The sequence below is a fragment of the Danio aesculapii genome, chromosome 16 (assembly GCF_903798145.1).
Source record: "Danio aesculapii chromosome 16, fDanAes4.1, whole genome shotgun sequence".
In the NCBI taxonomy this organism is placed as follows: domain Eukaryota; kingdom Metazoa; phylum Chordata; class Actinopteri; order Cypriniformes; family Danionidae; genus Danio; species Danio aesculapii.
In genome coordinates this window covers 19,855,454-19,927,542 of record NC_079450.1, presented here as the reverse complement: position 1 = coordinate 19,927,542, position 72,089 = coordinate 19,855,454, and positions in this window count along the sequence as shown.

Sequence of the window (72,089 nt, the reverse complement as noted above, 5' to 3'; positions counted from 1 at the left end):
CCTATGTTTTGTTAAATGATACTTTTTTTCAAATAATACTCATCAGTAAATGTATTTAAAATCATAATTATCTCCCTGGTCTTTCTGGTAGAAGTTGTCATTTCTGCGTGGTTGCTGTAGCAGCTTCAGAAGTGCCAGAAAACAACAACAACAACAACAACAACAACAACAACAGCAACAGCAACAGCAACAACAACAACAACACATTATAAATCAGTGAACATAAGAGTCTTCATAGACTTGACATCCAGGCCACTGAGGACATTTCATTCTTTGAATTTTGAATACTAATTTTTATACTATATATTTGGGCAAATATATTATATGCCAGAGTATATTAAGATAATACGATTTTATGGTTAATTTGTAAAGGTAGAACATTAGAACATAGCAGTAGCATGCTAGTCAATGAGATTAATCACCTTACTCCAGAAACTTAAATGCATGGTCTAATCATTTAAAAAACATCTTTGAGAAGTCTAGAAATTGTAACCTCCTCCACTCCATCATTGTTCATTTACAGTTTGAACATCTAAAATTTTAATCCACTAGTAATTTCAATTGTTTTGTTGTTTCTGTCAGAACAGTCTATGCTATAAAAAAGTTGACTCAACTTAAAATTGTAAGGCAACTTGTTGCAAATCTTTTTGAGTTGACACAAACATTAAAGGGTAATGTAGCTGTGTGAACATAAACAACAGCGAACAAAGTTTGCAAACTTTATACAAAAATATACATCCGGGTTAATGAGATCACAGACACTTCAAGTTACGCGCATTCAGCACACGCATAAACCCCGCGCAGCAAGAGGGTGTAGCCAGAGTTTCCACAGAGCTTCTTCTGTTTCTGTATTTGGGCTTCCAAAAGACACGACACAAAAAGAGAAGTGCTTATAATTTAATTAAAATTACGGGTCACACTTTATTTTAATGGTCCGTTTGTTGAATTTAAGTTACATTGCATCTACATGCCAACTAATTCTCATTAAATTATAGATAGACTGTTAGGTTGGGGTTAGGGTGAGTGAAAGTTGACACGTACTTGCAAAGTTTCAAATAGTCAGTTAAATAAATGTCTGTTGAAGGAGCAGTATCAGCAGATAGTAAGCAGACAGTCTACTAACACTCAAATGGACCATTAAAATAAAGCGTTACCCAATTATGTTCCAGAGAATTATAATAAAGATATAGCTCTAGCATTTGACAAAGGACAGCTTCCAGAATCCTTTCCAGTTCAGTGCTGGATTCAGCTACAATCTCCTTAAAGGAGCAGCTCCAACCATAATAGAAGAAACTGTGGATTGTGAGCTACAACCTGTAGACCTAAGTGTTTTTATTTGTTAAAATTGATCTATGACATGCACAGTGTCTAGCGTTAACGGTAGGTTGTAGCAAGGATGTAAACAAGGATGTAAACAATGGGAAATGCTGTTTGGCACTGTTAATAATTTAGCTACAAATTCATATTTATCAATAAAACCCCTGTAAACACCCACAATCTTCAGCAGCACTGCAGTGTCTTTTTCTGACGTTTTCAGTGTCTCTCTATGCGGCCGCTTTCCGTCCGTTCTACATCTCAAATAACAAACTCGCAAAAGATATGTGAAAGTTTCATAATACTACAGATTTATAATCCAAGATTTATAATCCTCTGCTTATGATCCAAAAATATGTGAAAAAACTTTTCAAAAAACATATTTTATTTTAGAGAGCAGGCATGAGGTTCATCCTTTTCAATTTATGTCTGATTCAGGCTCAAACTGAAACGGCTAGCAGCTACCAAAGTGCATGATTGTGGAGGCGTGACGCTTTTCCTGGTGACATGGAGCTGATATGCGAATCACAGCACATTATGTTAGGTGACCAATCAGAGCCTCTTGAGGGCGGGCCTTTCAGAGGAACTAAGAAATATGACAGTCGTTTTCATGTTAGCTGAGTAGCAGTATATAATGAAAGTAAGATATCTGAAAAAATAACGTGATTTTTTTTTACAATTGAAACATGAGCACACATGGCTTTGCATCTTATAAACACAACCAAGCCTTAAAATTACACTCTGGACAACCCTTTTAACCCAAGAACTGCACTTAACTCGATTTAAGTTGAGTCAACTCAAACAGCTCTGCAGCAAGTTGCCTTACAATTTTAAATTAAGTATTTTTTTTACAGTGTAAAAGCTCCACCCTGTTCTGGAAACCAGCAGCTCATTTGCATTTAACAGTAGTTTAACATTTAAAATAATGCAATTTGTTGCTCACATTCGAATTGGCGCAAATTTGACAATATATAAAAACTGATCTGTGGGTTATTTTTAGATGAAGATTCACAGACACATTCTATGGACACCAGAGATTTATTTTACAGTCTATGAAAAGGGGCATAATATATTCAGCCTTCGTTCAGCACATAACTGCTGGTTCTCCATCTGCACTTGTGTTTTGCCGAGGCAGTCAATCTGCTCGCCACAACCGAAATCGATAGGTGTGAGAGAAGAGAAGTATGAAGCGAGCAGCATGATCTGCGGCTATTGTCCTCTTTAACCTCTTGCCTTTACCGTGGGAGCAACTAGGAGCCATTATAACATGTTCAAAGTAATAGATATTGAACTAGCATTCCAAATAGGCTGAGCGAAAGGTAATCAAAGCATTCAGTAATTACACTGTCTTTTCTAGTCCTTCCCCCCCAAAAAGACTCCATTATGTCCTTGTTCTCCTGATAATAATGAAACAGGTGTTCGACTGTGTGTGTGGGTACTTTTAAGTCAAAGGACACAATTACATGGGAATTGCCGGCGAGGCCAATTTACTGTGAGAGCTAGATAATGACAGAAGTTTTCAAGTTTTGTTGGAATAAAAGAAAAACGTGCTTGGACAAAATGGTTTCTTATTTGTTATGAAATATTCAGACAGAAAACTGATGCCATGATGGGAGCTAAATATATTGTGTCCAAAGTGTATGGTTTACTGTTAAAGCTTCAGCTGAAGGAGAAAGCAATTTTGTCCTTTTTATCCAAGTTTTGATTTGTAGCTTGGGGTCAAACTGGGATCTGGCGAACTACAGGGAATGGCAAGGGACACATATTTGCAAGGGAATGCTGGACAAGCTTAGAGGAAAATATAAGTAAAATTGTTAAAAAAAAAGTAAAAATTAAAATAAGTAGTAAAAAAATTAATAAGTAAATATATTAATTAATTATTTAATGTTTTATTAATAATAATTATAATATTTCTATATAAATTTACATTATTTATATATAAATTGTATAAAAATACATTTGAACAATTTAAGAAATACTAATATAAGTAATAGAGATGCACCAATCAGCTGAAATGTCACCCAAATCCACGGCTTCCACCAACCACCCACCCAACCTGCACCTGATCGTCACTTTAATAATTCTAATTCTTTGTTTTAAGCATAATGATAGTTCAGCATGGATCGTTTGTTATTAACAGCAGATTCAGTGAGCTAAATGATAGTAAAATAATACGTTTTTCCTTACCAGTGGCAGCCTATTGGTTTGCCCTTTCACAAACTTTTTGGGGATGGGGTATGATAGCATTAGCATTAACTGCACCGTATTAGGCACCGATGTTTATTTGTCTTTGGGCCTCTTGGAGGAATCCCTTGCCAGAAACATTGCATGGCAGCACAGGTCCATCCATGCATCCACGAGACTAGACTTAACTTCCAGTGGTATTTTTTTGCTGTCCCGATGAATGTAAGAACTTAAAGTGCTTGTCTGACTTTGACTTGAGTGGTCTTTTGATTTAGCACATGATGTTTCATATTTGAGGTATCACTCTTGTGGCTTTCCTATACATACGCTTCACAGTCTTTGCATATTATTTACCCACAGTGTTGGCCAAGCTACTTGAAAAATGTAGCGAGCTAAGCTATTAGCTACTCTTCACAAAATGTAGCTTAACTACACTAAAAGCTACTCTCTGGGAAATGTAGCAAGCTAAGCTAAAAGCTACTCAGCAAAAATAGCTTAGCTACATCAAAGCTAATTTTGCTATTTTAATTTTTAAATCAAAGCAACTTAAATTCAAGTCAATCATATCTTAATAGTCAATAAAACTATAAATGAAATGAGGCATAATTGTTCAGTTCAATTATTTACTGCAAATAATATGCTGTACCAAACAGAAACAAATTATAGTATACAACAGCAAAAACAAAAAATCAATAAAACCAGGTGTTATACATTTATGAATTACATTACATAATGGAGTATCATTATATAATTACCATAGTATACTTCAGCCTTTACTACAGTAAAATATATATATATATATATATATATATATATATATATATATATATATATATATATATATATATATATATATATATATATATAGTTTACTTATATATTGTATACTATATATAATAATAAAAAAGTACCCCAACAAATTAATTTAAGTATGATCACTATTGTGTAGTTCAAAAACATTATAGCACTTTATTTTTTGAGCTTTGCATCAGAATTAACGTTGCTGCATCTTAACGTACTTATCGAGGTATGGTCATGAGGAATCCTGCTTCAGAAAAAACTCCTCTCCCTCAGTCATCTTTCCATCAAGCAAATCTCTCATGCTAGAGACATCACCGACCAAAGCGAGAGCATCCTATTTAATCACTTTGCCAAAATGCTTCCACACGGCACTCTTTCCTTTCTTTTGTTTTGTTTTTAATTTTCCCTTTTTAAGTTTCTCTCGGATCTGTTTGCCTCCATTTCTGCTTTAACAAATAGACCTCCACCATGTGTGTGTGTGTGTTTTTTAAATTAGCGTGCAAATTAGGGCCTGTTTGCCTGATGGAAAATGCATTAAAAACACATTTGTATTTTACACAATGTGTTTAAAAAATAGAAAGCAAAAATCCTTAATCTCATCTGCCCGTGACCGACACGCAATAAATCAAAATGTATTTTTTTATTACCCGACCGACGAATAATCCAAAGCAACCACGGATATAACCACGATCCGCACATCACTAATAAGTAAACAATTAAAATAATACATTAATATATAAACAATAATTTAGGGCTGCATGGTGGCGCAGTGGGTAGCACGTTTGCCTCACAGCAAGAAAGTCGCTGGTTCGAGCCTCGGCTGGGTCAGTTGGCATTTCTGTGTGGAGTTTGCATGTGCTCCCCGTGTTGGCGTGGGTTTCCTCCGGGTGCTCTGGTTTCCCCCACAAGTCCAAAGACATGCGGTACAGGTGAATTGGGTAAGCTAAATTGTCCATAGTGTATGTGTGTGAGTGAGTGTGTATGGATGTTTCCCAGTGATGGGTTGCAGCTGGAATGGCTGCTGGATATATTTGGTGGTTCATTCCGTTGTGGCATCCCCAGATTAATAAAGGGACTAAGCCGAAAAGAAAATTAATGAATGAACAATAATTTAAATAAATTATGAAAAAAAAAACAATCTGAATAAAAAATAAATAAATAAATAAAAAATAGTAAAAGTGTAAAATGTGTAAAAAAGTGAAAAGATAAAAGATTGAATTAAATTAATATTAAACAAAAAAATTATATCTTATTAAAACTTAATAATGTTTAATTTTTGTAATATATTATTTTCCAGAGCAGTAATGTGTTTGTACATATATTTGTAAATATATTTCACTGCTGTTAAATATCAGGATGAGAAGGAAAATTCCCCTTAAAAAGGAATGATTGTATTTGAAAGGTCCATTGCATGCACAAGACTGCAAACACATCATTCATGTTATGCGTTTAATCATAATTATTAAATACACATCAAAATCTTCTGCATGTTTCAGCATTATAATGTTTGTTTAAAGACAAATCACTTGTAATTCTGTGTGCTTGTTAAATTGGTCCATTGTCTGTCTGAGGTTTGAGCATTATTTGTGATGATCTCAGGGGAACCGCGCTTGTGGCACGTAAAGTGTGGCATTGGCATTCAGATCAGCACCAGCGCAGTGTCTGACTGTCATCCCTAATATGGATGGTGCCAATTAGAGCACAGTCACAGAGCCTCACACTCTATCACACAGTCTCTCATCTACAATCCACTTTAAACACCTAGCTCAATACTCACTCATTAATCCATTGGCAAACTTTTGTCTGAGACTATTTATCCCTTTGATTTGCATCACAAACCAAAGATCATTCCCCCAAACTCAGTTTAGCTGTTGATATAATCGTTCAAAACTTTGAGGTCCATACTGTAATTATTACTTTTTTATAATATAATATAAGTGACATGGTGGCTCAGTGCTTCACATCACAGCAATCACAGCAAGAAGGTCGCTGGTTCGAGTCCCGGCTGGGTCAGTTGGCATTTCTGTGTAGAGTTTGCATGTTCTCCCCATGTTCGCGTGAGTTACCCCACAGTCCAAAGACATGCGCTATAGGTGAATTGAAAAAACTAAATTGGGTTGCAGAAGGGCATCTGCTGTGTAAAACAATATGCTGGATAAGTTGGCAGTTCAATCCGCTGTGGTGACCCCTGATGAATAAAGGGACTAAGCTGAAGGAAAATGGATAATATAATATACTTAAAATATTTTTTGTTTGTATAAAATTAAAATAATGCATAATATTATCAGAAATTATCAAGTTACATATAATAAATACGTATAATAAATATGTTTTCTCTCTGCTACCCTCAGGCAGATGGTTCCGAAGCATCCGGTCACGCACGAGCCGACTGAAGGAAAGCTTCTTCCCACAGATCATCAGGCTGATGAACACTTAACACACCTCACAGAAACTCTTTCCATACACCTCACTGCATACCATCAAGATGTAACATGCACTGCCCTTTAACTAATCCTTACTGAAAACAATACTGCCTACAATAATTTTCCACCAACAGTCGGACTGTACACCTACTCATTCTATTCAGTCTTCTACATATCACAGCCAACATTGCTAGTTGCATATTGTTTTGTTTTTTTGGGGGGTATGTTATTGTATTTTGCACTGTCTGTATTTTGCACTGTCTGGAGCCAGCACCTAAGCTTTTCACTCATCACTGTACACGTGTTGCTGATGATGAAAAAGTGATTTGATTTAAATCAAGTAAATGATCATTATAATATAATATGATATAATATAACATAACATAACATAACATAATATAATATTTTATTTTAGTACAAAATTTAAATAAAATATTATATTATATTATATTATATTATTAATTCTTTAATAAATAGAAAACTTTTTACATTCATTTACTGTTATTAATGATCATTTAATTAGATTCCTTAAATACATACACAGTTCACCAAGGCTGTATTCATTTACTAAACAATACATTTAAAATAGCATTATTATAAATTATTATTAAAATTTACAACAACTACAAATACGATTTGAGCTAACTGTTTTTTTAAACTTGTTGTTTTAAGGTAAAAGATTACTGCTGTAATAGCAAAGTCATTCCATCCTTCAAAAGAAATAAAACAAACAAACAAAACCAAAAATCTAAAGCACAACACTTAATTGAAACTAAATTTTAAAGAAACAAAACGAAAATTTTACTGCTATGGTCCACTTAAAGTTCTCTAATTGGTAGGGCCAGGTAGAGCCATTTCTGCACAGAGCTTTTAAAAAAAATCTGCAGATTTATGCAGAATAATTTTGAGAGTTTCGTAACTAAAAACTTAATATATGAACTAAAAAATAATACGTTTTAAACTTGGGCGTCACAGTGGGTGGCATGTTCGCCTCACAGCAAGAAGGTCACTGATTGGAGCCTCGGCTGGGTCAGGTGGTATTTCCGTCTGGAGTTTGCATGTTCTCCCCGTGTTCGAGTGGGTTTTCTCCGGGTGCTCTGGTTTCCCCCACAGTCCAAAGACATGTGTTACAGGTAACTTGGGTATGCTAAAATTGACCGTAGTGTATGGGTGTAAATAAGTGTGTGGATGTTTCCCAGTGATGGGTTGCGGCTGGAAGGGCATTCGCTGCAACATATAACATATGTTGGATAAGTTGGCGGTTCATTTCCGATGTGGTGTCCCCATGCAGATTAATAAAGGAACTAAGCTGAAAATGAATGAATAAATAAACGTTTTAAACTTCTATTTTATGTTTACAATGCAAATCCAGTTAGATCCACTTATTTGGTAAACAAAGCAAGTCTCTAATATGATATCTCTACTAAAAGACAGAAAATATTACTGTTACCTTTACAAACTGTTTTCTAAATAAAACAAATAAACATTTTCATATTAGTCAATAATGTTACTGAAATCAATTAAAAACTCAATTAATATAAATTTACACACATTTACACAAGTAAATAAACAGACTCAATGATGCGCTAAAAATCTGCGGATTTCTGCGTGCACAGATTTCGTGTGGGCTTTCTAATTGGATAAAAGTATTAATTCCTCATAATAAACAAATCGATAAATTTGATAAAGTGCTTTTGCTACCAAGACTGTACAATCTGAGTTTTGTGACTTAGATAAAAAAGTCTTAGATAAAACAAGAATGGATGAGTCTATCACAGCATCCTGTTAGCAAAAATACCTCAAAGCTGTTGATTTCTTGTTTTCTGGGCATGGTGTTGGTTCATACGTCTTTGTGTTTGTGCACAGATTTCCCCCTGGTCCTCCATCATGCTTTCTACTGCCAGCTAGAAGTCTTGTGGGTGAAAAAGTTTAGGCTTCTTACAAGTTCTGTGGGTCAATGATTTCAGTGGACAAAACTGGATTACAAAAAGTAAACATAACCATTCCCACTCACCATTTATCGTGATCGTGAGTAAATTTAACTTTATTTTGGATTAACTATCTCTTTAAATTAAAATAAATAAATTGAGAAATCACACATACTTAGTTGCAGCATCTTGTAAAGCTCATTCATTAGTTTTTCCATCTAAACCTAAACTTAAAGTTGAGATTATTATTTTTGCATATTATTGGGTCTATGCAGTTCTTACATTTACATTACGTAAAGTCTCACAAACTAATTTCGAGAGGAGCATGTGATATGAATGAATCACCTATCCACAATTATTATTAAACCAATCAGATTAATCCAAACTCTCTATAAGTAGCCTGTCTAAAACTACACCCTTATCTTCCTCATTTTCCCCCCTTTTCCTCTTTTACCAGGGGGAGCTCTCAAGACCTACCTGATCTCCTCCTTACATGCTTTTCGACCTGGCGGGAGCCCTGGGCTCAATTATCTCTGAGCTCAGAGGTCTCTCCAAGGACAGCATGCCAAATTATCTAATATTATCAAGCAATATATAAGTGTGAACTCTTGAAATATGCATTTAGTCATTTAGCAGATGCTTTTGTCCAAAGCGATTTAAAAATGAGGAGGCATTTAGCGATTCAACAAGAAGAGGCAATCCACACAAGAAGTGCTAATTATACAAATGAACTGTTTGTGGTCAGAGAATTAAGTGCTAGAGTTAGGAGGGGCGAGTGCTTTTTATATAAAGATAAGAGTGTTTCTACAAGTGGTTTGTCAAGCCCATTCACCTGTGTGAAGCACATTTCATAAAGGCACAATTTTTTTTTTTTTTATTTATTTGATTATTTTAAAAAATATGGACTGATTGTAAAAAATGTCTGGTGTAAATGTCCAAAACTGGTGCAAATGTTGCTTAAAGTGTCATGCTGTGTTCACACCAAGACGCAGATGAAGCATCAAGCATGAGTGATTTACATGTTAAGTCAATGCAAAGACGTGAATAAACATCCTGTGGTGCAATATGCGCGAATGAGGCGGAGCAAATGACGTGAATGAAGTGGCACAAGTTGAGCGTTTTCCACAATTGATGCGCTTAACGTGCATTTCGTGCAAATCACTTTAGTTGAAAAAGTTCAGCGGATATTCGCGCCGCATTAACCAATTAGGAGCTTTCTCTTGTAGAGGCATAATTATGATGTAGAGGGGAAATCCTCTTGCAGACACCAACAACATTTAATCAAACTGCGCTCTGCTCAGTCTGCAGCATCGCTAAAAACCTCCATCATCCAGGTAGTTTCTGGAGGAGTTGATGAACTCACAGAGCTGGGTGAAAGGGATCTAGTGGATTCAGACACGGTGCCAAACGAATATACACTGTTTTTCAACATTCCTAAAGCACATAAAGCACAGCTATTATCTCAAGAAAGTCCATGTTAGCCATTTAGCATCGAAGCTAGAGTCACCAGGCAGACAAAAGCTCTGCCCATGATGCAAATCCACGTCTATCGTGAAGTAAATTTGACGCGCAAATTAATTGGATTTAACACACAAATGAAGCGGGTAAACTCAAAATGCTCATGCGTCTATTTACACTTTATTTGTGCCTTTTGCATCTGGTGTGAACACAACATCAGAAAGATAAGAGTGTTTTCTACAGGTCAAGACCAGACACTTGTGTGAGCCACACTCTTATTAAGGATAGGCACAAATCTTAACAATTATGTTAATAATTTTGTATGTTTGGGGATTAAAATGGAGATCAAAATTACCGAACAACCAACAATTTCCTAAAATTCAAGGTCACTGCTTGCAAGGTCATTGTGTGGGACCCTGGACCACAAAACCAGTCATAAACCGGTCAGTTTTTTTAAAAATAGAGATTTATACATCATCTGAAAGTTGAACAAATAAACTTTAAATCAATCTATAATATGTTAGAACACAACAATCTGTTAGATACAACTATCTGAAAATCCAGGGATTTAACAAAATCTAAATAGTGAGAAAATGACCTTGAAAATGAGTTGTGTATATTACTAAACAGAAATCATTTTTTGATTTATTTACAGTATGAAATTTAGAAAATATATTCACAGAACCTAATCTACTTAATATCCTAACATCCTAATATCCTTTTGGCAAAAAAGACAAATAACTTTAACTTTGAAAAATAAAAATAACTTTGACCTATACATTGCATTTTGGCTATTCATACAAATATGTCAGTGCAACATTTATGGTCCAGGGTCAGATTTTGATATAGCTACTGTACCACTAACATTACTTAAAATTTTGGACTATGAAGATTACAATAGTTCTAAAAAAAAAAGTGTTAGAAATTGTTCTCTAATCTTGATCTCTACTGTATGTGGTATCAATTTCCTCCGCTACACAGCACAAAAGTATCTCTCACCCCTAGAATCTCCTCAGGATTTAGACGCAAAGACGTATTCAGCTATCACACGACACTGCATGAAAAGTAACTCCACTGCTGTCTCTCCACATCTTCTTAAGTTCACTCCATCAAAGCTATCCTCCGAGCAGTTGAGGTGGGTACAAAGAGAACTTCAAACTTGTAAATCCAACAACAACACCAAGAAGAAGAAAAAAGCAATTTCCCAATTTGTTTTATTTATGTCACACATGCTTTGCAGCAGGGAACTTATCTGCCGGCGTCAGGAGGCCTGCAAGTGGAAGAGCACCTAATCCCAAACACAACGCCTCTGCTAATCTTAAATGGGATGGAAATCCCAGAGATTCTGAATAACTCAACACGGGCCACTCGTGTAACTCCGGACGAAGCAGAAAACAATCGTTTGACAAATGCGATAACGCCAACAATACTGATTTGGCAGCTGAAACTGGGGAAAGTCACAGAATAGAATCTAATTCTTAAGTTCCATTCCAATAAGCTCGGATCTAATTAAATCTGGATTTATGACGCTAGTTTAATTAGGCTACATTATATTTTGAACAATGCCATCTTTAATTTTGGTAACTGCTATCAGACTTGAATAGCTTTTTAGATTTTCCATGATTATCTTATAATGAGGTCTGCATTGATGTCTTCATATGGCCTGATTTCCTCTTTGGTTTAATGCCAGTCTGTGTGATGTCCATCTGACAATAATTTGTCTCAAGACCAAACCTATTAGCAATAAACCTACAGGGAGGAATACTAAGTGGACGGCAATGTAAAGGACAGAAACTCTTTTGCAGTAGGAGATTTTTTTTACTGTATTATGATTATTATTATTATTAGTAGTAGTAGTAGTAATAGTAGTAGTAATATTAATCAATTAATAAAAAATAATATTTTCTATGTCCAAATTATTATTATTTGTATTATTATTATTATTATTATTATTATTATTATTATTATTATTGTTATTATTATTATTATTATTATTATTATTATTATTATTATTATTATTATTATTATTAGTTATTATTATTATTATTATTATTATTATTATTATTATTAGTAGTAGTAGTAGTAGTAGTAGTAGTAGTAGTAGAAATTTTTAATATAGATTTTTAAAAATATTTTCTGTCCAACTTATTATTATTGTTATTATTTTTATTATTATTATTATTATTATTATTATTATTATTATTATTATTATTATTATTATTATTATTATTATTATTATTATTATTTTTAGTGGTAGTAGTAGTAGTAGTAGTAGTAGTAGTAGTAGTAGTAGTAGTAGTAATAGTAGAAAAGTTCAGACTTTGAAAATATAAAAAGCCACAACAAAAAATGAAACAAAACAAAACAAAACAGAACAAAACAAAAAAAGCAAATCAAAATAAAATAAAACAAAACACAAAATAAAACACAAAATAAAACACAAAATAAAACAAAACAAAGCAAATCAAAATAAAATAAAATAAAACAAAACGCAAAAAAAAACACAAAATAAAACACAAAATAAAACACAAAATAAAACAAAACAAAGCAAATCAAAATAAAATAAAATAAAACAAAACGCAAAAAAAAACACAAAATAAAACACAAAATAAAACAAAACAAAGCACAAAACAAACCACAAAATAAAACACAAAACAAAAAACAAAACGAAACACAAAACAAACCAAAACTGAACAAAACAAAACAAAAAACAAAATAAAACATAAAAAAATGCAAAACACACAACAAAAAAATAAAGCAAAACAAAACAAAAAACACAAAATAAACAAAGCACAAAGTAAAACAAAACAAAACACAAAATAAAACAAAAAATGCAAAAAAACTAAACAAAACACAAAATAAAACAAAACTAAACAAAAAAAAAACAAAAAACAAAACACAAAGTAAAACATGAAAATGCAAAACACAAACACACCTGCATCACGAAATACGGAGGTTTTTCCCCATACGGTGTGCTGTATCAAATTCCATTAAAACAACACTCTTCCAGCAGTTCATACTCGCATCCAATATCTCGTTTGTCATGGGGGGGTATGCATGCAATGTTCCTAAATGAAAGTGCCAAACTGCAGTTAAAGTCAACAAATTAAAAATGAAACACCGGCAATTACATGAAAATGCCCATGTAAACTTCTTTGGTAGAACAAAAATTAATCAACATTTAAGTTACTGTCAATAAATGAATCACAGGCAACTGTTGATTTATGTGAAATGAGGATTTGAGGCTTGAATTTAAATTTAACTGGTCGAATGTGCTGATTTCCAAATCCAGCGTTTTGATGATCTAAAGTATTAACTTTCTTTTTTATTTTCTCCTTTCCAAATTTTTTGTGCATTTTCTTGATGCCAAAAAAGGCATATGTTGCAGGTGGCATAATCCAAATACTTCTTTGAACCTCAGCCAGTCTCAGTAAGATGAGCCACTACATTGGACATTCTCCTTAAACAACATTCGTTCTCTAAAGAAATCTGCATGACTTCTGTCAAAAAGAGGATCAGGCTTTAAAACTTCCCTGTCCTCAGGCTAAAAAAAGGGAAGGGAAATGCATAAGTGAGGCAGACACTCAGATAATCTAAAGTGCAGGTAATCATAGAGCTGCTTTGATCATTCCTCAAATGTTGTAGAATAAGAGATGCAAGTCACTGGCCAAGCACACTGTTCAGATGTGAAGAACTCGACTTACTTTCAGCTTTAATTTTTCTGACGTCAGTTTCACACCTTGGTGTCTTTCTTTAAAAGAGAGGGGTGTACTTTTGTCTGTGACCGTCCACTTTTTCTGAAAGTATAATTTTAACATTCATTTTATAAAGTCTTATACAGCATGTAAAACATGAACCAAACCAAACTGTTATGAGGTGAATCACAGCAAAATGAATTTGAAGCAAAGAAGTATATTAAAATCAGACGAAAGATAAATGCATAAGACTGTATTAAACTACTAAATGACAAAACCCAGCAGGCACAAGACATCAACATGACACCAGATTGACGTTGTACCCCAATGTCGTGGGATGTTATATTTTGTTCGGAAATGAAAATTCAGAACCCAATGTCAGGCCGACGTCAATGTCCAATGTTGCACAGATGTTGCATTTTGATTACTTTTCAACACAATATAAAAACAACAAAATATCAACGTCTAATGATGTTACAGCTTGATGTTGTGTGAACGTTACCACTATGACGTCTATCAGACGTTGGAATTTGGTTGCCATACCTGACGAATAGATGTCAGTATTTGGCGTCAATATGACGTTGGTTTAAGATGCTGGCTCAACGTTGGATTTTGGTCACTTTCTAACACAACCTAAAATCAACCAAATATCAACGTCATTTGACATCATTATTTGACATTTAAATAATGTTGTCCTTAGATGCTGGCTAGACATTGAATTTTGATAACCTGATATTACGACCTAAATCTAACCTAATATTAACATCTAATGACGTTGTGTGCCTGCTGGGCAATAACTAAATGCACTACAGAATGTTACGTTTACACACATCCACAAATGACATGTAAATGCATCAGCTTTTCACAGCGTAATACTCATTACTCGCTACTCTTGAGTACTTTTGAAAGATCTTTTTATTCATACCTTGAGTAATATTTACAACAGATACTTTTACTCTAATTGTATTACATTTTAGGCAAGTAATGTAAAGTACTTTTAATTAAGTAGGATTTTTCAACTAACAACAACAAACCCAGACTTAACATAACCAGGGACAAAATAGACTCCAAATAAATGTCTTATTAGGTCTAAGAAAAGTCATTTAATTCTGTATTTATTTATTATACTTGGGTTGTGCGAACATGACAGTGATTGTTTCACAGCATTCTAAACACAACGGCCAACTTGGTAGTTGCGGATTGGCCTTTATTAAGCTACATGGCAGAGCGAATGCGCATGTTTATCAGAAACTCCTTGGTTCTCTCCCATACCGGTTTAGTAAATTTCCCTTTTGATTCGTCAGTGATCAAAGTGACCTAGTTAATTCTACTGCAGCTATTATGTGTGTGTGAAAGAATGACCTTTCAGTATCACATGAGCTTGGACACGGTTTAAATGCCTCTCTCCCCCCTGGGTTCCCCATTTGTCTCTCTCTGCACACACACACGCAGCAGCAGAGGGCACCAGCGATCTTCTATTGTGTGACTGTCCACTCACGCAATACTGCTGCAAATATCACCTAATATATTTCTGTGTGTGTGCGAGTTTGTGTGTGTTTGATGTTTAGATTTCTTCTGGCAGCATTTGCACAGATCATGTTTGTGGGTGCACCTGTGACGAATGCATGTGCAGCGGTATTTGAGAACACGTGTTTACATAAATGTACAGTATGTGGGTGTTTTCTTCAACCTACAGCACTTTTCGGTCACAAGGGTTGAGTTTTCACCATGACGTTCAGCTGTTGATAAAGTTATGATAAATTTTCTCTTTCTTTCTTTCTTTCTTTCTTTCTTTCTTTCTTTCTTTCTTTCTTTCTTTCTTTCTTTCTTTCTTTCTTTCTTTCTTTCTTTCTTTCTTTCTCAAGTATTTGTTTACAAAATAGACAAAAAACATTTCAAGGGAAACCTAGAGATAAAAACAAAACTAAAAAAAAAAAAAAAGATCAAAATCAGGAGAAATATGTCACCAGATTAAATTATTATTTCTATTATTAAGAGACATACTATGTTGGTTAGCCACAGGAAGAGAGAGAGCGTGATATTTTATATTTTAATTTGCAAATGTTTTTTTTATATGTAAAAAAAAAAACAAAATCCAAAACACTATGCAATAAGGAAAGAAATATCCCACATAGATAAATGTTTCTGGCCCAGCTCTGGCCAACACAATCAGGTTTTGCCTTTCTCACATGCACTACAAAAATGCTTTTCTTACTTAGAGGTTTTGTCTTGTTTCTAGTCCAAATATCTAAAAAGTTGTTTTGAGAAATAATGTGCCCAAATTGAGGGAGTTTTTCCTTAAAACAAGCAAAATAATCTGCCAATGGGGTAAGAAAAATAATCTTGTTTTAGATTATTAGAAACAAGCACAGCCATATGCTTAAATCAAGACAATAAGTTTTGCTTGTCTAAAAAGTACTTCTTGATTTCAAACATATTTAGATATTCAGACTAAAAACACGATAAAAAAATCTAAGTAAGAAAATCATTTTTACAGTGTGCCGCTGTGAGTTACGATACATGACTGGACCAATTCTGGCTTCCAGACAAGGGCCAAACGTGGAACAAAACTGGGTTAAGTCGTAACTGGGCCTGAACTGGGCCAGATAGGTTGGTGTGTCACAATTGCTATGAAATTAATAAACCTATGAAGCATTGTGCTTTAGGCACATTATGGGTGTGCTTTTCTCATAGTGACATGATAGGTAGATTTTTATTTTTTACTCAAAAATAATTTTAATGTATTTTAAATGTGGGTCAAGACAGGCAAAACTTACAGGACCCACATATCAATTTTTAACATTTGCGCCAAATACTAAATTTAAAATCTGGCCCAAGTCTTGTGAGCCACCTTAAAGACGGAGCCACCTCTGCCAAACCCAGGCCAAGTTTGGCCAACATACTGTATGCCAGTGCCAGAAGAATGCCTGCTGTGCCAGCTTTATTCCAAATATGGGCCAGAATTCTTTGCTACCTGGGATGTATGTGTTGGATACTATATTGCTAGGGAACCACTAAATCTATTTAGAGCTTTAAAAAAATCCACAAGCATTTTTTCAACAAAGAGCATCTTGAGATCGGAACAAACTCAAACTTAATAGATTCAATAGCACTTTTTTATTGAAACCAAGGTCTCAAAACTTGCACAGACTGATTATTTTCTTCATAATACATAGATTTATTGAGTGCTTTCAATTTTGTTTTGCCTGTATATGTTTTTGTATTAATATTTTTGATGGTCCTCCATTTTACAAACCACCAAGCATCATATTTTCAGCTACAAATCTTTTGTTTTATTGATAAAATTAAAAACTTTGTTTAATTAGAAGTGTGGTTAATCAAAAAGCCAAGATATCTTGGATGGCTTAATGATGGGGAATTTATACTGTCTGTTTCAGGAGATATTTAGCTTTAGTCATTCATTCATTTTCTTTTCGGCTTAGTCCCTTTAAAAATCTGGGGTCGCCACAGCGGAATGAATCGCCATCAGTTTTAGTCACAAAAATGTACATTTTATTGACTTATCTTGGGATGCATGTACATTAACAGCTAGTGGACGACTGAAACTCATGTGTGTGTATCTATCAAGATTCCGCAGGCCCAAAAGTGGCCAAAGTTGCCCATTACACACGACATACACACAACCCCAACTGCGGCTAAAGTTGTTATCTCGCTGCGCTCATTCCTATCACATGTTGTGAGCTGACCAGGGGTCTCCAGCAAACCACCTAGAGCTCCATTAGTCTGGCCAGCGGCCCTCCAGAAAATTCTGTATCTCTGCATCTCCCATTTCCCTTCTCCTCGGGGGTTTTCACTCCTTATCTCAACCAAATACATTAAAAGGAAGATTAATGTGTGAGACCTTTTAAAAGACTCGAGAAGTTGCGGGAGGCCGAGTCCAGGGAACCCTAACACAAAACCACCAGATGCTGAAAGAAGAAAGACACTGACTGTAAATCCCTCGCTTTTCTTTTATAGTTTCCTTCACTAATATTACCACCATTAGTAAATATGAATAAACAAGTGTGTGCATTTTTCAGATGCTTTTTATTTAAAAAAATCTTTATTGTTTGAGATTTAGTTTTTTTGTTTAAAAAAATGCTTGCTTGAGTTGTTTTAGATGAGAGTAGATGTTTTCTTCTTGTATCCAAACTCCTTTAAAGTCAGCATGAAATCAAAATTTACTCTCTTTTTAATTTTTGTTTGCATATAGTAGTTCAAGTAATAAACAATGTATCTGTACACTTCATTATTCTGTAAAAAAATACATTTTCCTTAATAATCTTTAATCAAATACCACAACCTTCAGCCCACCCTAAAAATTACTTTTCTCCACTTATGGTCACATAGAATGACTTTAGGGCGGGACTATCAGTACTTGCACTTTCATTGCAGGTATTGTTTTTGACTTGCCTTCACAGGATGCAGTCAAATATTATACAAATCAATCTTTAAAATTTTGCTCCTTGTTCTTGTCATCATCAGGCAGCTAAAAACCATCTGCATCAGAGAGTGCTGATGGTGATTCAAGTGGACAGTAACCCTCCACAACTGGCATTCAAGTCTTTCTTTATTTTGCTACCAATGCCCATCTTCCAATGATCCAATCAGTTCCCAAAGGATAAAATAATGCACCGCTCTACATTTTTTTTTCTAATTTCAGAAACCATTGGACGTACTTTGCAATAGGGGGAAAAAGAACAATCTTAACTTCAGCTTCATGCCGACTTCATTTCAACATGCCGAAAATGGTTTCAGCCATGACAGCTATTTTTGAAACACTTCTCGAATGCAAGTTAAGCTCTGTTTAATCAGCTTATGATTAAATATAATATCTTAAATGACCAAAAACAACAACTGATCTTTCAAAAATGTTACAAAAAAGAAAATTATTATGAACATGCACACTTAAAGGAAATGAGTTCATGACACCAATTTAATTTATGGCTATTTCTTGGAGGATGCGATCAGGTGTCATACTGTAAATAGTTTATAACTAACAAAAGAATCAATAACTTCCGTACTACACGATATCATCCTCTAAATCAGCGGTCTCAAACTCAATTTACCTGGGGGCCGCTGGAGGCGGAGTCTGGGTAAGGCTGGGCCGCATCATGTTGTCCACAAGAAATAAATTATATTTTTCATTTCTAATTTTTAATTTGTTTATTTTTTCCATCTTATTTTGTGTAAAAAGTAAAAACAAAGATATTTGAGAACATTTGAATTTTTTTAACAAAATAAGATGAAAAAATAAACAAATAAAAAAATATTTAGAAAATAAACCAATCATTAATAAATAATAATAACAACAACAACAACAACAATAATACTAATAATAATAATTAGATTTACTGTTATCCGCCGTACTGTTGTTACAGCAAAAAGAAGCAACACTGTGCTGTTGTCATTTGTTTTGACTACTTTTACATCATATAGAAATATATGTAATGTTTATTGTGTGAGGCAATGAAAATACAATGCAAGTGACCCACAAATAACGGTGCGACTCTATAATGGGTCCTGGTTACCGCGGACTCTTATTGCCTATAGACAGGTGTCGATGTGTGACTGCAGATGACTACATTAGGCTGCATTAAGCTTCTTTTCTTTTATCCCGCTGCATACGCATCACTTTAATTTCTTTTCTGCTCACTACACGCAAAACAATAACCACCAACCAATGAAAGTGATTGTAAATGCAAGAAAGATGATTGGTTAAAAAAATTGTTCAGGACCAATAGTTAAACTTGAATTTTGCTTTAACTAGCGCATGACTACCGTCATTTCCCTTACAGTCCAAAGACATGCGGTATGGTGAACTGAATAAACTAAGTTGGCTGTGGTGTATGTATGTGAATGTAAGTGTGGGTGTTTCTCAGTACTGGGTTGCAGCTGGAAGGGCATCGGCTGTATAATACATAAGCCGGATAAGTTGGCGGTTCATTCCGCTGTGGCGACTCCTGCTGAATAAAGGGACTAAGCCAAAGAAAAATTTATGAAAAATAATAAAGTCAAACGGGAAAGACTGTAGCTCATGTTCATTTCATGCAGATTACAAAACTAGAGAACATTTCTTTTTAAGTTTAGATGGTTTGCTTAATAGTGGAGATTTCAGGATTTCTGTACATATATTTCTCATTTCTGTCAAGTAGAGACAAATATTTACTGAAATTTCTGCATGTCTGAACCGAGCCCCTCCTCTGGAGAACTATCATCTGTCAATCAGTGTTTTACTAGAAAAAGTTTCCATTGCTAGAGTGGACATATTGATCATTGCATTGTCCCCCATTCAAGTGACATGTATTGTGTATTCAATAGTCTTTGAATTGTGATTCTTGGAAATTACTGTCCACTCAAACCATCAACCTGACTGACAGACAGACACACACCCTCTTCCAGCTGATTCATAACACTTGCAGCTGACTGGAATTTCTGATGGTAGAAATGGAGATTTTCAGGGATTTTGCCATTATCTTAAAACCCCCCATTTTGTGAAAAACAACAACTTTTGCCACAAATCACAGTTCTGTCCTTTGGTTTTACCCATTGTGACGAACGACAGAGAGAATTAGTTTTTTGTGTTTCCCATATTTATAGTCTTGTGAAACAGGAGGTCATGGTTGAACAATTTCCCATTCCTAGTCACACAGGTGTACAATGTATTTATTTATTTCTATGTAATGTCAGTGGAAAGATCTTCTCGAAAGAATGAAGTCAAATGAATTAGCCACTGAACTGACAAAACGTAAAATATTTATGTTTCCTTGTGAGATCAGGCTGGAGGATCAGCACATAAGCGCGTAAAAGAGATTTTTTACCTGCAAAAGATATTGTTCAGTCTGAAATAAGTGAGTGAGTGAGTCAGTGAGTGAGTTAGTGAGTGAGTGAGTCGGGGTAGTGTGAGTGGGGATGTTTTCTGTCTGATGAATGAACATAGCCTGGATACCCATTCATTTCCTATGGCGGTCTGGTCACTTTTGACCGGGAACACCACAGGTGTAACAAGGTTGATTAAAACACTCAAAATTCAATGAAAGGCGTGATCATCACTTTTATATGTTCAAGTATAGTGTGGAGGATATCATAAGATTGAGGCAATCAGATGTAAAACACAATATTTATGAGTGATTTAAGTTGTACAATGACAGGACAGGACAACGACAGGGAGTATATATATATATATATATATATATATATATATATATATATATATATATATATATATATATATACATACAGGGGCGTAGCAACTGGGGGAATGGGGGCATACGTCACTTTTAGAGACAGACCATTTAGAAACAGGTGATTAATAATTATATGAACTTAAATTTTTGGATCTCATACAGCTGTCCCCCACTTTTAAAATGTCCCTATATATATATGATTTTGCGTGATCGGACCTGATTTAATAATAATAAATTGTACTTTTTTGCAATTGTTTGCTCTCACTGAAATAACATTCTTATTTAAAGCAAAACAACAAGCTTTAACCACAAGGTTAAACAATTTCACCGTCTTTTTTTCTCATATTTACCAAGGGTAACAATATTAGTAGAGGGTGCTGTATGTGATATTATAAGGTTGTAACTTGTAACCTTTATTAGGCCTTTCTGCTGTATGAATTATTCAAAATTGAGTGCGTTTGCCTTTATGAAAGAATTAACTGTGTCTAATAGTAAATGTACACGGCTGCAATAATAATGCAATAAACAAGACAAGACAAGCCTCACATAATAGATAAATAGTCATTTGCAAGGCTTTCATGCAAAGAATACTGGTGTCGTGCAAAGGAAGATAAACCCTCACCTTCACTTGACATTTAAAGTTTATACGGCAATTTATTAACAATTAAGAGTCATGCGTTATGAGATGTTATTGTGCGGGATCAAATGCCTGTGAAACACATATAGAGTTTCCTGTGCTCATATTTTTGAACATTATTGCCTTGAATCATTAATGGAGAAAATATATTACTCTTTTATAAATAATAATAAAAATGTTATTGCCAAAAGATTTCACATTTACAAATTTGAATCAAATTATAAATCATTATAATAAATCATTATAATTAATCATTTTGTGATTTGCTAAAGATTCAAGTTAAATGATACAAAGATTTATGTTAAAATTAAAATGCAAAAATAATTGAAATGAGAATGCAGGATTTGAAATGGTCACACTTTACAATACGATTTCATTAGTCAGTGAACTAAGAATACAATATACTTGTACATCATTTATTAAACTTGGTTCAACATTTACTAGTGCATTATTAAAATCCAAATGTGTGCTTGTTAACATTAGTTAATGCATTGAGTTAACAAGAACTGAGTGAGTGCGACGAACAACTGTATAAGTCCAAATCAAAGAGGAAAACAAAAACCATGGTAAAATCCACCGAATGAGGTGAGTGGAAGAACCGTATATGTCAAGGGCGTAGAATTGGCATGGACGGAGAGGACGTGTCCTAACCAATTACTGAAACGTCTCCACCAATAACTTAATCACCTTTAAAATAAAATAATGCTCTGTCAACCCTTAGTAACCGAGACATGCAGCCAGGGTTAAATCACATTCTCTTCTTGTGTCCTATTTCTCCCTAACACATAAGGACAGTGTGATTGGCTGGGCCTTTTTCTACTGTCGCTGACAGCTGTAGTTACGTATAGTTTGGATGTGCGATCCTGAGAGGTGCCAAAGCAAGAACATTTTCCAGTTTACCTTCACTGTGCAAGACGTGGACATAATGAGCTACTTTTTACCTAAAGCCATTTAAAGTCAAGTTCGCTACGAGTCCTCCTTAATAATATTTAACCAAGGCTGTGCAAATAATTGAAATCAGTTCTATTCTGGCCTACGTGTTTATGAAAAACAAAATAGGGATAAATCGTTTTTTTTTTTATTATTATAGTTATTGCATTACATCTCTCTAAATTTCTCTACATTCATACCTCCTCAAAGCCTGATTGCAGTAAAATTGACTTTTGCAGCATGGGATGTGCTTCATAAATTATTTGTATTATTAATATCTAAAGCCTTTATTCATGTTTTTAAAAGTGCGAAAGAGAATTTGTGTTGTTCTATGTGTGCGCTTTAGGCATGTACTGTATGTCCCCACTAAAGTCGATCAAATCTATGCCCTTGATGTGATCTCTCTCTCTCTCTCTCTCTCTCTCTGAATGGGCAGAGGAGTGCTAAACACCACAAAAACAGTTAATCTATCAAAATAAAGCACATACTTTATATAATAAAGCTGTACCGATGCATATTTCCCGCCAGTCCTGTGTAAACTATGGCAAGCAGAGTTTATTTGTTTATATATTTACTTACACCGTGAGATGGCGGAGTGCAAGAACAGTTTGAAATAGTATATACACAGGTGTGCTGTTCAGCTTTTCTAAATAAACGACAAGTGAGCTACCTAAACATACAAAAGGGGATCAAAAGTTCAGAGACTGTCCATCATGATAAAGATTTATTTATTTATTTATTGTTTATTGTTAATAATTCATTGTTACTGCCTGTACTGTAAGAATGTCTATGTATTGTACATTGCACATATATTTTCTGTATTTAAATAATGATAATAACAATAACCTAAAGTTTCTGTTACATGGCTTGCATGGTTCGGGATCTGTAGAGCTGCGCATCGTTGGATTTGCTCTTCAGTGTTTGGACTCTCAATGGTGATTTTAAACCACACTGAACTGAGCTAAACTGAACTGAACTTAACCACTAAAAAAACTGAACTACACTGTTCCAATTTACTATGACCTTTTATGTGAAGCTGCTTTGACACAATCTACATTGTAAAAGCGCTATACAAATAAAGGTGAATTGAATTGAATTGAAAATGTGAAAATATGGTTGTTCGTCTCAAGGCCTCAACTAACAACTTTATTTTCATTAACTAATGTTAAAGATTAATAAATACTGTCATAGATGTATTGTTCGTTGTTTGTTCTTGACAGTAAATCAGTATGAAAAGTTAAAAAGCATGCATATTTAAATGCCCAATATTGACTTATTAAAAAAATATATATACATATTCATGTTCTTCATTTTCTGCACCAGTTTATTAGTAATAATTCATTTATTCATAATCAATCTTTGAATCAATGTCTAATAAAATAATAATAATAATAATGCCATATTACACTAAAACAAAACAAAACAAAACAAAACAAAACAAAACAAAACAAAACAAAACAAAACAAAACAAAACAAAACAAAACAAAACAAAACAAAACAAGGGTCATTGGTTTAAAAAACCGAATTGTAATCAGATTCCTGCCAAACAGATGCTGATTATACTTTTGCTTCTGAATTGATTTTGGTCCTAACTCAGCCAGTGGTTGGAAAAACAAACAGCAGTCTTTTACCAGCAGAGCAGTAAAAGAAACTTTCACCCCTGTCTTTCCCTTTTCTCTATCCTGTTGCACAGCAGTGGAGTAATTGACCATCGGAAAACCTTGCCTCTCAGAGTCAGAGGATAATATATCAGTCAATAACCCTGAAGAAACCATTAAAGCTGGAGAATGTTAGCCAATCTCAAGGAAGAAAAACAAAGTTCAAGCCTCTGTAATCTTCTCTTTAAAATGATCAATAAATCAAATTAAAGTTTGGGGTGTGTGAGGGGGCTAAATAAATCCTTGTAGCTTTAGAGCCTTCAAAACATTGATGCATGTGTGTGTTCCTCACATTAACAAACAACAAGTTAGGCTCTAAAACTAACATTTTGGTAGATGACTTCATAAAATTATACCAGGCGTTTATTCTTAAAAGGTCTTAATTTTCCCAGTTTTGGGGAGAAACTTACTGATTAAATGTAATGAGGATTATGTTATAAGAATAAAAAAAAAGAATTAAAATAAGTATTTGTAGTTAAATTACATTTAAAAATACTCATTAAAAGATAACAGATAACCTTTTATTGATTACAGTTTATTTATTGTATTATGACTTATGGCTGTGAAATGCAGTTTTGAGTGACCATCACTAATTATTGATTATGGAGGAAAATTGTAAAAGATTTTGCTAGTGTATACAATCTAGTTATGGTGGCTTAAGAAAGCCAACATACTGTTATACAACATAAACCTATTATTCTTCCGTCTTCTTCTTCTTCTTCTTAGACTGTTTTAAGAATGCATCTCCTCCTATACCGCTCATACTACAACTACCAAACTAACTCCAAACCTCCAAACTATCAAACTATACTGAATTAAGTTGCTATATCTTTTCCAACTGATCAGACTTTCGGTTTTCCAAAAACTGTCCTGGAAAATTCTGAAAAGTCCTTATGACTTTACATTGGACCAAACTTTGTGACCTCATAACTTTGCGCCAGACTATCATACAGACCCCAAGTTTGACCTAAAGTCATTTAACTCAGACTACCAAAGGGCCAATCACTGATGACCTTTCAACTTACTAGCCACACCCTAGCAACCACTTACGGCACCCTAGCAACTGTTCCATAGACTTTCATTATAAAAAAACTGCCACTGGCTTTACATTGGGTATACTAACAACAAACCAATTCATACTAGCAACATGCTAATTCATACTAAATTCATGCTAACAACATGCTAGGTTATACTAGAAACATGCTAGCAACATGCTAATTCATGCTAAAACCATGCAAATTTATGTTAAAAACTGCCTAGTAACTACTCAGAACACCTTAGCAACCACCAAGCAACACCTTAGCAACCACCTATCAATGCCTTAGCAGCAGCCTAGCAACCACACAGAACACCCTGGCAACCACCTAGCTACACCTTAGCAATGACCTAGAACACCTTAGCAACCACCTAGCAATGCCTTCTCAACAGCCTAGCAGCCAATCAGAACACACTAGCAACCACCTAGCAACACCTTAGCAACGACCTAGCAACTCCTTAGCAACCACCTAGCAACGCTTTAGCAACTGCCTAACAAACACTCAGAACACCTTAGCAACTACCTAGCAACACCTTAGCAATGACCTAGAACACCTTAGTAACTGCCTAGCAACCACCTAGCAATGCCTTAGCAACCACCCAAAACACTCTAGCAACTGCCTAGCAACACCCTAGCAACGTCTTAACAACTACCTGAAACACCCTAGCAACCGCATAGCAACAACTTGCAACTGCCTAGCAACAACTTGCAACTGCCTAGCAACACCTTAGCAACCACCTAGCAACACCTTAACAACTACCTGAAACACCCTAGCAACCACCTAGCAACACCTTAGCAACTGCCTTGCAACCACTCAGAACACCTTAGCAACCGTCTAGCAATGTCTTAACAACCAGTCAAAACACCCTAGCAATGCCTTAGCAACGGCCCAGCAACTACTCAGAACACCCTTACAACTGCCTAGCAACACCTAAGCAATCACTTAGAACACCCTAGCAACCCTTCAGAACACCATAGCAACCACTTAACAACACCTTAGCAACCACCCAGAACCCCCAACAGCCTAGTAAGAAACATGCCAATCCATACTAGAAACATGCTCATATATATGTAGTTACAACAGTTTCAAACTTCTTAAAAACTACTTCAGTTATTGAAACTTTAAATCTACTTCAAACTTTCAGACTCTGCCTTCTCACACCACCATAAAGTTTGTCTATGAACTTTACTTTTCTAGTTTAATGATGATTTTTTTTTTCTTCAAAACTTTATTCGTCTTTCTGAATCCCTTTGGCATAAAAATGTTAATTGAATACTTAAATAATTGTTTAACATGTTTATGGTTCTTTGATGGACACATGATATTGAGTTGAACAAATAAAAGAAAAATAATAAAAGAAAATGAAAGAATATTTTATATTGTGAAATCAGTAATCAGATTACATTACCGTTAATGTGAAATTTACAAATTTCAGCATTTTTTTGGTTATGCAATTTGTAACCAACCCAGGCTCATTCTGAAAACGTACCTCCACGGACGTTTCTGGAGACCACGAAATACATCCCGGCGGCATGTTTTTCTGCAGTTTTTGTTCTCGCGAATCCGCCAGAGGTCGCCGTGTACGCTTTTCGAGATCTCAAATTTCCCTCTCGAGTGCCATTCGCGCCTGCTGTTCTTGCGTAAACCCACCTGAGACCGCTGCCGACTCACTTTTTGACAGACTTTCTGACTAACTGAGCGAACAATCGGCTGACCCACACTCCCCCTTCCCTAAACCCAACCAATTTTATCGATTGACCCGCCCATCCGCTTCCCTAAACCCAACCAACACGTTTCAAAATCAATCCAAAAAAATAAAAGCCCTCGTCTGACTTTTTTTTACCACATCCTCACCCTGCTATTCACTTGTTTGTTTTATATTTTGGATTCTGTTTTTGTCTTACCTGCTTTCTGGAACCGCTCTTCACCGGACTCGAACCCCGTCTTCGTGGTCAACTCCTCTCTGCATTTCAAATCCGCCGACGGATGTGGCGCGCTAACGGGACAAACTGGTTGCAGCCGGAATGCCGTCCATACGGAGGTAAGCGGTCAGCTGGTAAGCGCGAAAAGGAACGGCGTCACACCGTCCTGTAGCGTTCGTTTGAAGAAATGAAATGCAGCCATACGTACCTCCGCCTAGGTAATTCGCTGTCTCCAGAAACGTCTGCAGGGCTACGTTTTCACAATGAGCCTGTTCTGTTTGTAACAGACCTCAGGTTTTATGTGATCAAACCCTCACTGCTTATTTACATATTAAACGGCTCCCTTTTGATTTATTAACCAAAACTATTTTCTAATTTCTCATATCAACCATTTACTATGTTGCATATTCAAATGCACATTATAAGCTGCACTGCAAAAAATGCTAGAATCCACACAATTCAATCATATTGCCCAACACAAATCGATTAAAGCTGTTTTAAATTTAAAGGTGCTGTATGTAAGTTTTTGACGCTTCTAAAGCATAAAAATACTATAAAATGTTTGCAGATTTTTAAGAAACATTCTTGTTTATCAGAAAAACAATGCTGAAGTCAAATATTCTGCTTTGAAAATGTGAGTTACATGTCGGAACGTCAGTCTTTGTTTTGGTTATTTTTACCCGCCCACTGCCAGTTAACCAATTATATTTCTGTAACCCAGGTTGCTTTGGTGGAAAACTTGGTGGTGTATTTGATTCATTCAGTCAGGAAGGCTCTCAAAGAATGCGCCAAAATGCGACCTCCAGTGGAGAGTAACAGCCCTGAAAAGAGACGCAGATTCAGAGTTCCACATGAGGTGGTTATTAATTACCAAATAATATAAATATTACAAATGTAAACATTATGTGAGCAGGTTACATTGTAACCCCATGTCCTAACAGCACGCTACGTGACAAAATTTGCAGTGATGAGCAATTTGGCTGTTTGCACCAGACGAAACATGACAGAAATTTAAACACAGCCATTCAGAAGCACAGAATAGTGCACTTACTGCACTCTAGCGAAATGGTAATGTTTACATCTAATTAATACATATTAAAGTCACAGTTCTGAAGTTCAATTTCAAATGGTTTATTTTATTTTCAAGATCTGAGGTGAACTTTCTGCTGCTGCTTTCAGTAGAATGGCAATAAATAACGTAAAGTGGCATTCAATATGTATTTCTTCAAAATATTTATTCTATCACGTGCCGTTGATTTTAGATCGAAGACAGTACAAATCAGCCTTGAATCAGCCTTTAGGCTCGATAGTCAGGCTCACTACTGTTGGTGTTGTCAATCTGGCAACCTGCACTTGCGTGGACTCGACAGAGGAGGAGCCGAGTGAAAAGCCGAGTGTTTTGATTCAGGAATGCAAAACCTAGTTCAACCACCGAGTGTCAAACTTACATGCTGCTCCTTTATGTGGATTGAACATAAAATAATTAAGTTGTCCCCCCAAAAAACTTAAGAATTGTGTAGTTTCAACTCATTTTAAAAAGCAACAAGTTTTTTTGTGTTTTACAGCAATTACAGAATCAATCAGATATTGAGCCATATCACATGCTGATTCATTGTTAGAATTATTAAAAGTAAATGGCTACGTTATACCATAATAATCAGTGTCACCAACTTTTGCTCACTTTTATTTTGGCTATGCCGGGTGTAAATTTTAGGTCCTGTTACAAGTATTACAGAATTAGGCCTGTCACCTTCATAATTCATAACTGCGCATTCCCAACTTCATGAATATGATATCAGAGCAAACGTTGACAAATTTACTGCAGGTGTAGAAACAGGTGCCCTGTCTGGGATGGGCTGAACTGACCACCAAACATCCCCCTTCTGCTTCCACAAGGTGTCCCGTCATAAATTACCCACGACATCACATCCTGCGCACACGAAGACTCCATGCACACAGAGTGGCTTTCCTTGTTAACACTGAAGCAACGAACTGAATTTTTCATTGCCACTGAATTATTCAGAAAAAGAAGAGTAAATGAAAACATAAAAAAAGGTTTGTGTCATTTAAAGTCCCTCTGAAATCTAAATGTAAGATTTTTGGGGTGTTATATCAATATGTTAGTGTGATTCAAAAACAATGACAGATTTTGAAGCTAGATAAGCATTCAAAACTTTCAAGCTTTATCCAAATCACCCCCTGAGCCTTAAAAACTGCACTAATTTGTAGTTTCCGTACACTGTAAAAAAAAAAAAACTATAACTATAAAAAAAGAGTTTTTCGTATTTTGTGATTCATGTTTTTTATTTTTTCCTGTTTATTGATGCTTTGTAATTGGATTATGGGACCTTAATCTTTCTTCCAACAACTTTTTATCTTGCAAAGTTCGAAAAAGTGACTTTTATTCACATTTTTAATAGTTTAAAGTGATATATTGTCTGGATTGGTGTTAACACCTAATAATAACACCTAATAATAATAACTAATAAATAATAACTTAATAATAAACTACCCATACATCCATACATTTTCTGTATTTTACAGACTTATTTCTCTCTATATTATTTCTTACACATTATATTATTTCAGACTACTAAAATGTCAATAAAAGTCAATTTGTTAAACCAGAGTTGAATTTTCAACATCAAAAGTTGACAGAACAGTGATCATTGTCCCATAGCAGGGTTCAAAATTGTGACCGTTTTGGTCGCATATGTGACAGAATGCGCGTATTTACGAGAAATTCATGCAGAATGCATATTTGCACTAAACAACGCCAAACGCAGTGATCAGGAATGGTTTAAAACAGTTGACATATCAACTTGCTGCAGCTTGCTGCTTGCCCTGCCTTCAAGCTCTTCTTATTGGCCCACTGCTCTAGAACAGAATGCAAATAGATTGGTTAATATCAGCTGTCAATCTATACATGACACAACTCAAAATACTTTATTTCATTAAAATAGGGAGAAGTAGGTCAAATTTTACAACTTTTTATTTATATTTTCTGTATTCTGTGGCAAAGCTGAGGTTGTGGATCAGTAGATGTGGTTGGCGGTGTACTGTGGGAACTGTGATGGTTTTGCAGGCATATTGTCGATTCATAAACATAATTATCTTGTTATCTACTCCCCATCCACGCAGATCACCACTGCACACATGCAAACACACTTGTTTCAGTGATTTTGTGTGGGGTGTAATGGGGTTTTCTCATTAGGAGGAGTTGTGGGAGTATTTTTAGCGTATAATGATATGAAGAGGAAGGTCATTTTTCCTCCAGTAGACTGAAACGTCAGGCTCCAGTATCCAGTCAGTCAGCTTTCTGATCAAATTAACGCCGCTCTTCACCCATCTTCTCCCTCTAAGCAGATTACAGCACTTCAGGGACATTATTTGCACTGTTTATCACTTCACACACCAATTGAAATGAAGTGGAATCTATGGCAGAGAGGATCTTTGAGAATATCAAGCTGGAATATGGGTGGTGTAATTCAGATGCCATCCTCAGGTGGACATTTGGATGTGAAAGAAGAAATAAAATTATAATTATAAAATTAAAAAATACACTTTTGCCAGGTTTCAACAACACAACACAACACTCACATAAAACTATAGTGTAAAGAATTTGTGAATTTGAGTTTTGTTATTATACAATATTTTCTATTTATATTTTCTATGTGTATATATATATATATATATATATATATATATATATATATATATATATATATATATATATATATATATATATATATATATATATATAATTCATATATTATTATAATTATATTAACAAATATAAAAAATCTATATTATGTTACGAAAAAGGAATACATTTTTTATTATTCTTGTCCCTTTTTCTTTTCATTAAACAATTGCATTTGCATTGCTTAATGTGATATATTAAACAAACTTCTCTTGAGTGTGATATGCCTTGCATACTCATTCATTCATTCATTCATTCATTCATTCATTCATTCATTCATTCATTCATTCATTTCAGCTTAGTCCCTTTTTTAAAAAGGGGTCGTCACAGTGGGAACTTATCCAGCATATGTTTCATGCAGCGGATGCCCTTCCAGCTGCAACCCGTCACCGTGAAACACACTCATTCACACACATACACTATGGACAATTTTAGCTTACCCAATTCACCTATACCACATGTCTTTGAACTGTGGGAGAAACCGGAGCACCTGGAGGAAACCTACGCGCAAACACGGGGAGAACATGCAAACTCCACACAGAAACGCCAACTGACATAGCCGAGGCTAGAACCAGCGACCTTCTTGCTGGCAGGCGACTGCGCTACCCACTGCCACCGCATCACAGCTTTGCATACTATTAAAGCATTTTTGCAGAAGTAGACAAAAATGATAGAAATGCAAAGGCCTGATTGTCTAAAATGAACCTGAGCTCTGTAGCTAAACTTCATGTGAGCAGAGATGGGTTGAAAATGAACACAGAATATTTGCAGGCTTTTAACCTTGTGCAGAGATTTCGTAGAAAAAGAGGACGTATGTATGGGTGCGGCCAACGGAGGACTGGAGAATGATTGACAAGTGAGGAATTTAACTAAACTCCACCTGTTAATATCAGCTGCGTATAAAAGCGAGTCAAGAAATGTAAATTGTTGCCCACGTCCTGAATGTAACTCTTTCATTTTATTGGGGATTACCAGAATTTTGTGAATCAAATTATTCATTTGTATACAATAAATTACTAATAATTTTGACATTGAAGATAACTTTCTCCTGACCTTTTTATTGAATACGCATGGAATTGGCTTCCTGTGAAATGTTTATACTTTTAAGATGTTTAACAGAGCAAGGAACATTTCATAGTATTTCCTATAATGTTTCTTCTGTAATTTTTTTTCTCGTATGAAATAAAAGCTGATTTTTTGTAAAATTACTATAACAAACCAAAACTACCATAACATTTTATATATAATAATCAGTTAAATATCACTTGAGAAATATTTGATTATATATAATTGAATATAACTGTATACAATCAACTAAATTTCAGTAAGTGTTCTGTATATCAGAAGCAGAAATGATTTCTATGCAATAAATTTAGTTAAAGCTCTTGAGCAAAAAGATTTGCAAACAAGAGTGTTGCTTTCTGTATAACAGGATCCAGCACTTCTGATCACTTCAGCGGAAAAAAAGAACAAGAAAAAAATCCAGCAGACGTCGCTACTCATTAAATCACAAGTGAAAGAAAGAAAACTTCTCTGTATTAGCTACATTCCTGCTGCTAGTTATTTTTGCAACAGAATACAGATCTTCATTAAATGTTGACGATGAAATCATGCATGGATAAAAAAATGCTTGGAAAATATTTCCAGTGTAAATAAATAATAATCTTAGAAAAAGGTTACCAAACATTCTGCATTTCTGATAAATCTCAAAATTAGATGCTTAGCGATTTCTATAACAAACGAGAAACTTGAGTAAGTTCAATAAAAAGGCAGTGAGTTGTTAAAAACTCTATATATCTAAAAGCCACTGTCAATTAAAACATAGCCTTTTCTTTCAATTGTAAAAGTAGCCACACCCTTATAAAATAAAATAACATAATGAAATAAAAATAAAACAAAAATAAAATTATTTAAAAATAAAGTAATTAAATTAAATTAAATTAAATTAAATTAAATTAAATTAAATTAAATTAAATTAAACATAATATTTTTTAAATAAAATAAAATAAAAAATAAATACAATAAAATAAAAAATAAATACAATAAATAAAATTAAATAACCATTTCCTTGTAAAGTTCATTTGAACTCTCTCAATCCTTCCTTTCCAATAAAAGTTAAATAAAATAAAACATTTCCATTTTTTTTTCTAAATGCCTGGTCAAGGAAGAAAGTGTAGCAAAATAACCTCAGATTGCATTCTGCAGCTGCTGTTTTCAGCACACATGTGGAGAGATTCATAATCACACATTTTTGCAGAGTCTGACAGCTTAATTGCATTTTTCAACAATGTGAAAGGCAGGAGGGCTGAAGCAGAGTATAAAAATGCCTGTAGCATGTAGACACACTTACACATGTAAACAATAAATATCTGAGGCCTTAATCTGAGACATAAAACACTTCCTCAGGTGGCAATGCGTTACAATCCTACAGAGAAAACCTAGCACAGATATAAATCACTTTTAGGATGAGCTATTTCTGCTTCGGATGAGCACAGTGAAGCATGCAGGATCCTCATTGTGAGCGAATGATGGAAAATGATAATCTTTATCTTACTAAAAGTAAAGCTTCAGAGATGCAGATTTCTAGATGTGACATCAAACACTGAACTTAAGATCTGAATATTAAAACGTGATGCATGTTTTATTGGGTGAAAGTAGCCATGCCCTTTAAATATAAAACTAAATAAAATATAAATAATATAATATTAATTAAAACTATTTAATTGTGTGTGTGTATGCATGTATATATGTATGTATGTATGTATGTATGTATGTATGTATATATGTATGTAAAATTGTATGTATGTATGCATGTGATTGTTTGTTTGTTTATTTGTTTATGTGTTTGTTTATTTTCTATTGGGTGAACATACCCCTGTATGTACCCACTACACTGCAAGATAAATAAAATAAAATAAAATAAAATAAATAATAATAAAATAAAATAAATAAAAAAATAAATAATAAAATAAAATAAAATAAAATAAAATAAAATAAAATAATTTTCTCTTGGGTGACGCTAGCTTGTTTGTGTGCTGCATGATTAACTCTCTCATTCCTTTCTGTCTGGAGCAGTGTTTCTCAACCACATCCCTGGAGGCCTACCAGGCCAAACACACCTGAATCAGAACATCAGCTCATTAACTGACGGAAAGACCTGTAATAGGAGTGACAGACAAAGGAGACATCCAAAACATGCAGTGTTTCAAATCTAATAATTTTCTCTTCACGCTAGCTTGTTTGTGTGCTGTATGCTTAACAGTGTTGTGCAAGTTACTTCCAAACTGTAATACATTACAGATTACTTATTACTGTGATTTAAAAGTAATCCCTTACCTTACAATATTACTGTCTCAAAATTGTAATATGTTACATTACTCTTATATTACTTTTTAGTTACTTTCACCAAAATAACTACAGAATTAGAACTTAACATTCTAAAATGACTAAATGTACTGCAGAGCATTTTACATCCAGTAGAAAGCGATATGATGTAGCAGAATGACGGTGACCTATCCAGGCTACTAACAATATAGTATATATTTGGCAACGTGAAGGCTCAAGACAGTGCAAGAAAGGATAAGAGCCAGAATCACAAATGATCAAAGTCTGTTGAAAGTATGGTAAAGGTAAAGTGATTATCTGGCAATATCTGTGAATAGCTTGGCTATTTTCATATTAGACACAACAGGCCTATATGTAAACTCCAATGCCATGACGAGATGCATTTTTTTCTTAATCTTGCCATTATTCTATTCACTTTAAATTCAGGTTCACAACACAAAACTGTCATGCACAAAGTGAGCATGATGAACATAGCTTTCTCAATATAATGCTCATGCACCGATTTCCTCTGTGGACAAAACTGCTTGTGAGCTCTCAAATATACGCTGCTCGCGTGCAAATTTTCTCACGCTCTCTCAAATATGCACTGCTCACGCACAAAATTTCTTGTGTGCTCACAGTACACTACTCGCTCAGTGAGATTATATGCAGACTCACAATTTGTGTCTTGTGTTCCCTCTTCCTTTCATGCTTTTTGATATAATTTATATTTGTACAATATTTATTAACAATAACCAAAATACTAAAATAGACTTACATATAACATTTTTAATCTAATCCACTATAACCTTTTTTGTTGTTTGTTATATGATGAAATATTTCCAATTTCAAACACTTAAAGACACAGAGAAAAGAAATTGAATGCAAAGAATACATTTTTAAAAAACATTTATTAAACATCCAAAAGGTGCACCATACTAATCAAATAAAACAACATTTAAACAAAAATATAACGAATGCAAGCAGAAATGTAACCGATAAAAATAGGGGAAAACTTGATGAGGTATTATAGCCTACTGAACTATTCACTCCTCAAATAAATCTCACTATCAATCCCATTTTATCATGGCAACTAAAATAAATTGAACACGTCTCTGTTGTCTTCCACATTGCTGATGAGATTGTGGAGGACATTTTCCCTGTCGTGTACAGTGTTTTGAACAGTTCTACAGTAAAGTACTTCAATTAATCAGTTGTGCTAATACTAGTTTCTATGGTAACACAAGCGTAATATAAACAATTACCCAGTGCTGTAGTTTTTTTTTACAATATAGGGTATACTATACTACAATTCACCACCACTTTACTGTAGTAAAACTACACTTTGTATTTCATTTTATCAGTTCACTATTCTTAATACTACAGTATGCTGAAGCATTCATTAACAAATTGTAAATAATACTAGCCTAAAACATAGGCAGTATATCTAACACTCAAAAACACAAGTATTTATTATAGAATTTATCATAACCTTTTAGTGTTTCGTGTATTGCTAATAAATACTGTAGCAATATATAAACCATATCAACATTCTTGGGATAACCAATTGAACAGGAGGATCTCTGGAGAGCAAAAGCACGAAAAGAAGAGGAAACATGAGGCACAAAATGTTTTGAGTGCATGCGACTGCGTAAAAAAAATTGCGGTCGAGTTGTCCACGAACAGAGAATTACCTGAATGCACTCTTGTAAAACTGCGCTTACGACTGTTGTCAGTGAAATAACGCCATATGCACATACGTCCATCTCGCAAATTCTGCTCATCTATTTTGCCGCTCTTCCGCTGCACGTCAGGGCTTGACCTTACTGTGAACCGGGCTGAGCCAATAGCCTCGGACCTCGAGCTCAGAGGCTGAAATCATTCCGCGTTCAAAGTAAAAAAGTTCCAATAGCCAGAGGGATATTGATGACAACACGCGCATATATTCACTAACCACGAACAGAAAATAGAACTTACTTGCGGTATTTTTTATTTGGTAATGTCTTGCGGGCGAAAAGGTTGTTGTAACGCACGCGTTACTGAACATGTACCGAGTAAAATATTACTGAAAATGCATAAGTAATGCCTTACACTACTGCGTTACAGGAAAATGTAATACATTACTGTAATACATTACTTTTGTAACGCATTACTCCCAACACTGGTGCTTAACTCCAGTGTTGGGAGTGTCTCAGCCCGGTTCACAGTAAGGTCAAGCCCTGACGTGCAGCGGAAGAGCGGCAAAATAGATGAGCAGAATTTGCGAGATGGACGTATGTGCATATGGCGTTATTTCACTGACAACAGTCGTAAGCGCAGTTTTACAAGAGTGCATTCAGGTAATTCTCTGTTCGTGGACAACTCGACCGCAATTTTTTTTACGCAGTCGCATGCACTCAAAACATTTTGTGCCTCATGTTTCCTCTTCTTTTCGTGCTTTTGCTCTCCAGAGATCCTCCTGTTCAATTGGTTATCCCAAGAATGTTGATATGGTTTATATATTGCTACAGTATTTATTAGCAATACACGAAACACTAAAAGGTTATGATAAATTCTATAATAAATACTTGTGTTTTTGAGTGTTAGATATACTGCCTATGTTTTAGGCTAGTATTATTTACAATTTGTTAATGAATGCTTCAGCATACTGTAGTATTAAGAATAGTGAACTGATAAAATGAAATACAAAGTGTAGTTTTACTACAGTAAAGTGTGGTGAATTGTAGTATAGTATACCCTATATTGTAAAAAAAAACTACAGCACTGGGTAATTTGTTTATATTACGCTTGTGTTACCATAGAAACTAGTATTAGCACAACTGATTAATTGAAGTACTTTACTGTAGAACTGTTCAAAACACTGTACACGACAGGGAAAATGTCCTCCACAATCTCATCAGCAATGTGGAAGACAACAGAGACGTGTTCAATTTATTTTAGTTGCCATGATAAAATGGGATTGATAGTGAGATTTATTTGAGGAGTGAATAGTTCAGTAGGCTATAATACCTCATCAAGTTTTCCCCTATTTTTATCGGTTACATTTCTGCTTGCATTCGTTATATTTTTGTTTAAATGTTGTTTTATTTGATTAGTATGGTGCACCTTTTGGATGTTTAATAAATGTTTTTTAAAAATGTATTCTTTGCATTCAATTTCTTTTCTCTGTGTCTTTAAGTGTTTGAAATTGGAAATATTTCATCATATAACAAACAACAAAAAAGGTTATAGTGGATTAGATTAAAAATGTTATATGTAAGTCTATTTTAGTATTTTGGTTATTGTTAATAAATATTGTACAAATATAAATTATATCAAAAAGCATGAAAGGAAGAGGGAACACAAGACACAAATTGTGAGTCTGCATATAATCTCACTGAGCGAGTAGTGTACTGTGAGCACACAAGAAATTTTGTGCGTGAGCAATGCATATTTGAGAGAGCGTGAGAAAATTTGCACGCGAGCAGCGTATATTTGAGAGCTCACAAGCAGTTTTGTCCACAGAGGAAATCGGTGCATGAGCATTATATTGAGAAAGCTATGTTCATCATGCTCACTTTGTGCATGACAGTTTTGTGTTGTGAACCTGAATTTAAAGTGAATAGAATAATGGCAAGATTAAGAAAAAAATGCATCTGGTCATGGCATTGGAGTTTACATATAGGCCTGTTGTGTCTAATATGAAAATAGCCAAGCTATTCACAGATATTGCCAGATAATCACTTTACCTTTACCATACTTTCAACAGACTTTGATCATTTGTGATTCTGGCTCTTATCCTTTCTTGCACTGTCTTGAGCCTTCACGTTGCCAAATATATACTATATTGTTAGTAGCCTGGATAGGTCACCGTCATTCTGCTACATCATATCGCTTTCTACTGGATGTAAAATGCTCTGCAGTACATTTAGTCATTTTAGAATGTTAAGTTCTAATTCTGTAGTTATTTTGGTGAAAGTAACTAAAAAGTAATATAAGAGTAATGTAACATATTACAATTTTTAAACAGTAATATTGTAAGGTAAGGGATTACTTTTAAATCACAGTAATAAGTAATCTGTAATGTATTACAGTTTGGAAGTAACTTGCACAACACTGCTTAACTCTCTCATTCGTTATCCTCTAGAGAGTAACATAAAATAAAATAAAATAAAACAAAATAATTTAACTAAATTAAATTAAATTATTAAATTAAATTAAACAAAACATAAAATTTTTAAATAAAATAAAATAAAATAAAATAAAATAAAATAAAATAAAATAAAATAAAATTATTTCCCAAGGGCATCCGCTGTGTAAAACATGTGCTGGATAAGTTGGCGGTTCATTCCGCTGTGGCGACCCCATATTAATAAAGGGACTAAGCCGATAAGAAAATAAATGAATAAATTAAATTAAATCTAATAATTTTCTCTAGGGTGACTCTAAGTTGTTTGTGTGTGCATGCTTAACTCTCTTATTCCTTTCCCTCTAGAGAATAACATGAAATGTTGAAATAAAATAAAATAAAATAAAATAAAATAAAATAAAATAAAATAAAATAAAATAAAATATATAGTTTTCCTCTGGTGACAATAGCTTGGTTGTGTGCTGCATGCTTATCTCTCTCATTCCTTTCCCTCTAGAGTAGTGTTTCTCAACCACGTTCCTGGAGGACCACTAGCTCTGCACATTTTTCCTGTCTCCTTAACCAAAAAATCCCTGATTTAGATCATCAGCTCATTAGCGATGACTGAAAGGCCTGAGTGTGTCAGACAATGGAGACATCTAAAACAAGCAGTGTTAGTGGATCTCCAGGATCGTGGTTGAGAAACACTACTCTAGAGAGTCACATGACATATAAAATAAAATAATAAAATAAAAATAATTTTATAGAACAAAACTAAAATAAAATAAAACAGGTACTAATAAGAAAATATGATGACATATATATATATATATATATATATATATATATATATATATATATATATATATATATATATATATATATATATTTTTTTTTTTTTTTTTTTAATTAATTAATTAATTTATTTTTGTGAAAATAGCCATTCAATAACACTCTTTCAGTCATTCCTTTTCATTTACAGCAAAAAATAAATAACAATAATAATAAATAACATTTATGAGTTGCTTTCTTCTGTTGAACACAAAGAAGATATTTTGAAGTAAGCTGAAAACCTGTAACCACTGTCTTCTATAGTAGGAAAAAAACAAATTCTATTATTTCAGTCAGTGGTTACAGCTTTTCAACATTTCTCAAAATATCTTCTTTGGTGTTCAACAAACAAGTATGAATAAACAATGACAAAAATGTTAACTCTGAGTGAACTATACCTTTAATATTAAATTAATCATGATGGTTACCTTATGAAAAATGATCAGTCAGTGATGTGAACTGGTTTTTGTAGTTCTGAACATGACAGGATGCTTATTGGTTCTGAAGTTCTTATACAGCCACTGGAGCTCACCCTTGCATATTTTCATTTTCTCTCTTTCTCTGTATCTCTTTCTCTCTCTGTCTGTCTGTCTCTGCTCAGAGCGCTGGGGCTGTTTGTATGGTCTTGAAGATTAAAGGTGACAGCGGTTCCCATGAGGCCTTTCTGGAAACACTGTCACACACACAAAACACACACACACTCACACAATAAAAAAGGCAATGGCTGCGAAGCAACTGTTGGATTCTCTTTTTATGCCACGTTTGTATGATCATATTTTTTCTACATCACCTGTCACTTGAACAATTTCATGTCTGATCTGACAGTGGATTGGATTTTTAGTATGACTGACATCTTTATACTTGACAAATCAATTCTGTTCATGAACTGTAACATATCTTACTAAAAAGAAAACATTTTTGCTTTCAGGCTTCATCACACAATGAATGCTTTTAGACCTCATTTTGTTTGTTCTTTGTAAAGTGAATGACATACTCTATAACGTCAGCTTGCACAATGTTTATTTATTTATTCATTTTCCTTCAGCTTAGTCCCTTTATTTATCAGGTGTCACCACAGCGGAATGAACCGCCAACTTATCCAGCATATGTTTTACACAGCGGATGCCCTTCCAGCTGCAACGCAGTACTGGGAAACATCCATACACTTATTCACACACATACACTACGGCCAGTTTAGTTTATTCAATTCAACTATACTGCATGGTTTTGGACTGAGGGGGAAACCGGAGCACCCAGGGGAAACCGGAGCACCCAGTGCAAACCCACGCGAACACGGAAAGAACATGTAAACTTCACACAGAAATGCCTCAAACCAGCGACCTTTTTGCTTTGAGGGGACATTGCTAACCACTGAGCCATCGTGTCACCCTCGCACATTGTTAAAACAACTATTATTATTGTGTCAAATATCTCTGTAAACAGGGTTCTATTTGTTTGTTTTCATGTTATACTTAAAAATATTTTGCTGCTTGTTCAAACTACTTATTTAAAATAAGCTGAAATAAACACAATTCTCTTTTTTTTGGTTTCATGTTTTTATGTTTTTGGTTTTATGTTTAGTCCACTTCAATTTGTTAAGTTAATCTAATCGACTTGTGTTGGGACAGCATGAATGAATTGTGTGGAAGCCTGCATTTTTACAGTGTATTTTGCTAATATAATACATCATGTGAGTATGCAATTAATATTTAGATTTTTGTCAGTTAAAAAATAATTAGGTTTAGTTTTTGTTAATTTAGAGTTAGGGTGCTTTCACACTTGTTTTGTTCTGAAACAGGGATTAAAATTGTTACAATGTTGCACTTTATACTTGGTACAGTTCGCTTTCACACGGCAAAGTTTCTAAACGGACCAAAAGAGCTAAAACAAGTCACGTGCGAGTAAACTCCTCACATTGGTCAGAGTTTCACTGCAGAGTCCCGTTCAGCTGTCATGCGTCCTTATTTTAATTTAATGCAATGAGCAACAAGACATTATAAGTAAAAAGCTGCGCTTTCATTTTGAAAGGTGACACCCACAGGCATCGTCACCAAGTATAAACCATTGGCTAGAATTATGCATTATAGGCTTTACATTATAGAGAGAAATAACCGATAAACCAAGGCTGCAGTTCGGTCAGTTTTCCTAATGGATAAACAGCTCTCGTTAATAGTTCAGCATGCTTTCACTTTCGTATTTGACATGAAACGCACATTTACCGGTAGGAATGACATCTCACCCTACTCATAATTCTCTCTTCGTAAAGCCATACATATGCCAATTACATGTCCATAATACACTGTGATATAGCCGGGCTAGGATCGTTTTGCTTAACTCACTACAATCGGTCCGCTCCAGAGTTTGTTTCAATCGAGCCGAGACCACCTCATTCTGTCACGGATTGGTCAGGCTCTCACGATCCCCACTCACGAAGATCACCATCACCTGACTTCTAATGAGCACACAGCTGCATCACATTCACGAGCACCAGATAAAAGCACAGCACTCCAGTCGCTCATTGTCCGGGCTCGTCTCGACGAAAGCGGACAACTGAGCGACCACTCAGCGTAGTCATCCTCAGCTAAAACAAACGATTTACTTACCTGTTCTCTTTGTATTCCTCCTAGTCTTCCTGGTCCTCCCGAATCGTCCTGTCTTCCAGTCCTTCCAAGTCTGTGTCATCCTCTGTCAGCCGTATCTGGTGTGTGCTGTCCATCCTCGTGTATTCCTATTACCCAGCCACGGAGGAAAAGACCCCAACATCATTCCTGATCCTCCTGGCTATCCTTCATGTGCTCCTTGTTGTCATTTAATAAACACCCTAACGTTTCCTTACCTCTGTCTCCTGTCCGCTTCATAACAGAAGCCCGGACCCTTAACGACGACAACATGAGCACCCCCGATCACTTTCAAGAGCTGGTGGACCAGTTGAAGCGGATTCTACAGCCACCAGCTCCACTTTCCAACGCACCACCAGCACCGAGCACTTCCGCCTCCACAGTTTCTTCTTCGGCCCTTCCTTCCAGTCCCATGGCCCGACCAGCGCCCTACTCAGGCGGAGCGGGGGAGTGCAATGGTTTTCTGTTACAATGTTCCCTCATATTCGAAATGCAACCTTCTCTATATCCCACAGATAAGTCAAAGATCGCCTACATCGTATCACTACTCTCTGGACCTGCACTTAAATGGGCTGAGACGATCTGGAACCAAGCCGGGCCGGTCATGAATTCCATCACTACCTTCACGGAGTATTTCAAAGAGGTGTTTGGACGTTCTGATGGGGAAGTAGCCGCTGGAGAGCAGCTGTATCATCTAAAGCAAGGTACTCTATCTACACAGGAATATGCTCTCCGGTTTCGCACTCTAGCAGCTGCAAGTGGATGGAATGAGAGATCGTTGTTGACCACGTACCGGCTCGGCTTGGAACCCACTCTCCGAATCCAGCTGGCCACATTAGATGATACTATGGGTCTGGAGAGATTCATCCAACATTCTCTCCGATGTTCCGATCGTCTCCGTTCCTATCAACAGGACACCATCACCCCCTCGTCTGCACTCCTCCAATCGCCTGAGTCAACAGCCTCTCCAGAACCAGAACCCATGATAATAGAGTCTGGAAGACTGACATCAGCGGAACGACAGAGGAGGCTGACCCGGGGTCTGTGTCTATACTGCGGTGTCAGTGGACACACCCGTATGGAGTGTCCCCTTCGTCCCATTCGGACTTCAGTGAGTGTATTCAGTACGAATATTGAACAATGTAAACCACTTACTACCACCGTACAAATAACTACTGCCTCTATTTCTCTCCTTGTCACAGCCCTCATCGACTCCGGGTCAGCAGGGAACTTCATCTCCCAATCCCTCTGTCGTCAACTCCACCTACGTACTGAGGCGTCCTCGCATATATACCAGATACAACCGATAACCCAGTGCACTCGATCTTCGACCCGTATCCATCGACAATGCGAAGACATCCTTCTTCAAGTGGGGTTGTTACATCAAGAGAGGATTCAATTTCTGGTTCTGGAGGGTGCAAATATGGACATCATTCTAGGGCGCCCGTGGCTGGTGAAGCACGATCCCATCATCTCTTGGGGCACAGGAGAGATAAAGAAATGGGGATCTGGATGTACACCTACCTGTTTTCCAAATCTCCCTCTTCAAGGTCGGAACCCCATTTCTTTGTTTACAACATCGGTCGAGAGTCCTCCTGAGAAGCAGTCTATCCACATTCCTAAGGAGTACAGCTCCTTTCATGATGTCTTCTGCCCCAAGAGAGCTTCCCAGCTACCGCCGCAATCGGCCATGGGACTGCGCGATCGACCTAGTTCCAGATGCCCAGTTGCCAAGAGGTAGGATCTACCCGCTCTCGCTTCCAGAGAATCAGGCAATGGAAGATTACATAAGGGAGGCTCTGAGTCAGGGGTACATACGTCACTCAAAATCACCAGCCGCCTCAAGCTTCTTCTTTGTGGCCAAGAAGGACGGAGGGCTGCGTCCATGCATCGACTACAGGGTCCTAAATAACGGTACAGTAAAATACCGATATCCCCTTCCTCTGGTACCAGCCGCTTTGGAACAGCTCCGAGAAGCTAAAGTCTTCACTAAATTGGACCTCCGCAGCGCGTATAATCTGATAAGAATACGTGAGGGGGACCAATGGAAGACAGCATTCGTGACCCCTACTGGCCACTATGAATATGAGGTCATGCCTTACGGTCTGGTCAACGCCCCCTCCGTATTCCAAAACTTCATTCATGAAGTCCTCCGGGAGTTTCTTCACCACTTTGTAATAGTGTACATAGATGACATCCTCATTTACTCCCGGAGTGAGGCCGAACATCGCCAACACGTTGCGGAGGTCCTACACACATTGAGAGAACATCACCTCTACCTCAAAGCGGAGAAATGCTCATTCCACCAGAAGTCGATTCATTTCTTGGGATACATCATTGACCAAACCGGTATACGTATGGATGGGAAGAAAATTGAGGCTGTTCTATCCTGGTCAGAACCCACTTCCATTAAGGAGCTCCAGAGGTTTCTTGGGTTTGCTAACTTTTATAGACGGTTTATCAAGGACTACAGCAGGATTACATCACCTCTCACTAATCTCCTCAAGGGTAAACCCAAAGGACTGGAGTGGACCAAAGAAGCAGCCGCAGCCTTCCGCCTTCTTAAGAAGGAGTTCACAAGGGCCCCACTCCTGACTCATCCTGACCCAAATCTTCCTTTCGTGGTGGAAGTGGACGCATCCACCACCGGCGTCGGGGCAGTATTATCCCAACATCATGATACACCGCCCCGACTGCATCCCTGTGCCTATTTCTCTCGGAAGTTGAGCCCGGCGGAGCAGAATTACAGCATAGGAGACAGGGAGCTTCTAGCAATCAAGCTAGCCTTGGAGGAGTGGCGTCACTGGTTGGAGGGAGCCAAACATCCGTTCCAGGTGATCACAGATCACAAAAACCTCCAATATATCAAAGAGGCCAAGAGACTATGTCCACGTCAAGCCAGATGGTCACTTTTCTTCTCACGTTTTGATTTCTCCATTTCCTATCGTCCAGGACCCAAGAATCTAAGAGCAGACGCTCCTCTCTCGTTTACACGAGCATCACGATCATGAAGAACTCCCAACGAAGATTCTTCCCGAACACATCTCCATTTGTCCGATCACCTGGAACGCTCCTCCAGTCGTTGCCACTCCGGAAGCCCCTGCTCCGCCGGGATGCCCTCCTCATCGGCAGTTCATACCACCTGAACACCGGGTAGATCTGATCCACTCCTTACATACCTCGCTAGGCACTGGACATCCAGGGATCAACAATACTCTCTCGCTAGTATCCCAACGATTCTGGTGGCCAAACATGGCAAGGGATGTGAGGCAATATGTTCAGGGCTGTAAGGACTGTGCCCAATCCAAGAGCCCACGTCATCTACCCGCTGGAAAGCTCCATCCCTTGCCGATTCCGAACCGTCCCTGGTCACACCTAGGAGTGGACTTTATCACTGACCTCCCTTCGTCAGAAGGTAATACCTGTATTCTAGTCATCGTAGATAGATTCTCAAAGTTTGTCAAACTAATCCCTCTGAAAGGTCTTCCCACAGCCTTTGAAACAGCCGACAATATCTTTAATCAAGTCTTCAGGTCATTTGGTATTCCAGAAGATATTGTGTCGGACAGAGGTCCACAGTTCATCTCACGTCTATGGAAAGCCTTCTTCAAGCTCCTAGGTGTGGCCGTCAGCCTCTCTTCTGGATATCATCCCCAAACCAACGGGCAGACAGAGAGGAAGATTCAGGAGGTGGGACGGTTCCTGAGGACCTTCTGCAGTGGTCACCAGAGCTCCTGGAGCCAGTATTTGGGCTGGGCAGAATATGCCCAAAATTCACTGCGGCAACCCTCCACCGGACTCACGCCATTCCAGTGCGTCCTGGGCTTCCAACCACCGCTCTTTCCCTGGGATGGCGAACCATCTGATGTCCCCGCAGTGGATCACTGGTTCCGGGAGAGCGAGAGAGTCTGGGACGAGGCTCATCAACATCTGCAGAGGGCAGTCCGTCGAAGCAAGGTAACCGCCGATAGAAGAAGGTCTGAAGAACCCAGATACACACCCGGACAAAAGGTGTGGCTATCCACCCGGGACATACGCATGCGACTGCCCTCTCGCAAGTTAAGTCCCCGATTTGTTGGTCCCCTTCACCATCGTGGAACAGGTTAACCCCGTCACCTACAAACTACAATTACCCTCTCACTACCGTATTCACCCTACATTCCACGTATCACTCCTGAAACCCTATCACGATCCTGTTCTTCCCTCCACAGAGCCTGACCACGAAGAGGAACCCCCTCCTCCACTGCTCCTAGAAGAAGGAGCCGTCTACGCAGTGAAGGAGATCTTGCGTTCCCGACGTCGTGGTGGCCAGTTGGAGTACCTGGTGGACTGGGAAGGGTACGGCCCCGAAGAAAGGACATGGGTTCCCAGAGCTGATATTCTCGATCCTAGTCTCATGGTGGAGTTTCATGAGAGCCACCCTGAGTTCCCAGCGCCTAGAGGCAGAGGGAGACCACCACGGCGTCGGAGGTGTCGGCCCTCAGGAGCGGGCCCTGGGGAGGGGGGTACTGTCACGGATTGGTCAGGCTCTCACGATCCCCACTCACGAAGATCACCATCACCTGACTTCTAATGAGCACACAGCTGCATCACATTCACGAGCACCAGATAAAAGCACAGCACTCCAGTCGCTCATTGTCCGGGCTCGTCTCGACGAAAGCGGACAACTGAGCGACCACTCAGCGTAGTCATCCTCAGCTAAAACAAACGATTTACTTACCTGTTCTCTTTGTATTCCTCCTAGTCTTCCTGGTCCTCCCGAATCGTCCTGTCTTCCAGTCCTTCCAAGTCTGTGTCATCCTCTGTCAGCCGTATCTGGTGTGTGCTGTCCATCCTCGTGTATTCCTATTACCCAGCCACGGAGGAAAAGACCCCAACATCATTCCTGATCCTCCTGGCTATCCTTCATGTGCTCCTTGTTGTCATTTAATAAACACCCTAACGTTTCCTTACCTCTGTCTCCTGTCCGCTTCATAACACATTCAGGCGATCTCGGGCCCATTGTTTTGACGCGGATCCGAGCGCGATTGCAGGATTCACATATGCCAAACAAACCACACTAACTGGGGAAATGCGCCAGGTACCAAAGAAACAAGCAGTCCGAAACAAAAGTCTAGGTGTGAAAGCACCCTTAATTTAGATATCATAATGTGAATATGCAATTAATATTCATATTTTGTCAGTTAAAAAATAATTAGGTTAAGTTTTTGTTAATTTAGATATCATAATGTGAATATGTGGGTGGCGGAGTGGGTAGCACAATTGCCTCACAACAAGAAGGTCGCTAGTTCGAGCCTCGGCTGGGTCAGTTGGCATTTTTGTGTGGAGTTTGCATGTGCTCCCTGTGTTCACGTGGATTTCCTCCAGGTGCTCCGATTTTCCCCCACAAGTTCAAAGGCATGTGGTATAGGTGAATTGGGTAAGCTAAAATTAGCCATAGTGTATGTGTGTGATTGAGTGTGTATGGTATTTCCCAATGATGGGTTGCAGCTGGAAGGGCATATGCAGTGTAAAACGTGCTGGATAAGTTGGCAGTTCATTTCGCTGTGGCGACCCCGGATTGATAAAGGGACTAAGCCGAAAACAAAATAAATGAATGAATGAATGTGAATATGCAATTAATATTTGTATTTTTGATATAATGTGAATATGCAAGGTTTAGTTTTTGTTAATTTAGAGGCAATTTAGATATCATAATGTATGCAATTAATATTTTTATTTTTGTCAGTTTAAAACGTAATTAGGTTCCGTTTTTGTTAAATTAGAGTTAGTAATTGTGAATTTATTAATTCTTTATTTTCAATGAACAAAATATATTTTAACCCAGGCAGCTTCAGGTAAATTGTTTCTTATTTTTGCTTGATTTTCAGATTATCGTTTCCAAAAAATAAAAAATAAAGAGAGAGAGATAGAAATAAAAAGTGTCTCTACAGTATCATTTACTGGTTTGAACAGACATCATCCTAAATAACTAAATGTGTTAAAAAAATACTCTGGCTTGATTATTTGAAGTAAACAAACAAATGGATGCAATTTCAGTGAAACAGGCTGCCATCAAATTGCATGTTGATTAGTGTGCAATTATGACAAATAAATACAAATTGGATTCATTTTGACCCAACTGTGCGCATGCTGTGACACTGCAAACAATAAAAAAAGAAAGGAGAAAAAATCTGCTCAACCCAAATCGAACATTTCATATTTGTCATCCAAAGAGTGTACTTAGATGTCTTTAGTTTTGCTGCGTGCATATTTTAATTAAAGTGGACTGAAACCCATATTTTAGCTGGTGTTGATTCATTTGTTTGGTGTGAATTAGCATTCACACTTACTCTGCATTGACAGAGAAATTTCAACAGCTTGTTTAAATCTATAGAAACCTGCCAAGCGTGAACACACCTTTGGTAGGAAGATTACATATCCATTCAATGCTGGCTACAAGACAGAGCAGCATGCATATTTTTAAACAATTAAAAATAGACAAAAAGTTAAAGTTATGAAGGAGAAAATGTCACAACATGACCTTCAAGAATATCAATCCACACATCACACTTAGCCTGCAATCATACTTACCGTCAATCACACACTGAAAAAAAAATATTTCTCCAAAATTGTTGCAAACAATTTATATGGGTTGAATTCAAACAAACAAATTAAATTTAGTAATGTTCCAGTTAATTTGTTTGTTTAAATTCAACCCAAATACATTGTTTACAACCTCCTAAGTAAATCATTTTTTTTGTGCAGAATGGTTAATGAAGAACTGGTCCCAGAACTTTCCCCATATAATAATTTTAGTTTTTGGGCATCATTCGCTTTTGAGGTTTTAAAAGACATTTAGGCCCAATCCCAATTCTATTTACCCTACCCAACCACTACAGCACCTGCATACGTCATCATATGACATCGAGATCTCTTGCTTCATATGAGATCGCGATCACGACTGCTAAAGTTATTCCAGTTGTGTTATTTTTTAGTACTTATATTCAGGTAATCACTGAAGGCAACAATATCATGTTATCATAACGATCTAATGAGGCAATAAGATCGTAACTATACTGTGCATTTACATAGTGGCCATATTCATCTATTTAAACACACAAAAACAACATTAACTTAATACCAGACACTGTGAAAAGGTCATTCACAGCCACTAGACTTTTCTGACAGGGTATTAGAGTGTCATCGAGTGACAGAATGTTGTGGGACTACTATACAGGAGCAGGGCTGGATTAACATAAGGGCTAGGTGGGGCTGAAGCCCCAGGGCGTACGGAAGAAGGGGGCCCTTGATTGGCTGAAGAAATCATTTGCGCTATGATGCATGAAACGCCTCTGCGGTATGCTTTCTCTCGTCGATGATGTTAAGTATTTCTTTCGGTTTGCTGCTGTTCAGAAACAGTGACGCCGTGTTCGGAGTAGCCCTGTTTTAGTCACCCATAAGGGTGATCAGATGTCCCAATTTTCCAAGGACAGTCCCTTATTTCAGCACTACTGCAAGAACCATCCAGTCAGTATGACTAAGCTCGTCATAGAGCAAAAAATAAAATTCAATCAGTCTTCATCATTGATTAACCTGTACATGTAGTAACAGAAGCTGTTAGGCAGGATCATGCTGAATGGACTCATAACCAAAGCACAGTCTCAGTCACACGGCCCGCACAATCACACAATATAACCGAGACAGTCTGCAAACAAATCAAGTATAGCCTATACAAGCAGTTATCAAAACGTCCATCATTGCGGAGTATGTATTTCGAGTAAATACACTCGGTTATGCTTTACAGTAAGTCTAACTGAACCAGTTAGAAAGCAAACTTTTTTATGAATGTTTAAGTTGCCCCTTTTATGAAAACATCAGTAATAATATGGAGGAATTAAATATTGGCGCTGACCTTCATCAGACCATATATCTGATGAAAAAAAAAAAAAAAAAAAAAGGATGCTAGCCTTCTGTAACTCAGAAGACCACAATATTTTGATATTAGAAGCATGGATTTTAAAGATATCCTATCCTATCATATATATATATATATGATATATATATAAAAGAGGGCACTTGGATTTGCTATAGCCCCAGGGCCCAATATGTTCTTAATCCGGCCCTGTACAGGAGTTATTATTATGGATTATAGATAGCCAAATTTAGTGTGCTTTATTTTTATATTTATTTATATTGTATTTTATGCTTGTTTGTTAATGACAAAAAAATACAAATTTGTGGATCTCCTTACTTCCGGGTGCAGCTATGCTGCCAATGTTGCTGGTGTATTCTGGGAAATTTTCTTACCCCTTGGTTTTGAGTGTGGTCTTGAAAAATCTTAGTTTGAAGAGGTATCTAGCCCTTCCACGTAGCCCTACGCCTTCAAGCTAAAGAGAATTGGGACACCCTTACCCCTTCGCACAAAATAAGGGGTAGGGGTAAAGGGAAGGGCTAGGGGTAGAACTGGGATTGGGCCTTAATTTTCATTGGTATTTTTGATTTGAAACTTGAACTGAACTGAGCTGGATGATGACACTCCTGTCTACTTTACAGCCGAATCAGGCATTTATATAATTGACAAATATGACAACATTGACCCTTCTTAATCTAAATCAAATCAACAGTGAACTAACTTGAGCTCAATAAAGACAGTGAACTTAACACTGAACATTACATAACCGATGAACACAGGGCTTAAATTCAACTGAATCAGCACTGAATTTAAAATTAAGTAATTTTTTTGCTGTCATAAATGTCTAAGTTGAATTAAATTGACTTTGCGAATCCACCAACCTGATTTCATTAAGTAGGACATGTTCCTAGATTAACGTCTATGTTGATCCTGGAACAACATTCCAATCAGCCAATCAGAATTAAGCGTTTATTGTTTATGTTACGTTCAATATTATGCTTGTGTGCACTGATGACTATAATGGCAATAAGTTGTTTTACCCATAGTAAACATGCATCCTAACTTGACATGGGAGAGAAGTTATTCATAGGAAAACAGAGTCGTATTTACAGTTTTGTTCATGAACAAAAGTGTTTTTGGAGCTTTGTAGGATTATAGTTGAACCACTGTCTCATGGAAGTCTCATGGAATGTTTGAGCATGTTTTTGTACTGGATTTTGAATGTCTCAGGTCCGCTGATGTCTATGGTGGGTCAAAGAGCTCTCAGATTAAGCTAAAAAATATCTGATAAACTTGTGTTATGAAAATGAAAGGTCTCAGGGGATGGTTTTTTAAACTGACTTAAAACATTACCGTAAATTTTACTTAAACATTATGCTAAACCGTGATCAACATTTTTCTACATTAAAGTATATACTTTAAAACATGTTGTCATGACTTATTGATCATGTCATTTTGTTTTACAGTGAAGATACTATTTTATTTATAATATCTTTACAGTTTTTACTATTGCTTAAGCACAATTTTGAAAATAAGGCTCATTTTGTCAAAGCACTACACACAATTAACACATCCACACACACAAACAGCAGAACACATCAGTTCTTTTGCTAAATGAAACACTTCATTCAAAACTTTACAACAATATAACAAAACACAATTTTTGCACTGTCAGGAACACACACACACTTCATTTAATATAAATATGTTTGCTTCATTTACACACTGCTGTAATCAATCTTAAACACTCGTATCATTTCTAATTGACCAATACTGATATAATCTGAGTTTGATTTGTTTCAGAGGTATTGCTATAAAGTACATGAACATACTGTATTCACCAAACAGTGATAGACTGAGAGCTAAATATTGCCCTATCCTAACAAACCATACAACAATGTAAAGCTTATTTATTCAGCTTTCTGGTGATGTATGTATTTCAAAAGCAAAATACCTTTCCCATCCCCTGTCTTCTGTTTTACCAATCTTCCACCCTTTCGTGCTTTCTCTTCCTCTTACTAGTTTTTTCCAACTGCTTACACACAAAATTGTTTCTTGTCACACGATTTCTAAAACATCTCACTCAAAATGCAAAACTATACAGCAAATCTCCAACACCAGAACCTTTTCTAAATCCTAAATTCCTATATATATATAAAAAAAGTGAAATTCTTTTGAGCCCAGTGCTTTAAAGTGTATGATGGGCAACCCTATGCCCGCATAACGCTTCTCGATGGAAAGGACGCTCCCCCCCCCTCCCCCGAAAGCCCCCACACACAATTGTGTTCTTTAATGTATTCTAAAGAATATACCTTTGCTTTAATTTTTTTTTACATTTTTACATACAGTATGTAAACCCTTTTTTTGTATGTTGTACACACCAATAATGTTTGGCCTAATAAATGTTTTCTGTTTCTTTATTGCATTTGTGTTTACAGTGTACCTGTTCCACCCCTCAATACATTACTGTCACTGTAGAACATTATATTGTATTGTAGATGTCAACCTAAAAAGAGCAAAGAGCTTTAGAACAACAGTGTTTATATGCTATAAAAAAGTGTTATATTATGAAAGAAGTGTTTGCCATTCGATGCAAATGCTTCATTCTGACACGTGTTCATGGCATTTTGAATGCATTGTTACATTTTAAAAGAAATTAGAGGCATTTTGAATTTTGAGTGAGCAGTTTTGGGAATTGTATGTTGAGTTAGAAAAAAAGGGGAAATTGTGTTGAAAATGTGTGAAAGCAGTTGGAAAAAAACTGTAAGACATTGCCTTCCATATTTATAGAAGAATACATTTTAAAGCTATACTACTCTAAAGCATATTTATTGATGATTAATATTTATAGCTATACTACTGTAAACATTTATTGAAGACTAATATTTATAGCTATACTACTGTAAACATATTTATTGAAGACTAATATTAATAGCTATACTGCTGTAAACATATTTATTGAAGATTATTATTTATAGCTATACTACTGTAAACATATTTATTGAAGACTAATATTAATAGCTATACTGCTGTAAACATATTTATTGAAGAATAATATTTATAGCTATACTACTGTAAACATATTTATTGAAGACTAATATTTATAGCTATACTACTGTAAACATATTTATTGAAGACTAATATTTATAGCTATACTACTGTAAACATATTTATTGAAGACTAATATTTATAGCTATACTACTGTAAACATATTTATTGAAGACTAATATTAATAGCTATACTACTGTAAACATATTTATTGAAGAATAATATTTATAGCTATACTACTGTAAACATATTTATTGAAGAATAATATTTATAGCTATACTACTGTAAACATATTTATTGAAGACTAATATTTATAGCTATACTACTGTAAACATATTTAGTGAAGACTAATATTTATAGCTATACTACTGTAAACATATTTATTGAAGAATAATATTTATAGCTATACTACTGTAAACATATTTATTGAAGACTAATATTTATAGCTATACTACTGTAAACATATTTATTGAAGATTAATATTTATAGCTATAGTACTGTAAACATTTATTGAAGACTAATATTTACAGCTATAGTACTTGCAAATAGTGTGTAGCTGACTATGTGCTTACAGTTGTGCAGATCTAGTCTTGTGTTTTGCTCCTTGAGTGTAAGGTTTTGTTAGAGGTGGGAAAAGTTTAATTTTAGTGTGTAAGCAATCATAAAAAAAGCTGTCTATTTCTTATTACAAGTGACATTTCTTTGCATGCAAACAAAGTTTATGCATACAGCTCTGTGTTTCATGTGAAGTCTCATCCAATGATTATATTGTATCCTCTAATGTGAATCATATTTAAAACACTGCAGCAAAGTCCCAGATCTCTTTCTCTGTCTCACTCTCTCTCTTCCCACCAGCTATTCTCCTGTCGGGCCGGAAGGGCCACTCATTCAAACGCCACATGTTGTTTTATGTGCTATATGACAGTTGTCGGGGGAGTGCTGCGTGCTGGATTTAGAATATATCTCATACCCAGGGTTGTGGATAATAGCTTACAAGGGAGGCGTATGATTGGTAACGGGCGTTAATGAATTCCTGTGTAACATCTGCCGAGATGCACTCCACATGCTGGCTATTAAAGGGAGGTGATGGAAAGCGTCTCTTTCGGCAGACATTAATTGCTGCCTCCGCCAGATGCCAATTCTCCTTCCCGGTAGGTAGTGGTTTGATAGACAGTGTCTGATATATTAAAAGAAAATGAAAAAGATTGAAATATGATGCAAGCACTCAGCCCCATCTCCTCTGGCCTTCAGCATGTAAACTACATTTTTAAAATCAAACTGTGATGTTTGGACAAGGCTCCACCCATCAGTTCTGGCTTCTGGAGTTCTGCGGTGTTCTCGAATTAATCTACAGTCAATGTGTTTACATGGAAAACAATATTCCATTATGAACATGATTAAAACAACACTCTGATTAACAATCTACCATGTAAACAGATTACTGATTGCTGCTCAAAGCAAACAGAATTGAAATTATTGTATTTTAGTCACAGTAAAGACATGATCACACCTTAAGCCCTGTTGAGATTACATGATTTTTATTGTCAGTTATGATATTCACAGTGTCAGATTATGCATTTTTAACCAGATAAAATCTTGACGTGTCGTGGGTGAAAAATGTGCCAGACTACATGTTGCTTCATGAACAATCATCGTGTCTATGCATTCTGTCAAGAAGCCATACATTACAAATGTCTCTGTAAGTGTCTATCGAGTGTTTCACCACAGATGACTGTTTCCCCCATACAGTATATGTCCTTGTGTGTGTTTTCTCAATGAAAACTGTGGATTCATTCAGTGTCAGCAAGAGCAACTGCTTTAAACAAAAGCAGTAGACAACCAGTTATAGATTCACTGATATAAAATTACATTCACTGTATTTTGAATTAGAACATAATGAGTGATTTGTACAATTCCAGTACTCAGTACTTACTCACCAGGTTTACCATTGATTACTAACATCTTTTATTGCCACCGTGGTAAGCGTTGCCATAATTTCACAAAGCGTTTTTCCATGTCATGGAATCAGCACTGTACTCTCTCTTTCATTTTGCCACTTTAAAAGCTGTGTACAAAATAATGTGGTCCTATTTGTTAACGTCACCCAGACATGGCATCGGTTTGTTGTGCACTATAGCAAATTCAAGAAAAGAAATGGTTGAATCTTGCATCCCAAACAAATGCCCATTTACAAATCCCCACAATGCCTTCTACAATCTCAGAAATATAGGGGCGGGTGTTGTCACTGGGGCAGTTATGTTTGTGTTGTTGTTGTTAAAGCATGTGACCTGGTGTTTATATTGTGGTCGCGTGCTTTAGTGTCATGTTTCATGTGAACACACGGTTAATGAATTCTTTCATTTGCTGCATGTTCTAGTCCTGTTTTATGAGAGCACATGACATGTGTTGTTTCTTTGTGTCATGTGCTCTTCAGTCTATTGTTTAGTCCCACCCTCACTGTTAACCCATTATTAGTTGATTTTGTTCTCCTCTTGTCGTCCTCATTAATTGTCTTGCCCTGTCACGTCCAGCCTTGTCCAACCCTGCTCTCCCTTGCCAGCCCAGTCAAGTTCGTTTTTGCCTTTTTGTTAATGTCTTCCTCCTCGGAGTAATTTGTTTTGCTTTTTGTTTTATTACTATTATAATAAACCCATCTTATTTACAGCATTTGAGTCCTTGCGCCCTTTCCCTACACCAACCGTGACACCCTCAGGTAAATAATATGTATCTTTTGAAAAGGTACCAGTGACAGCACCCAAACCTTTATTTCTGAGAGTGTACTTCAAGGAAATCATGCTGAAATCAGTAAAATTAATGTAAAGCTCTGTAATCAGAGCTTTAATCACACTATTACCTCTAGGACTTTTTACTGCAGTTTTTGACAGGACACAGACACTATAGAGCAGCTTTGAGCAATAATTTGTATCAATCCCCATCCGTTTGCTAGTATAGAATTATAAATAAGTAACTGCAATTGAAGCTTTTGTAAAATAAATAAAAAAATTACACTTAAAAAGTAAGTGGTGCCATAACAAAGACAAACTGTATGCTGACATGTGAATATTCTGGAGGGAAAATTGGATGATAAAATAAAATAGTTTTTCTTTTAAATTTTGCAGAAATATAACCAGAGTTACCTATGTAAAATAAACTTTGGGCTGTGTTTTTTTTTAACAGTCAAACTTATTATTAAACTGAACCGGATCAACAACCAAACTGACTTGAGCTGACACGGACACTTCTTTTCTATAAAGCTTGAAATATGATTGCTTGGCAAAAAAAAGTGACTGAAATATGATGCAAGCATTCAGCCTGAACTCCTCTGGCCTTCAGCATGCAAACTAGAATTTTTTTCAGAATCCCGGAATGTTCGGAAAAAGTCTCCGCCCATCAATTTGGTTTTCCTGTGGATCCCCGTTGTTCTGTAATTAGTCTATTTAACATTGTTTGTCTAAACAGAGAGCTACATTGATAATTTTCACAGCACTGCGCTGGTGTTTGTTTGAACCTGACAGGAGAGGAGAATGGCGGGCTCATGTAAAGCCGCTGCGGGGGTGTTTATGAGTCACGCTGCCACTGAAACTGCAAAACTGTGATGGGCGAAGCTCATTAGTGACCTTGAATACAGTGAAATCTGAATCATGGCCATGCCAAAACATCTCGTTCCTTTCTCACAGTGATTGTGTCACAGACGCCCTTGATAGGGCCCTCAAGTCCTTGGACTTAATTTCTTTCTTGAAGGAAAACATCTCATGGTTTCTGTGTGTCATGGGCTGAATTATCGGCTTAACCTGCAACAATGATATGAGTAAGTCTGCAGTACAGTTCACTTAGCAGATCACAGAGGCTCACACCACATGCACTTAGCATGTGTTTTACAGCTTCACTAATCATTTTGAGCCATTTCGACATTAGCTAATGCACAAACTACATGATGAAGAGTGTATGCATTACTGCTGCTGGGTTTTGACATAAGAGTCCATCAAAAGGTACAGATTACAAGGGCAGATGGAGCAGACTAGCACACGCATTTAACACTTCATCCTCTAAGGTTAAAAGGCAAAAATTTGAGGGTTTTGGAAAACTTTTTAAAGTAAAGTTTACAAAATAAACTGTGTTTGTATTTATTTTTTTATTTTGCATGGGAACTGATTTGTATACACTGCCGTTTAAATTTTACTTTTTAAAAATACATTTTGAAGGAAATATATGAACAGTTGATAACAATTTAAAATAACTGTGCAATAGTATAATATAGTAACATTTAAATAATATGCACATATGTCTACTATTAGGTTTGTTGTTTTAGCAGAGGTACAGAACACACAATGAAATCATATCTAAATTGGATATACAAAACACTGACTGTGATGAACTGGCCTCCACAGAGTCCAGACCTGAATATACAGACGGTATGGGGTTACATGGACAAAAAAGTAATAATAAAAAAATGCATATTCTAAAGATGGATAATTTCTACTATTAGGTTTGTTGCTTTAGCAGAGGTACAGTACACACAATGAAATTATATCTATAGTAAATTAAATATGCAAAACACTGACTGTGATGAACTGGCCTCCATAGAGTCCAGACCTAGAGACAGTATGGGATTACCTGGACAAAAAAGTAATAATAAAATAAAAATGCATATTCTGAAGATAAATAATGACTACCATTAGGCTTGTGGTTTTAGCAGAGGTACAGTACACACAATGAAATCATATTTAAGTTACCAAACACTGACTGTGATGAACTGGCCTCCACAGAGTCCAGACCCCAATATAAGAGAGACGGTAGGGGACTACATAGACAAATAAGTAATAATAAAATAAAAATGCATTTTCTGAAGTTGGATAATGTCCACTATTAGGTTTGTTGTTTTAGCAGAGGTATGAAATCATATCTAAATTGGATATACAAAACACTGACTGTGATGAACTGGCCTCTACAGAGTCCAGACCTGAATAATATAGAGACAGTATAGGATTCCATGAACAACAAAAAAAAAATAAATAATAAATAAAAATGCATATTCTAAAGATGAATTTGGTACTAAAAGTTGAGTTTCCTTCAGAACAACCTCCCCAAAACAGTTCAAGTGCCAAACGTGGTCACATTAAATACTGAATATTGCCAGAACGAATTTACAGAAAAAACAAACAAAATTGTGGCCCCTACCTAAAATATTGATTCACAGAAACACATTTAGCTTTACTAGGAATTCTAAACAGCCAAAAAAATGTGAACAACCAAATTGTGCCTCTCAAAAAATGACTTAAAATTTCTTCAAACACCTTGAAATTCTAAATATAATTCATTTGCTGGCTTCAGCACTTGATGGAATGCCACATTTCCCTCCCTGAGATCTCCTGGCATCCCTAGCATGTCATTGTTTTGACAACAACCCTTCTGTCACCAATTTACACACCTGCTGCGTGAATGACAGTAAATCAATACAGGCAGTGTCACATTCTGGCTGCAAGCTTTACTGTCCAGTCATGAAACTGGGCATGTGTGAAAATCCCTGAGCATGCTGTGAATCTGGACGGGTTTCAGATCTACAGTTGGCAGTTTCTGTGTGTGTGTTATGTGTGTTACGCTGTTTAAACAAGTGTGAGGTTAAGGCCAGTGCAAGAAACAAGAAAGGTATTATCTGTGGACACAAAATATTAGGAGCTCAACAAAGATCCATGATTTTACAGGCTTTGCTGGTTTATATTTGACAAAACAATATATGATTTTGATGTTTAAAGAGACATATTACATATTATCAATCATTCCTAATGTAACTAAGCTATCATTTCTTCATTGCCAGCTGTTTACTTCTTCCTTGATTGTTCACCCAAGAAATGTTACATTTTTTCAAAGATTATTCAACCTACAATTATTCCAAATCTGTTTGAGTTTCTTTCTTCTGTTGAACACAAAAGAAAATTTAATTTTTTTGCAGATTGCTGGAAATCTAGCCCTTGACGGTAACTACTAATATTCTTTTCTTATTATTGATGTCAATGGCTACACATTGAAAATATCTTATTTTGTGTTCAACAGAAAAAATGAAAATCATAAAGGCTTGGATAAAATCAAGTGCTGAATTAATCAAGACTATTGCAGCTTGCTGACTTTATTTTAAATTAAATGACAACTAAACGTGTAGTAAAGAAAAAGTCAGTCATTTTAAATGGGGTCAAAAAGAGGACAAAAGTAGAAGAAATAAAATAGAAAGTGTAAGTGCATAGTGGTGTTTACTAGAAACAACATTAGTTGTAAATAGATTTAGATATCACTTTATTTTAAAGTGTCATTATCACACATATTTTATGTACTTACTACAATATTAAGTACAATTAATTATGCAGAATTACATGTAACTTACCCTAAACCTAAATGTTAATTAGTACATGTAACCATGTAATTAGTACATGTGATTAATTAATGTTACTGAGCTACAAGAGTAGTTACACTGTACCAAGGACACATTAACCCTTTATCAGGCGAGGATCCATATGATAACATTGGTTGGTGAGATAGATTACAATTTTTTTTGGAAAGAAAATGCCAACAGGAGCATTATGTTTATTTCATTATATTACAATTAAATTCTAATCAACTCATAGCAAATTATTTATCAATGTACATGTCTAAAACTCCTAAATGCATACTTTAAAATTTTTTTTTATAAAATCAATATTAAGATAAATTTACTTTCACCCTATAACCTGTGGGACCATTTGCACAACAATTCTTAACTTTTTGATTGACTGGTTAAATAAGATTAACTTGTATAATCTTATTCATACATTTTAGAATGATTTGCTCATCACCCAATGAGAGGTAGGGTTAGAGGTTTTAAAACTTGTACGTTTTCATACAAATGACATTATATGAATTAGTATGAATTAGTCACTTTTCTGACAATGGGTAAAGTATTGTTTCCTCGTGAGATTGAGCTGTTTGCACTTAGATTTTCAAATAACAATATTGTAGTTTAGAGACAAACCAATTATGACATACTATTTTTCCTTTAAAAGCTTAATTTTTATTTGAATAAACATTAATTACCAAAAGTTATTCATAATTTGCGACAATGACAATCATCAGTGTCATAAAGTTATAAATTAAATGTTTTTTTTTTTAATTCCCAGGTTCTGCTGGTTGACGCATTTCTTGAATTTTCATTGCCAATCGTAATCGTTAGTTTTGATTCAATTTGGGGGATGAGAGCTCCAGCTTGGCCCCACCCTGATCTGTAAAGTGTTAAATGTTTTAATAGGTTTCATTTAAACCAAACTGCCCATACAACTTTAGAATTTGATTTCTACTTTACAAATATTGTGAAAAGTTTGGAGTTTTTCAATGAAACCTGATGTCATCTGGTGGTGTTTGGTACTGCGCCCAAAGTAAATCTTACTGAAATCAAATTTTAAAGATATCAAATTCAAATTTGGAATCTAATTGTTTCAATATATAATTGGAGTTTGCATGATTTCCGGGTGTTCCGGTTTCCCCCACAGTCCAAAGACATGTATAGGTCAATTGGATGAAATAAATTGCCTGTAGTGTATGAGTGTGGGGGTTTCTCATCACTGGGGGATCAACGACTTAGTGTACTCTCAGGGCTGTGTTGTGACTGGAATGGTATCCGCTGTGTAAAACATAATTGGTAATTGAGTAATTGGCGATTCATTCCAGCGCTGTGACCACTGATAAAGCATGGATTAAGCCGAAGGAAAGTGAGTGAGTGAGTGAGTGAGTGAGTGATTCAAATATTTTGCTTTAATTTTATGTTAATTTTACAACATAGGTTCATTCTGAAAACATAGCCCTACATACAGTTCTGGAGACAGCGAATTAAGTAGCCAGAGGTATGTATGGCTGCTTTTAATTTTTTAAATGAACGCTACAGGGCGGTTTGACGCCATTCCTTTTTTTTATGCTTACCAGCTGACTGCTTACCTCCGTATTGACAGCTTTCCCGCCATAACCATTTTGTCCCATTAGCTCGTCATGTACGTCGGCGGACTTGAGACTCAGAGAGGAGTTGACCATGACGACGGGGTTCGAGTCCAGGAAAGAACGGTTCCAGAAAGCAGGTAAGACAAAAACAAAAGCCAAAAAATAAAATAAACAAGTAAATAGCAGGGTGAGAATGTGGTAAAACATGGTAAAAAACAGACAAGGGCTTTTCTTTTTCTGGATTGCTTTTGAAAATTGTTGGTTGGGTTTAGGGAAGTTGGTGGGTGGGTCAATCAATAAAATTAGTTGGGTTTTGGGAAGGAGGAGGTGGGTCAGTCGATCTGTCAGTCAGTCAGTTATTCAGTCAATCAAACAGTCAGTCAGCAGCAGCCTTTGGTGGATTTACGCGAGAAGAGCAGGCGTGAAAGGTACTCGCGAGAAAAATTTGAGATCTCAAAGACCATACACAGTGGCCTCTAGTGGATTTGGGAAAACAAAAACTGCAAAATAACGTATTCCCTGGGACGCATTTCGCTGTCTCCAGAAATGTATATAAAGGTACGTTTTCAGAATGAGCCTGGGTTGCAATTCTAGGTTTAAGCAGGTTATTTAAAATACATATTTTATATAATATAATAGTAAAAAGTATAAAAGTAAACATTCAGTTTTTATTATTTTCATAAACTTTACGCACATAACTTTTGTTGTTGTTGTTGTTGTTGCTTTTTCACTTCAGCTACAGTCTGACAAGTGTGTTCTTTAAAACGAGACAAGGCTTAAATCTGTCCAGCAAAGCATTGAAGATGCTTAAACGTCATTTTCACATCTTGAATAACCCCCAGTATTGCTCCAGGGTACTTCCAATGAGTATTTCAATGAGTGCCCTATAAAGAGTTAAAATAAAGAGTGACTCAAATTAGCTCGAATAGCGTATAAAACTAGTGGTGTGTGGGAAATGCACATTACAAATACTCACACGCCTCTCATTCATCATTAAATATATTTTACTTGCTTTAAGGTAATTCCATTATATAAGTCTTCTTGTAATATGACTCAGAGCATTTCTGTGATGATAAAAACGAGACTGATATTCCTTAAAATTAAGTAATACTTTTTTTCTGATACCAAAAATATAAATATAAAAAACTATTCCTACTCAAACTAGTAAATTCTAAAGGACACACAGTTGCATTCTGTTCCTCCATGGTGACGTTAGACAGAACTCTATCTTTAAAAAACAAAGCGTTCCTTGCCTCAGGCTGAATTCTGCCTCTGCCCACCAGCTCTCCTCCAGTCTAATCTCCAGAGCTCCATAAGAGTGCAGTCTGTGATGACCACGCACTGCTCCGGCCTCCTCATGCAGCACTAACACACACTGGAGTGGCCAGAAATGCTCCTCCATTCCTCTCACACACACCTCAGGGGACAATATGATTAACCCCTCATGCCACGGTTCACCAGCGGCTGGCGGGCAGAGCTGAGAGCTGCTATTGAAGGAACGTCCCTGGAGGAAAACCACCGCAGAACCCTCCACCTCCGTCCCCACAGTGCACCTCATGCCCACAACGTTTACAGAATAAACTGGCAATCATGGTGTATTTTGTGGAGGTCAGCACGTGGATCTGTGGAAATGCTGTCCAGAGGATAAGAGCTGATAGTGTGGACTGTCTAAATGGGATGAATACTGTCAGTATATGTGGTTCAACTGAAGATTTTGTTTATGTTACTGTTATCTGTGTTCTGAAATGATTGCATCATACCATTTACAAACAAACAAACAAACAAACAAACAAACAAACAAACAAACAAACAAACAAACAAACAAACAAACAAACAAACCCAGTGCATTTGGGTAACTAATCTGCCAAAATGCTGTCCTATTTAGAAATTCTGAAAATATTACAGATATAGGCTTTCAACATAGGCTCATTCCTATATTAATTTCTGGAGCTCACGAATTGTGTAGCCAGAAGTACGTATGGCTGCATGTTGTTTTTAAAACAAATGCTACGAGGTGGTATGACGCCATTGCTGTTCTTGCTCAGCTGACCGCTTACCTCCGTATGGACAGCTTTCATGCTGTTACCAGTTTGTCCAATTAGCTGGCCATGTAGGTCGGTGGACGGGATGCAGAGAGGAGATGACCACGATGACGGGGTTCGAGTCTGGTTAAGAATGGTTCCAGAAAGCAGGTAAGACAAAAACAGAATCCAAAAAATAAAATAAACTAGTAAATTACAGGGTGAGTATGTGGTAAACATGGTAAAAATCAGGCAAGGGCCTTTCTTTTTCTGGGTTGCTTTTTAAATTTGTTAGTTGGCTTTATAGAAGTGGGTGGATGGTCCTTGTCATCCAAAATCAGAATCAGAATCAGTTTTATTGCCAAATGTAGATTTCTCTATATCTTCAGTAAAAAACAACAACAACAACAACAAAAACATATACACATTTTTGAGGTGGTTTAAACTTAAAAAATGCAATTTTAGTGCAGCTTCAAAGGATCTACATAAACCCGATTGAGAATAAGGGTCTTACATAAAATATTGATCATTTTAATGACAAAAGCTTGCATCCCAAAGCTAAAGCAAAAAACATTTTAATGACTCCCTAATTTGGACCCTGGTGATGCATCCTTGGTTGACTTGGCATCATAGTTAATTATCAAATTATTAATAATAATATAAAAATAATTACTGCAAAAAAATTATTATATTATCTTCCCACATGTTTTTTATGGAAAATAATTTCAGTATAACATAAAACTAACATTTATAAAACAATTTATTGCTCATTTTTTTTTTTTTTAAACAATATTACAATATTATCTGTATAACACACAAAAAGCTTTACAAAAAACACTTTGCACAATCCAAATAAAACTATATTTTCCATGTGTTTATGCCTTTATTCAAATTTTTATGTGAATGTTTACTTTCACCATCTTATTTTTGCCCTCTTGTGATGGGAAACTGCTTATATACCAGCCTAATCTCACAGTTCAGTACGTTCGTACGTTCAGTCATACGAAAATTGTCATATGATTTTAAAAAGGAGGCATGGCACCCAACCCCGCCTCTACACACAACTATCATTAGGGGACAAATCGTACTAAATTGTACGAATTAGATCATACGAATTCATACGAATTTGCCACTAAATCAAAAAGTTAGGAACTGCCCTGAGATTGTGTTGACTGATAGACCTCTGAACTGTAAATAATCATGAATAAAGGTGCTGTGCTTCCCTCTTTATTTAGCCACAATAAATTCTGATACATCAAGTATATTTGCTGCATCCTCAATATCAAGAGCACATCCAAATTCGTTCATACCATCTTGAGTATTGAAACTGAACTTTGGCAGTTGATGATGACTGCATGAGAACATAAGGATGTGAGATCACTAAAGAATGTGAACGGAAAAACGGTCAATGACTCTAGACAATAGTTTGTGAATATAGTGACGTAATACAGTGACACAATATATATATATTTTTGCAATATCAAAACAATAGTGATGTGCATTGGTAAATTGTGTCTGCTGATGGTTTTAGGTATACATATTTTTCTGTGAGAGCTGTGTTCAGGGGATAGAATATATATTTTGTACAGAATAAAACTATTTTTGCATCTATGGAGAGCACAAATCACACAAACAAATGTCTGTGTGTGTGTGTGTGTGTGTGTGTGTGTGTGCTGTGCATGTGGCATGTGCTCCTGAGTGAGTCTCCAGTCTGAGGTGAGAAAGCAATCGCATTGTTTAGCAAGATGAGAGGCATCTGGGATCAGAGTGCTAATAGATTTGAGGAATATCAGGTGTGGATCCTGTAGAAGAGTGGCCTCAACTCACATCTTTAATTTCACTCACAGCGGGACATTAATGCAGCGGCTACAGAGACAGACTAAGACAGTCTTCAGTGAGTGCTTTCAAAATCTCAAATATGGCATTTATATGTCATTTATGATGTGTCTGAAAGGTGTCTTCTATTGAAAGTACATGCAGGAGGTGTTTACTGGCTTAAGGAAATGTTTTGGGCATATTTGGAGAACTGCAGTGCTTGTCCATTGATGTAATTCAATGAAGTTTGTAGCACGACTTTTTATAAGAAACAGCTAAAGCAGGGAGAGGCTTAATAACAAATGCCAACCTGCTAAAGCACTGCAGACTAAACCAGAGATTTGTGGATAGGGAAAAATTTGTGTGTTTCTGCATATATATATATATATATATATATATATATATATATATATATATATATATATATATATATATATATATATATATATATATATATATATTTATATATATATATATATATATATATACACACACACACACGGTCACACTTTACAATAAGGTTCATTAGTTAATGTCAATTAATGCATTTAGTAACATGAAGAAACAATGAACAATACATTTACTACAGTATTTGTTCATGTTAACGTTAGTTAATGAAAATACAGTTGTTCATTGTTAGTTCATGTTAACTCACAGTGCATTAACTAATGTTAACAAGCATGGACTTGGATGTTAATAATGCATTAGTAAATGATCAATTATGATTAATAAAAGCTGTACAAGTGTTGTTCATGATTAGTTTATGTTAGTAAATGCATTAACTAATGAACCTTATTGTAAAGAGTTACCATATATACAGTTTCAAGTTACAATGGGTTTACTTGCTTTAAAGGTAAAAACAAAGTCACCATCAAGACAGCCGGATTTTACATTTTTTTTAAAGTAAAACTTTATTGTTAAAGACATAGTTCACCCAAAATGACCTAATAATTTACTTTCTCTGATGTGGTTTTAAACCTTTATGAGTTTCTTCTGTTGAACACATAAGAAGATATTTTGAAGAATGCTGAAAGCTATCACCCAGTTACTTATATATAAGGGAAAAAATTACTGTGTAACTCAATGGGTGCAATCAGCATTCTTTAAAATATTTCTTCAAAATATATATACAGTCAGGTCCATAAAAGTTGGGACATCGACACAATTCTAACATTTTTGGCTCTATACACCAACACAATAGATTTAAAATGAAATGAGCAAGATGTGCTTTGACTGCAGACTGTCTGCTTTAATTGGAGGAAATCTACATCCAAATCAGGTGTACGGTGAAGGAATTACAACAGTTATGTGCCTCCCACTTGTTAAGGGACCAAAAGTAATTGGACAGAATAATAATCATAAATCAAACTTTCACTTTTTAATACTTGGTTGCAAATCCTTTGCAGTCCATTACAGCCTAAAGTTTGGACCGCAGAGACATCACCAGATGCTGGGTTTCATCCCTGGCGATGCTCCGCCAGGCCTCTACTGCAACTGTCTTCAGTTCATGTTTGTGGTATTTTCCCTTCAGTTTTGTCTTCAGCAAGTGAAATGCATGCTCAATCAGATTCAGATTAGGGGATTGACTTGGCCATTGCATAACTTCTTTCTCTTCAAAAACTCTTTGGTTGCTTTTGCAGTATGCTTCATTTTCCATCTGCTCTGTGAAGCACCGTTCAGTTCTGAAGCATTTGGCTGAATATGAGCAGATAATATTGCCTGAAACAATTCAGAATTCATCCTGACAGATCATCAATAAATACAGAAGAACCAGTTCCATTGCCAGGCACACATGTCCATACCATGACACCACCACCACCATCTCTATACTCTTCTCTTCCCCTCACTCTAGTACAAGTTGATCTTGATCTCAACTGTCCATAGGATGTTGTTCTAGCACTGTGAAGGCTTTTTTAGAACTCTAATCTGGCCTTGCTGTTTTTGAGGCTCACCAATGGTTTACATCTTGTGGTGAACCCTCTGTATTCACTCTGATGAATTCTTCTCTTGATTGTTGACTCTGACACAAATACACCTACCTCTTGGAGAGTGTTCTTGATCTGGCCACCTGTTGTGAAGGGTGTTTTCTTCACGAGGGAAAGAATTTTTTGGTTCTCCACCACAGTTGTTTCTGTAGTCTTTTGGGTGTTTTGATGTTGCTGAACTCACTGGTGCGTTTTTTTTTTCTTTTAAAGAATGTTCCAAACAATAGTTTTGGCCACGCCTAATGTTTCTGCTATCTCTCTGATGGGTTGGTTTTGTTTTATCAGCCAAATGATGGCTTGCTTGACTGATAATGACAGCTGATGAGTCGACAGTAACAGCTTTTAAATGCAAATAGCACAGTTGAAATAAACTCTGGATCTTTTGTCTGCTCTTTGTAAGTGGGATAATGAGGGAATAACACACACCTGGCCATTGAACAGCTGAGAAGTCAATTGGGCCATTACTTTTGGTCCCTTAACAAGTGGGAGGCACATATGCAAACTGTTGTAACTCCTACACCGTTCACCTGATTTGGATGTTAATCCCCTCAATTTAAAGCTGACAGTCTACAGTTAAAGCACATCTTGTTTGTTTCATTTCAAATTATTGTGTTGGTGTATAGAGCCAAACATGTTAGAATTGTGTCGCTGTCTCAATATTTAAGCACCTGGCTATATATATATATATACAGTTGAAGTCAGAATTATTAGCCCCCCTGTTTATTTTTTTCCTCAATTTTCATTTAATGGAAAGAAGATTTTTTCAACACTTTTCTAAACATAATAGTTTTAATAACTAATTTCTAATAAATTATTTCTTTTATCTTTGCCATGATGACAGTAAATAATATTTTACTAGATATTTTTTAAGACAGCTTGCATTATCACAGAAGTAGACCATAATAATACAGCAAAACAGAATAAAGCCAACATTGCAATAAAGTAACATCATGATTATCAAATCACAAAGGGTGCAATTAAATAAATATGCACTCAGTGTGTTTCAGAGTGAAGAGTTTGATGGATTTACATTTGAAAACGAAGAAAATTAAACAACCGTAAATTATAATAATAATAATACTTATTACTACACACGCATTTCCTATTGTTGTCTTCAGATTATGCTATTAATAACCTAATTCTCTGATATGCTAATGTGGTGGCAAAGAAAAAATCAGAACTGAATTGCAAATACACAAATAAGTAATCCCAAATTTGGCAATGTAGCCTACATTCTTTCCCATGTTGGCCAGATTGACATGCAAACTTCCCAGCAGCCACTCTAGGAGCGCCGGCCTCCACTAATACTGTCATTTGTCCTTCATCCCGCCGACCGTCAACTGCAGAGTAATTACATTTTAAACGATTCTGCACACAACTGCTGAGGCATTACGTTTTTAATTCGCACAAATCACACAGAGAACAAAAATCTAATGGGAGTCGGGGTGGAGGGGGGATAAGAAACGTTCATTCTGTGCTCCGTTCCCTGATAAATGCACGCGAGTTATCCGTGCCTCCGGTGTCCATTTATAACATTCTGAATATTTATTTATTTTGCCAACTCTGCATAATCATTTTGGCTATAGGTAATATCAGAAGAAGTCAGACTTCTGCCGTATGCATTATTCATGAAGCAATGCAGAGGGAACGGGATTTACAAGATAGCGCTGAAATTTACCAGAGTCATCTCTCTCTTTATCGTGCACAAAAGCCTCTCGGACATGGAAGGAAAAAAGGCCACTAGATAGAACTGAATGTGTGTAATGAGCAAAATTATGGGAGGATGAGGTAATAGAGATTAATAACTCACAGTAGCCTATTCATTTGCCTCTGAAGCCGAGTCATGCTCCTCGTACTTAAAAAATAACCTTCCACCATCTGCCTCTCGGGTCACATTTACTCGCTGTGAACTTAGTCGACTAGCCACCCGTTTATAGCCTCACATGTCGAGTAATTGTTAATATCATTTCATCAATTGTATAGGAGCCTTAGAAAGAAATAGGCCAATTATTCTGGTGACTTTTTCCACTGTAACTTATTTGCTTTTTCATTCAAATATACATATAATTTGTGTGAAAGTTTGACCGAAACAAATTCCTCACATGTTTAACTCATTATTATTTAGAGTAAAGTCTGTCAACTGACAGTTTATTTCAGTATGTTGCAAGTAGGTACCCAGCAAGCATTTTTTGTTTTTAAAAGATATCTAATAGATGTCTGATAGACGTCTAAACATAGATGCCTTGGCTAAAACAAGGCTAAATTTGGGAAAATCTATTCAGTGAAAATCTAATGGAAATCTAAGAATAGGCCAAAACTAGACTAGTCATCAAATAAACAGAAATGAATGACTACACATACAAAGTCTGTCTAATCTGTCTATTTAATGACTAGTCTAGTTTTGGGCTATTCTTGGGCTGTCTATTAGATTAGCACTGAGAGCCCAAGTTTAGCCAAGCTGTCTACGTTTAGATGTCACACTAGCCATTCAGAGGAATTTGTGGGTACGAGAGAGATTTTAGGTCTGGTGGGAGCAAATTATGGCAGGTTTTAATGAGGAGCAGTGGGTCAGAAATTTTAGGATTAGCACACACACACTCTTCCTTCTCTGTCATTAAACCACGGAGAAGTACCACATTGTCACAAGTTTAATGACGTACAAAACGGAATGCGCCAACAAATCCGATCTGCCTGAGAAGGTTGCATTGTCACATTTCCGTTCATATCTGATTTACCAATCATATCTGATTTATTTCCATATATGAAGGAGGCCTGAAACCGATCTCTGAATATCTGAATGCATGAGTTTTTTTTTTTCGTGTTTACACAGTCATAGATTATATCCGATCTGTGTCACATATGAGCAAAAAAATGGCAATTGGGTCAAATTTAACTGGAAGTGTAAACGGGGGCTTAGACGTCTATTAAACACAAAATTGTTTGCTGGGTATGTTGAGGCACTTCTCAATGAAACAAAATATTGAGTAAAGGACGGGGCTTTTTCTTTTTCATCATTCCCTCATAGCAAACTAATAGTAAGTGGGGCGTTGTTAAGAATATTTTGGCTGAAGCTGTCAAATTGACATCAAAAGAGAAATACTGCCACTCCAAATGTAGAATCGTTTGATTGAAGATTACCAAAAAAGCATTTTTTTCAGTTGATTAACTTGCATGAATTAATTGTTCACCTAAAAAAATAACGATTTGCACTAGGAAAATAAACATTGTAAAACTAGATTTCATATCGACTTAAATAACATTATTTTAATGTATATTAACTTTTATTAATATCAATTAAAATTAAATCTTTGTTAATGACTGTTAAATTATATATAATCAGAATATATATAAATTTGATTCAGTAAAACATGTTATTTTGTTTTGTTCTGCAAACTAAATTCACTATTTCCTCACAACTTAAAATAAGAAAAGCACTAAATAACAAAAACTTAATTTTTTTTTTCAGATGCGTATTTTAAACTGGGGTGACACAGTGGCTCAGTGGTTAGCACTGTCGCCTCACAGCAAGAAGGTTGCTGGTTTGAGTCCCGGCAGGGCCAACTGGTGTTTCTGTGTTGAGTTTGCATATTCTCCCAGTGTTCATGTGGGTTTCCTTCGGGAACTCCGTTTACCCCCACAGTCCATAGAAATGCGCTATAGACCATTTTTAGGGATTTAAACAATAACAACGCTCTTGACATATTTCCTGTTTTACATTTTAAATGTATATCACTTCTGAGGGTAGAAAAAGTACCACATATTGATTAATAATTGTTATGATAGCTGTTATAACAAGTTATAATTGAATTGCCTCTTGTCACAGATATAAAAGAGTTTGAGAACAAGCAGGAAATGTTCATTGGATGTTCATTCAATGAATGCGAGAGTGTACAGTATGTGTGTTTCCCAGTACTGGGTTGCAGCTGAAAGGGACTCCGCTGTGTAAAACATATGCTGAATAAGTTGGCGGTTAATTCCACTGTGTAAAATAAAGGGACCAAGCCAAAGGAAAATCAATAAAGAAATGAATGAATGTTAAACTGAATAGTTCACTTAAAAATGTATCCATAGATTTCCCCAAACTTTACCCTCAAGCAATCCTGTTTTTTTTTCTTTTGCCTTGCTTCTTTCAGACAAACTTAGTGAGAGAAGTTAAAAATGTTCTCTTTTATTTTGTACAATGATTCTGTATATAAATAAATAGCTTTTTGAAGCTTGTTTATCACAGAAAACCACTTGTCTAATCTTTGCTGTATAACTTTATACAGTATATTACTCTTACAATGCCCCATTTCCACAAGATGTTTATTTCTGGAGCTTCCATTACAAATGCGTCTTATGTCATACATTGAGTGAGAGGAAGTTATCGCCAATGCCTATAGAGCAGCTGCGAAACTCAATAATCAACTTTTTTTGTGTTGATGTGTTTAAAAAAAAAAAAAGCTTAACAAAATTTAACTGGGGTGGCACGGTAGCCCAGTGGTTAGCACTTTCACCTCACAGCAAGAAGGTCACTGGTTCGAGTTCCAGCTGGGCCAGTTGACATTTGTCTGTGGAGTTTGCATGTACTCCCCATGTTTGCAGGGGTTTCCTTCTGTTGTTAATAAATTAAATTAAATTAAATTAATAAATTAAATTGGCCGTGGTGTATGAGTGTGTGTAAATTTGATAGTATGGGTGTTTCCCAGTACTGGGTTGCAGCTGGAAAGGCATCCGCTGCGTAAAACATATGCTGGAATAGTTGGCGGTTCATGCCGCTGTGGCAACCTCTGAAATAGAGACAAGCCAAAGAAAAATGAATGAATGAAAAATTGCAACTATCCAATACTACAGCATGGAAGAGCGAGGATAAAAGTGAAAACTACTCCCACTGTGTTCGTCTGACAGAAAAATCGTCTTTACACTGAGAATAGCTTGAGGGTGCATATATTATTGGGTAATTTTCACTTTTGATTGAACTATTCCTTTAATGAATTAACACAATGCCCATGAAGACATTTTTTATTCTGACCAACTGTCATTTTCTGAAGCCATGTCGTGATTCTTACACTTAAAAATAACCTCCTGCCTCTCGTGTCAGAGTTGCTGTGACTTAAACTTAGTCAACTACATAGCAACCCATTTATAGCCTCACATGTCAAGCCATTACACTAATATCATTTAATCAGGATATAATTGTATGGGAGCCCGAGAAGAGGAAAGGGCCAATCTTTTTGAAGTGACGTTTTCCGCTGTGAATTATTTGCTCATTTTTTATCCTGCACTCTTGACCACTGAGTTTCGTTCGCTCTGGCTCATTTGGAGGTGAAGGTGCAGCGCCCTAGATCAGAGATAAATGACTTCATTAAAGTGAGGCTCACACTGTGCTGGAATTATTCCTGTATCCCCGTTGTGCCACAGGAGAGATTATCAACTTCATAAGCCAATACGGCTTCGATAATGGTATAATGCTTGGCCATTCGTCACCTAAAAGATGGCCTGACAGGGATTCATATGTAAAATGGATGTAACAAAATGTGTGGGTAAATGTCACTGGTATTTTTTTATAATTTTTAAATTATGTTTACATAATAACAAAAAATATATATATTTATACAACAGTTCTGTTTGGT